Source organism: Caretta caretta, chromosome 14 (genome assembly GCF_965140235.1).
Source record: "Caretta caretta isolate rCarCar2 chromosome 14, rCarCar1.hap1, whole genome shotgun sequence".
Classification (NCBI taxonomy): domain Eukaryota; kingdom Metazoa; phylum Chordata; order Testudines; family Cheloniidae; genus Caretta; species Caretta caretta.
In genome coordinates, this window is record NC_134219.1 from 28,509,547 (window position 1) to 28,581,635 (window position 72,089).

The window sequence follows — 72,089 nt, forward strand, 5'->3', positions numbered from 1 at the left end:
GCCTCTTAAGTCCCCTTGTGAATCCAGCCCTACCGTTCATTGGGACAAGTCCTCAGCTCCCTGCAGCGGTCCCGTTACCCAGGTCACACGGTGCAGGTTTCCTCTCACCCATCAGACTTCGTTTTTAAAGGAAAGCTGAGATGCAGGAGATCAAGGTGGCGCTTCCAATGAACAAGTACCAGGTCACCCACCCCATGAGATTCAGCCTCGTATGGTCCTTGCTCCAGACCCCCAACTCTGTGGGTCTCAAGCAGGGGTACACGTATCCCTGGGGTACACAGAGCTCTTCCGAGGAGTATGTCAACTCATCTAGATATTGGCCTAGTTTTAGAACGGGCTATATAAAAAGCACTAGCGAAGTCAGTGCAAACTAAAATTTCAGACAGACACTGACTTGTTTACACTGTTCTATATGCAATACACTGACATGTAAGTACAATACTTATTTCCAGTGGGTTTATTTTATAATTGAATGGTAAAAATGAGAGTCAGCCATTTTTCAGCAATAGTGGCTGTGGCAACATTTGTATTTTCATGTCGGATTTTCAAAGCAAGTCATTTTTAAGCCACGTAAAACTTGGGGTACGCAAGAGAAATCAGACTCCTGAAAGGGGTGCAGTGGTCTGGAAAGGTTGAGAGCCACTGCCCTAACTCACCGCACAGCCTGGGACATCTTCTCGACTGACGCTCCGCGGGAAAGCTAGAGATGAAAGACAACACCAGAGCCCAGCTTCCCAGTACAGGGAGGGGGAGGAAAGACTCACCCCTGGGCCTTTCCTTGTTACAGGGACCCACAGTGACATGGACTCTCTCTCACTCTGCAGCTTCTCAGGCTCTGCAGATGGGAACAGCTGCGGGTGGATAAAAGGCAGCCAGGTTCTGTCTGAGACATGTGCCGCGGAGCTCAAATGGATCTACCAGAAAGAAGCGGCCGTGATATAAACAGTGCAACTGAGGATCCACATTTGTGTATCTGTAATGTGAATTACCCCCCTGTGAAGTCTCCTGGGTAGGGCCCTACCAAATTCACCCATCCAGTTTGGTAAATTTCACGATCATGAGATTTTTAAAAGTCTTTTAAATTTCACAGTTTTAGCTATTTCAATCTGAAATGTCACCCTGTTGTAACTGTGTGGATCCCATCCCAGAAGAGGGTCATGGGGGGTCTCAAGGCTATTGGGGGAGGGGTGTCACGGTATTGCGACCCTGACTTTGGCACTGCTCCTGGCAGTGGTGCTACCTTCAGAGCTGGGCTCCCGGCCGGCAGCCACGGAGCTTTCTGCTGCTGGGGGAGGTTCCTGGAGGTGGCTCTGATCTGGCCCTGGGAGCAGCCCATGCAGGGGACGAGGTCCTGTTCCTCCCCAGCCCAGCCCGAACTTGCAGCTAGTTCCTGGCACACGATAGGAGCCCCTGCCCGGGACGCTCCCAGCCCTGCCCCTCCCCCGTTCTAGGGTCCAGCCCTGCCACTAGGATAGTCCACTAGGATGCTGGCAGGGGGGTAAGCCTTGGGCAACAGGGTCTAAAGTGGCAGAGAAATAAGCCACGGGGCGTTTCTTTTCTCCGTGCATCTGAGTGAGAACTCCAAGTGCACACCTAGATTGTACGTGGCAGAAAAGGGTAAAAGGCTTAGAATAGTCAGGCAGCCCTAAGGCAGGGGCAGAAGCCAAACCCTGTTTGAGGGAAACAAAGACTATCCTAGCTCTGTATCTAGTTAATGTTCACCTGAATTTCCCCCAAATCGAGCATTTGATTCTTGACAATGTTTCATACAGAGAAAGTCCAGGCAGGGAGTGAGAGTCCTATGATGAGCACATTTCCAATGCCCACCCTGGTAGCTTACTAGCTCTCTCCATTGCTTTCTATGCCATTGTGTAATGTCCTACAAGGCTTCCTCAGGGCTTCAAGGTTTCCTTCTTGAAACTTGAAACTTGATCAGGTAACAGGCCCCTGATCTGATTACCCAAAACCCCCAACCAGAACCTACCTACCTGCCTACTTACTTATTTTTTAATGAATTAACCCTGAAATTCTTACCATGCTGTATCTTTGGTCTGGGTTTCTTGCTAGAAGGAGCTTCTCAGTAATATGAAGATGGAATAAAAACATACCAGATTGATGACAAAGTTCAAACATGTTGGCCTTGTCTTGACACAGAATGTAATATGGGGTGATTATTTCTTCCCTGCATGGGGGGCAATGTTTAAATGTTTATGGCAATGCCATAAAATTATGAAAAAAGGTACCAAGTGGTAATATTGCACAAAATTACCCCCTCCACACAAAAAATTAATAGTAAATTATAAAAATACTGTAAAGGCACATCTGTCTCCAACATGTGTCTTAACCACAAAATACAGGTTGTGTGTCAATGCTCATAAAAATTAAAAAAACTTACACATATAAAAAAATTGGGATCCCTTTAGTTTCCAGGAAACGCAAACCCATAAAAAAAGGTTAACACTTTCATAAACATGCACAAAATGTAGGTATCAACAAAATCACATTATTTAAAAAAATGCCCAACATGTAAAAATTGAGCTCCCTATGGAAGACTCCAGCAGAAACCATCCCTCTACTAATAATCAAGCCATAAAAGACCCATTCAATCCCTAACACTCTTAAGAAAGTATAACTATATTTGTAACTTGTGCAGAGGTCTGTATAAAGTTTCTGTATGCTTGGGTAATTATAACTTTAATAAAACTTATAAAATAAAATAAACCTTGCATTGGTAAATGTATGTGTGGTCACTACCTTTGGTCTTTGTGTTCCTAAAAACTCTAAATCTAAAGCAAGTAGCAAAGGTAACTTTCACTGTGTTAAGCTTAAAACTGTAGCTGCCAGAGCCGAACCCACGGTGGTGTAATACCACATTGCAAAATTCACTTTAAATAAAATTAAAGGCTACCCCCTGATAGCTGCAGCCCTCAATACCAGCTCCAGCACCACCTTCAGCACCATCCCCACTGCCTGCAGACCGACTTCCATGCTACCACGTCCAGCAGCCACTGGAAAACTCTGGGGTTGGGTGGGCTCTGAGCAATGCATGGAGTGAAATGGGCAGATGTACCATGTGCATTCCACCCCCATAAAACAGCATTCAATAAGATCAACATTTTGACTAGGGGGAAGGAGAACTGGAGGTGCCCTTCTGACTTCCAGTTCCACTATTAGTGAGCCCATGGAGCTTGGACTTTAGCTATTGGTCCCCTTTTGCACAGGAAGAAAAGGAGGACTTGTGGCACCTTAGAGACTAACCAATTTACTTGAGCATAAGCTTTCGTGAGCTACGGCTCACTTCATCAGATGCTTATGCTCCAATAAATTGGTTAGTCTCTAAGGTGCCACAAGTCCTCCTTTTCTTTTTGCGAATACAGACTAACACGGCTGCTACTCTGAAACCTGTCCTTTTGCACAGGGTTGCACTTTATGTCACACTGCACACTTCTGAAGAATTATTTGTGGACAGGAAGTTGTGGTGCCTGCAATGGTCTTTGGGTTATTTCAGGATTTTGTTTTGTTAATGAATTGGCTGGCTTGGACAATACATTGGCATATGAGTGTCAGGAAATAAAGGACGCGTCAGGAAGTTGTATCCAAAGATTTTAAATAAAATATCAGATTCTTTTAAAAGCAACAGCAAATAACCAAGAGCAAATCAGCACATAGGAAACAGACACAATGCCAATGTACAGCATTACAGTCCCTCATCACATCTCCACATCACCCAGTGCTGCAAGGATGTAGGTGTGTAAGCCATCCCTTGTTTCCCTTGTTCACCTGGACCCAACCTCTGTGATGACAGCAGGAGCGATGGAAGCTCCATAAAAGTGTGGGGGGCCACCGGCACCTGAACTCTGGCCCTGCCCTCCCCCACTACCCCTTCTCCCAACGCCCTGCTCCCACATCACCCCTTCCTCCTGAGCCCCCACCCTCACACCACCTCTGCCCCGTAAGGCCCTACCCCTGCTCACTCCTCTCTGCCCCCCCATCACTTGCTCTTACGGCTTGTTAAAAGTTGGAGGGCATAGTCCCCCATTTTTAAAAGTGATGGGGCCATGGACCCCTGACTCCCCATTCCAGCACCCCTGGATGACAGGTGCACATTCTGGATGTCTGTATGGGACTGCAAACCAGCAGTGTCTTTCTCCTCGCAGATGCTAGGCAGAGCACAGCAGACCACAGCCATATGGATGGCACTGGCTATGTTGGTGTCCAAATGGTCTGTAGGTGGCACCATATTGCCTTCAGCCTGCCAAATGTGCACTCCATGTCCCTAGAAATCCTAGTGCCAGACACGAAACTACAGCATTCATGTCAACACACGTGTATGGGGTACGGATCATGTGCAGCTCGGCAGTGTGGACTTTTACAAGTGGACTTGACTAATGTGTGCACATGCCTGCAAGGCAGGATGGAGCACACGCTGCAGTGTAGACACACCCTTAGCTACTAACCTGACCAGTGGCTAGAGTTCTCTTGGATTGCAGAGGCTAGTGACAGACAGGCTGCACAATCTTAGGACCAAGGAAATTGGCTTGTCTTCCTCCATCTCTGCTCTCAATGGCTCTTAAATCCAGGGACACCACCCCTCTCCCAGGTTTATAGAAACTGTGCATTACAGGCTCTGCAGAAACATTGGAGACCTCCAGCATCTTAGGATGAGGATGTGTGAGGCTAGACTGGCTGATGACAAGTGTCCCAGAGGGGTATTTCTTCCTGTGTCTCAGGGACACAGTCTGAGCTGTGATTGCAAATCCCAGACCCAGAGCCAAGGGTGGATTTTCTCCCCAGCAAAGGAAGCCGGTGGGAAAGTGAATATCAGTACCCCTTTATCAGCATCAAAAAATGCCACCTTCCCCACTTCATAGTCCAGAGAAACCCGGATCCTCTTGGGCACCTGCTTCAGGGCCAATGGGGAGCGAGGAGAAGTGACAGCGAGGTACTGATTCCCCCAATGGCCCACAGCCCAGATCCCCTCCTCAGTGCTAAATATGATCTCTCCTTTCCTCCTCACAGACTCTCTAGCGATCCCCACAGCCCAGTATCCCCCATGTCCCACCTCCACCTCCCAGTAATGTCTCCCTGAGTTGAACCCCTCGTAGCCCAGCACACAACGTTCATATTCAAATCTCTTAGGATTGTCGAGGCAATCCAGCCGTGTGAATAGCCGTTTAACACTTTTGCAATCCACAGACAGGAGAAGATGGGGATGAACTGTGTCTGGATCCAGAGTCACATTCTCTGGGAAAGAAAAAATCACAGCATTAAGGGCAGAGCTCAGCCCTGCGGGAGAGTTTGATCATGTCAGTGACAGAATCTGCCCCAGATGGAGTGTGACTTAGGGAATCGCCTTCCTCCAGAATTTACCAGGTTGGAATGGGGAGCAGCTCTGAGATCTCAGCACAGTGCAGGGGAGAGTCACTCCCCTGACAGAGATGTGTCAGTAACAGAGTGAAGGGATCAGCTGGGCCAGGCCTCAGAATCAGGGTCTATCCCCTCCTGGCCCCACCTCTCCCCATGGAGGGGACTAGTATCCCTGGGGGGACACAGGAATCCTGGTATCCCCAGGGGGACACAGCAGATTATATGAAGTCAAGAATATTGACACAGCTCCCCCCCCCCCCCGAAGTGCTTTATTTCCAGCATGAGTCCTTTTGTTTCCCAGCTGCTTCTTCCTTTCAATGTGATATGGGCCTCCTCACTCTCCTCCCCTCTCCAAATGCTGGATCTCTGACGTGCTCCTTCCTCAGACAGCAACAGGCCACATGGGGCAAGGACTTGACATGCCTCAGATTTCACTGCTCAGCAGCAGGTCCCATTTCTCCCAAGGGCGGCTGCTCTGGGGAACTGCACTCACCCTCCTGTTAATTGCTATCATCTTCAAAACTGCTCATCATCCCACCCTTCCCTTCCCTTCCCTTCCCTTCCCTTCCCTTCCCTTCCTCTCCTTCCCACCACCACCTTCACTCCCCCACCCATCTCTCCTCCACTGCTCGCTCTGGCTTATGTGCAGGAAGCAGGATCTTCCTCCCCTACATTTTATTTCCTCACTTATCCCAGCCCCTCTAGCTGTAATTCTAGTCAACACTTTTCCCATCTCCATCATCATGGTATCTAGACACCAGACACAGAATTCAGTTGCTCCTTGTCTGCAGAGCATAGCTCTGTCCCTCTCCCAGGCAGTGAGGGCTGAAGAAGAGTGAGGAGGAGACATGAGCAGGAGCAGGAAGGCAATTGATGGGAAGACAGGGCAGGCCTTGGCCCTGGGGTAGCAGCTGGGCAGGGTCATGTTCCATTGTACAATGACTGGGAGGTGCTCTCAGAAAGCCCTTCAGGGGGCAGGGCACATGCAGACAGAGGAGTGGGAGGAGCTGTGTACGATCTGGATGCATTGTGCTGTGGCAGGACATAGGCATAAAACCTGCCTCACATCCTGATGCGCACCAACATACAGGATGCTTGTGAGGTCTGCCCTGAACTACTCACTGCTGCAATCAAGGAGAAGGTGCAACATTTTCTTATGAAAGGTGATGGACATTGATACAGTATGATCTTCAATTACCTTTTTCCAGAGGGGCAGCAAGCTTTCTCCAGCCTGAAACCAACCACATAATCAGAGATGAGAATTCCCCAGAACAAATTCTCTAGGATTCAATAGGGTACAGAATGATACACTGAGGGAAAAATAGATTTATAATGTCTATCAGATGTTTATAATAAAATAAAGAATCAGAAACACACCTAGATTGTGTAAGTGCTTCTCTCACAGAGGCTACACCTTTAACACACTCTTTTATATTATGTCAGGTCCCATTAACTATGCAACTGTCAAAAAACTTATGATCAGATTTTTCAACGGACACATTCGAATTAGGATGCAAAATACCTGATCAGAAAAGCCTGAACCTGGTCCCACTGAGGTCAGTGAAAAATCTCCCATCTATTTTAGAGGGAGCAGAATAGAACATATATGTGCAGCAATCGTGAAAAGATGGCTGCACGTGCTTAACTTTACAGATTGGAGTCACTCCACTGAGTCCCATGAGTTCTACTCAGACACAGCAAGTCAAATCTGAAAGCTAATCCTAATTTTTGAATTAAAAGTGTTTTTCTTGACAAATTGCCTTTTTCAGAAACAAACATTTTTCTTCAAAACATTGCCAATTTAATTTCAATTTTATGACAAAGATCCACTTTCCACTTCTTTTCTGCGCTATTTCTCAGTATTGTCAAGATCAAAGTTAAATCTGACAGCTCCTTTCTTTTCAAATCCCTTATCTTATTTTGTTTATTCTGTGTGACATTGATCAGCCTTACCTCTATTCCACATTTTTTAAAATTGAAATTGAAAAAAGAAAAACAACCTCCCCCAAGAAATAAATAATCAGAAAAACAACCCTCAACCCTCCCCCCCCAAAATCAATCAACCTAACAAAAAACTAAATAAACGTCAACACCACAATGACAACAAAACTCTCTGATCAGTATACAAGTGTGTGCAAAAAATAGAAAGAAGCAAAAGAAGACTTACCAAGCTCTGCAGTAAGTTTCCCTAAAAATGTAGAGAAATAAATATTCATTATTATATCCAGTTTTATCATCCAGAGCTTCTATCCCCCTGGATACACAGTTGAAAGGCTGTATTCTCTATGTATGAAATTCACACTATCGGTAAAGAGGGCAGTGTCTGAGTTATGGGAGTGTCGGGCAGAGAGATGTTACAATTGACAATACTTAGCTGTGATGATTCAAAAAGGGCTTGGTTTTAAACCTGAAAGTTGCTAGGAACTTTTTCCTCCCTGGAACAGATGCATTTATTTACTTCCCTAGCATGGGGTGTTTCTGTAGGGCCCAGCACTATAGAGCTCAGGTGCACTGCACTTTGTTAGCAAAAAGAGATTTCAGTAAAGATACCACAGGCAGGACACAGAGCGCCTCTGAAGCCTGGCAATGGCCAGTGTGCTCACTTTGATCTGGGCTGCAGCTCCTGCACATCCCCTATCTGGAATCTACAAAATCCTGGCCTGGCAGCTTCACTCCCATTTCTCTGCTGCCCAGATACTTGTCATGTGACAATGGTAAAGCTCAACAGAGTCATTTTTTATATCACTGACCAGATCATGTTGTTATAATAAGGAAACAGAGCTGTCCCTAAAACTCCTCAGTCTCTATGTCCATTTCTCCCTGTACTTCACTGTCCAGCCCCAGCTTCTGGCTTCCTGCACAGATTTATAGTACATATAGCCACACACACACACCTCTTTCTCAGCAGTTGTTGACGTTATTTTGGCAGGTGTTAATGGGATTTTGAACCAAAGAGGATCACAGACTTTGTTAAAGCCAAGCATCTGCCTTCCGGTTCAGTAGAAAGAATCATTATGGCCTTTTGTGTTGTGATCCAGCTAGAAATAATGAAAACTACTGCCCAGTGCACTGGGCACAAAGCCAACCCAGGTAGATTAACAGGGCTATCACTGATAGTGAACTCAGGGGCTAAAAGACCGTGTGTGTGTGTGTGTGTGTGTGTGTGTGTATGTGTGTGTATGTGCGTGTGTGTTTGTTAGAGGTAGAAAACCAAAAGAAACCTGGCAAAGGAGTTATGGGTGTGAACGGAAGCAGATAGGGCTCCTTGGGCACAGAACTCACTACAGTGGAAGATTGGGGATTTTCTGAGCAAGGAAACTGTCTGCTGTTGTTGGTTTCTACTGTGTTCTAGGATAAAAGACTTTCCTCTACATATTTTGTAAATAACAAGATGACACCAAGAATAGACCTAACTTGTATCTATCAGAAACAACTCTGCACAAAGGGGAAAAACTGATACCAAGCTGGCATGAAGCCCTTCCCCGCTGTGCAGGAGGGCACAGAGTCCCCCTTGTCTCCCACTTAATGTCACCTCCCGCAGGAGGGGAATTTCACCCTCAGTGAAGATACATCTTAAATCATGTTCTCTATGTTCTCATCTCCTACCTACTGAATTATCATCAATACATTATTGTGATATTTCATGTGAGTTTCAAGTTGGTGTTCCTTTATTACCAATAATCACAACAACAAAAATTAACAGCAAACAACTTCATAGAACAGTTTCTATTAGGAGAAAACATTTGAAAAGCAAGTTGTTTAAGAATATTTACAGTTAATGTAGATTGAAAGAAATGTTTTCATTATATGAATCCTTAGCACCTCGATAAACATTAAATTTATGTTTTACTAATCATGTGACTACATTGGAGTTCAATATAAAAGAGTGAGTATTTCCAAATTGTGAAAGTTCTGAATTCCCAGCAGAATTAGAGCCCAGTCCTGCTTCCTGGCATATCCTACATATCCAGCAACTTTGTTGGGAGCTTTAGGGGTGCAAGGAGTGTAATTCAGGCCCTAATATTATCAACTGTATTGTTCTAGGACTTGTGCATTTAGTGCTTGATCCTTCACTCCCTGAAGTCAATGACAAAGCTCTTATTGATGATAGTGGTGTTTCTGGTTCTAAAATCTCTCCCATAATAAATAATAAATAATAATAATAATGAGGAGACAAATTTGTGGAAAATTTTACTTGTTGGAGGAAAGATAATGACACCAATGTCGGTATCACATTTCCCAAACAAACAAACAAATAAATAAATAAATAAACAGCGATAAATAAAAATTATTACTAGAAAATATGAATGGCCATACTGGGTCAGACCAAAGGTCCATCTAGCCCAGTATCCTGTCTTCCGACAGTGGCCAATGCCAGGTGCCCCCAGAGGGAATGAACAAAACAGGTAATCATCAAGTGATCATCCCATAGCCCATTCCCATCTTCTGGCAAACAGAGGCTAGGGACACCATCCCTGCCCATCCTGGCTAATAGCCATTGATGGACCTATCATCCATGAACTTATCTAGTTCTTTTCTGAACCTTGTTATAGGCTTGCCCTTCACAACATCCTCTGGCAAAGAATTCCACAGGTTGACTCTGCGTTGTGTGAAGAAACTTCCTTTTGTTTCTTTTAAACCTGCTGCCTATTAATTTCATTTTATGACCCCCTAGTTCTTGTGTTATGAGAAGGAGTAAATAACACTTCCTTATTTATTTTCTCCACACCAGTGATGATTTTATAGACCTCAATCATACCTCCCCTTAGTTGTTTCTTTTCCAAGCTGAAAAGTCCCAGTTTTATTAATGTCTCCTCATACGGAAGCTGTTCCATATCCCTAATAAATTTTGTTGCCCTTTTCTGAACCTTTTCCAATCCCAACATATATTTTTTGAGATGGGGTGACTACATCTGCATGCAGTATTCAAGATGTGGGTGTACCATGGATTTACACAGAGGTATCTATCCCTTTCTTAATGATTCACAACATTCTGTTTGCTTTTTTGACTGATGCTTCACATTAAGTGGATGTTTTCAGAAAACTATCCATAATGACTCCAAGCCCTGGTCTACACTAGGACTTTAGGTCAAATTTAGCAGCATTAAATCGATGTAAACCTGCACCCGTCCACACGATGAAGCCCTTTTTTTCGACTTAAAGGGCTCTTAAAATTGATTTCCTTACTCCACCCCTAACAAGTGGATTAGCGCTTAAATCGGCCTTTCCAGGTCGAATTTGGGGTACTGTGGACACAATTCAACGGTATTGGACACCGTGAGCTATCCCAGAGTGCTCCATTGTGACCGCTCTGGACAGCACTCTCAACTCAGATGCACTGGCCAGGTAGACAGGAAAAGAACCGCGAACTTTTGAATCTCATTTCCTGTTTGGCCAGCGTGGCAAGCTGCAGGTGACTATGCAGAGCTCATCAGCACAGGTGACCATGATGGAGTCCCAGAATCGCAAAAGAGCTCCATCATGGACTGAACGGGAGGTACGGGATCTGATCGCTGTATGGGGAGAGGAATCCGTGCTATCAGAACTCCGTTCCAGTTTTCGAAATGCCAAAACCTTTGTCAAAATCTCCCAGGGCATGAAGGACAGAGGCCTTAACAGGGATCCGAAGCAGTGCCATGTGAAACTTAAGGAGCTGAGGCAAGCCTACCAGAAAACCAGAGAGGCGAATGGCCGCTCCGGATCAGAGCCCCAAACATGCCGCTTCTATGATGAGCTGCATGCCATTTTAGGGGGTTCAGCCACCACTACCCCAGCCGTGTTGTTTGACTCCTTCAATGGAGATGGAGGCAATACGGAAGCAGGTTTTGCGGACGAAGAAGATGATGATGAGGAGGAGGTTGTAGATAGCTCACAGCAAGCAAGCGGAGAAACCGGTTTTCCCGACAGCCAGGAACGGTTTCTCACCCTGGACCTGGAGCCAGTACCCCCCGGACCCACCCAAGGCTGCCTCCTGGACCCGGCAGGAGGAGAAGGGACCTCCAGTGAGTGTACCTTTTAAAATACTATACATGGTTTAAAAGCAAGCATGTGAAAGGATTAATTTGCCCAGGCATTCGTGGCTTCAAACAACATCGGTTCTTTATGTCTCTGTGTTATCCTCAGGAGAGTGATATCATTCATGGTCACCTGGTTGAAATAGGGTGCTTTTCTTCAGGGGACACTCGGAGGTGCCCGTTCCTGCTGGGTTGTTTGCCTGTGGCTGAACAGAAATGTTCCCCACTGTGAGCCACGGGGAGGAGGGAGGGTTGAGGGGGTAGCCACACGGTGGGGGGAGGCAAAATGCAACCTTGTAACGAAAGCACATGTGCTATGTATGTAAGGTTAACAGCAAGGTTTACCCTGAAAGACTGTAGCCACTGTTTTATAAAATGTGTCTTTTTAAATACTGCTGTCCCTTTTTTTTCTCCGCCAGCTGCATGTGTTTCAATGATCACAGGATCTTCTCCTTCCCAGAGGCTAGTGAAGATTAGAAAGAAAAAAAAAACGCACTTATGATGAAATGTTCTCTGAGCTCACATTGTCCTCCCACACTGACAGAGCACAGAGGAATGCGTGGAGGCAAATAATGTCAGAGTGCAGGAAAGCACAAAATGACCGGGAGGAGAGGTGGCGGGCTGAAGAGAGTAAGTGGCGGGCTGAAGAGAGTAAGTGGCGGGCTGAAGAGAGGGCTGAAGCTGAAAGGTGGTGGCAGCATGATGAGAGGAGGCAGGATTCAATGCTGAGGCTGCTGGAGGATCAAACTAATATGCTCCAGAGTATGGTTGAGCTGCAGCAAAGGCAGCTGGAGCACAGACTGCTACTACAGCCCCTGTGTAACTAACCACCCTCCTCCCCACGTTCCATAGCCTCCACACCCAGACGCCCAAGAACGCGGTGGGGGGGTCTCCGGCCAACCAGCCACTCCACCACAGAGGATTGCCCAAAAAACAGAAGGCTGGCATTCAATAAATTTTAAAGTTGTAAACTTTTAAAGTGCTGGGTGGCATTTTCATTCCCTCCTCCACCACCCCTCCTGGGCTACCTTGGTAGTCATCCCCCTATTTGTGTGATGAATGAATAAAGAATGCATGAATGTGAAGCAACAATGACTTTATTGACTCTGCAAGCAGTGATCGAAGGGAGGAGGGGAGGGTGGTTAGCTTACAGGGAAGTAGAGTGAACCAAGGGGCGGGGGGTTTCACTGAGGAGAAACAAACAGAACTTTCACACCGTAGCCTGGCCAGTCATGAAACTGGTTTTCAAAGCTTCTCTGATGCGCACCGCGCCCTCCTGTGCTCTTCTAACCACCCTGGTGTCTGGCTGCACGTAACCAGCAGCCAGACGATTTGCCTCAACCTCCCACCCCGCCATAAACGTCTCCCCCTTACTCTCACAGATATTGTGGAGCACACAGCAAGCAGTAATAACAGTGGGAATATTGGTTTCGCTGAGGTCTAAGCGAGTCAGTAAACTGCGCCAGCGCGCCTTTAAACGTCCAAATGCACATTCTACCACCATTCTGCACTTGCTCAGCCTGTAGTTGAACAGCTCTTGAATACTGTCCAGGCTGCCTGTGTACGGCTTCATGAGCCATGGCATTAAGGGGTAGGCTGGGTCCCCAAGGATACATATAGGCATTTCAACATCCCCAACAGTTATCTTCTGGTCTGGGAATAAAGTCCCTTCCTGCAGCTTTTGAAACAGACCAGAGTTCCTGAAGATGCGAGCGTCATGTACCTTTCCCGGCCATCCCACGTTGATGTTGGTGAAACGTCCCTTGTGATCCACCAGAGCTTGCAGCACTATTGAAAAGTACCCCTTGCAGTTTATGTAGTCGCTGGCTTGGTGCTCCGGTGCCGAGATAGGGATATGGGTTCCATCTATGGCCCACCACAGTTAGGGAATCCCATTGCAGCAAAGCCATCCACTATGACCTGCACATTTCCCAGGGTCACTGCCCTTGATATCAGCAGATCTTTGATTGCGTGGGCTACTTGCATCACAGCAGCCCCCACAGTAGATTTGCCCAATCCAAATTGATTCCCAACTGACTGGTAGCTGTCTGGCGTTGCAAGCTTCCACAGGGCTATCGCCACTCGCTTCTCAACTGTGAGGGCTGCTCTCATCTTGGTATTCATGCGCTTCAGGGCAGGGGAAAGCAAGTCACAAAGTTCCATGAAAGTGCCCTTACGCATGCGAAAGTTTTGCAGCCACTGGGAATCGTCCCAGACCTGCAACACGATGCGGTCCCACCAGTCTGTGCTTGTTTCCCAAGCCCAGAATCGGTGTTCCACCGCATGAACCTGCCCCATTAGCACCATGATGCATGCATTGGCAGGGCCCATGCTTTCAGAGAAATCTGTGTCCATGTCCTGATCACTCACGTGACCACGCTGACATCGCCTCCTCGCCCAGTATCGCTCTGCCAGGTTCTGGTGCTGCATATACTGCTGGATAATGCGTGTGGTGTTTAATGTGCTCCTAATTGCCAAAGTGAGCTGAGCGGCCTCCATGCTTGCCTTGGTATGGCATCCACACAGAAAAAAGTCACGGAACAATTGTCTGCCGTTGCTCTGACGGAGGGAGGGGCGACTGATGACATGGCTTACAGGGTTGGCTTACAGGGAATTAAAATCAACAAAGGGGGTGGCTTTACATCAAGGAGTATTTCAGGCAGGACTTCACGGAGGGTTCCAATAAGAAATGGTGCACCTAAGTAATTGTTCTTATTGGAACAAGCAGGTTGGTCTGGCCTCTGATTGATACATGGCTAGATTTACCTTGCTGCACCTTCTCTGTGAGTGACTGCAGTGTGACCTAGAGGAATGAGTCCCCTAGACGGGGCGGGGGGAAGCGAATGAGTACAAAACAAATCTAGTCTTTTTCTTGTTTTGATCCACTCCATCTATCTTTTACATCTTTGGCTGGCAGCAGACGGTGCAGAAGGACTGCAAGCCATCCACATCTCATGGCTGCTCGGCAGGAGATGGTACAATAGGACTGCTAGCTATCCTCATCTCTTGCCTGCCCGGCAGAAGATGGTACAACAGGACTGCTAGCAATCCATATCGCCTCCTGCTCACCATAAGATGGTTCAATAGGACTGACTGCAGGACTAAAGAGAATGACTTGGTCAAGTCACTTCTAATGTAGTCCCTGCACCCATGTCTGCCCAGGTGCTCATGGCCGACATGGCCAGGAGCACCTCGGACATGATGATGACGGCTACCAGTCCTATTGTACAGTCTGCTGCCACAAGGCAAGGGGTTGCTGCTGCTGAGTAGCAATGCAGTACCACGTCTGCCAGCACCCAGTAGACATACGGTGACGGTTACCTGAGCGGGCTCCATGCTTGCCGTGGTATGGCATCTGCACAGGTAACTCAAGAAAAAAGGCGCAAAACGATTGTCTGCCCTTGCTTTCATGTAGGGAGGGAGGGAACGGAGGCCTGATGATATGTACCCAGAACCACCCGCGACAATGTTTTAGCCCCATCAGGCATTGGGATCTCAACCCAGAATTCCAATGGGCAGCAGAGACTGTGGGAACTGTGGGATAGCTACCCACAGTGCAACACTCCGGAAGTCGACGTTTGCCTTGGTACTGTGGAAGCACTCCACCGAGTTAATGCACTTAGAGCATTTTCTGTGGGGACACACACACTCGAATATATAAAAACGATTTCTAAAAGAACGACTTCTATAAATTCGACCTAATTTTGTAGTGTAGACATACCCTAAGCAAGTGATTTTTAAGTCAGGAGAAACTTGTGGTATGCAAGACAAATCAGACTCCTGAAAGGGGTGCAGTGGTCTGGAAAGGTTGAGAGCCACTGCCCTAACTCATCTCACAGCCTGGGACGTCTTCTCTTTTCACTTTTCTCTAATTTTATGTGTCCCGTTATACATAAATGTGAAGGCTCAGCTGGTGTAACTCAGTGAAGTTCCTTTGCAAGGACATTTCCATACAAAACCATTATTTTTTGTTGCTTCTACATTTTTCATGTTACTTTTTAGTTTTTCAGATGTAGCCTTACTGCTTTTATTAGAAGAAAATCTTGCATTATATTTTCCTTTATAATGTTTACCTTTTATTTTAAATAAATAAATAGTGATACCAATGAAACATGCGAAAATCATCAGGATCACCGACAGAGCCACCATCCATGGATTCGCCTTTGGGAAAAAGGCAGCTGTAAAAGAAAACCCCAGAGGGACTCACATCACTCTGTAAGTAAGGGCAAAAATCAAAGGATTCCACATCATATAAAGCTACCTCCAGCAGGAGTAGTCTAAAACAAAGGTGGAAATACAGCCCTGTCTGCAGTGCACAGAGCACCAGAAACCTATATTACAAGGACTCCAACCAACACAGGCATCAATTCACAGATCAGCATATGAATCAGCCTGGTTTAATTCACTGCTGTTGTTGCACAAAGAGACAACCTTGTCCAATGCCTAAAGCACTGGCTTCAGACTCAGGAGACTGAATTATGTTCCCCACACTTCTGGTGCCCTGCTGTATGAGCTTTACTATGTCATTTCCCCTCTGTTGCTCTATTTCCTGTCCAGTCTTTTGCTTGTCTTGTTCATTTAGTTTAGAACTATCATAGTTTATTTGTACAGTGCTCAGCACACTGGGGCTGCAATCATGGGCAGTGCGTAATGGAGGCTTGGGAGAGGCCGGAAGCGGGAGTGCAGTGGCGGATTACCGCACAGACCCACAGGGCCTATGCCCAGGGGTCCTGGCCAATTTGGGGCCCCCGGAAAAATCCCCACTGCTACAGCCTTGGGGGTGGAGGAGCTCTTACTCCAGGGCCACAGTGGGGACACAGAGCCTTTCTGGACTCGGGATCGCATCAGACAGTGTGGAAAGGAACAAGCGGGGTGTGGGCCTCGGGAGAAGAGGTGGAGTGGGGGTGGAATGGGGGCAGGTTCGTGGTTGGAACAGGGGCAGGCTCACAGGGGAAGGGGTGGAATGGGGTGGGGCCACGGGTAGGGCCTTGGGCGGAATGGTGGAACGGGGGATGGGCTCTGGGCTTGGCGCTCTGGCCAGGGCCAATTGCTCTGCTGCAGTCCCGGCCATGGGTGAGAGCTCAGCCCCAGCTGGGGCTATGCTCTGAGCCCCTCCTCTCCATGGTCCCAAAAGAGCTCTCAGGCAGAAGCAAAAGCAGAAGCTCCCCCTGCAGTTCCCAGCTGCCTCTCCTCATAGTCACAGCTCCCAGCTTGCCGGCTCCGGCAGCTGTCACACAGGCGACACCATGTGACCAAGCAGGGCCAGCAAATCCTGGCAAAAGTCTGGGGGAGCATGTGACCCCATGTGTCCCCCCGTGTCACCACTGCAGGGAGGAAGGTCTCGGGTTTCAGCCCCACTCCTGAAGCTCCAAGCCCCAGCAGGTGCTTCCCATGGGGCTGAAGCCCTGAGACCCCCCTCCCCACAGATTTGAAGCCCCAAACTCCTGCAGTCATGCCCCAGCTCTCAAACTTCTGAAGATTGTCATATGTGGCTTGGAGAGTCAGTAAGTTTGGCCACCTCTGCTATACAGTATAGGTGGGATCTTCAAAAGTGTCTGAATTATTTAGGAGCATGAGTCTTGTTGACTTTCAGGATACTTTTGAAAATTCCACCATTGGTTTGTTTCTTTTGTAGGGTTTTTTTTCTAAATATCATACTCTAGCCTTCATTGCTATTGATACATTTTAATGTAGTTAACCAATCTGCTGTTGTATTTTTTCTGTTGCTGATCACAGTGTGTTGCTTTGGTGGTAACTGACCTGATATATAAAATAATGTTGATTCCTTTTTTTGGTTGGTGTGGGTGCTCTTGACTACGCAAGACAAGTTCTGGTGTGAATTCTCTGTAATAACGATGGAATTTTCAATGTCAAACAGCTCATTGGCTTCTTTGGAATTTGTTTCAGAGAGCGATGGTAAATGCTGTCCACTGGCATCTCTCCACAGCACCTCAGGCTGTGGGTACCAGCCAACCGATCGACACACCACCCGGATCCCTCCATCCTGATAATCCTCAACAGAGATGTGAGGAGCAGTGCCTGAAGCTAGAGAAAATTAATAAATCAGTATTAATTTATGCACATGTTCAGCCTGGAGGATAAACATTTAAACTTTCCTTTTATTCCCTATACTCATGGACTCAGGAAACAATATGAGCAAGAAATTATAATTATTTCATGGAGCGGGAAGGGAAAACTTTTTCCTTCACTAGTTTTCCATTCCAGGATCTACACATGGCAAAACATTGTATTTCATGATTTCATGAATCCGTTATCTGGTAAATGATCTTAACACTAACGGATAAAGAAAAAGATTGAGAAAAATAAAAGTTATATTTCAAATGTACCTTCAGGTGAAATATCTCTTCTTTGATCATATACAGTCTGCTTTAGCTAGCCCTATGGGTACATGTCAAAGACAGAGGAGAAAAGTCTGTCCATGTCTGGTCAAGTTTAACCCAGAGCTCAGTATGTGTGGCTGCTCCTAAGCCCCTCTTCACTGGTGAAAAGCAGTGGAGGAGGAATGGGCTTTCACAGGAGGAATTGTTCTCCCTCCTTAAAGTTTTAGCAGCCTTCACCAGAATGAAACGAGATAGCACCAGAGTGACAAGGAGCCAGCAGAACACTAGCCACTCATTTTCAGACGTGGAGTAGCTAGTGTACCCCTTATCCAATGTACTTCATATTTGGATGAAGAATCATTCCTCGCAACGGACTTAGGGAAATTTTTCAAAACCACCCAAATGACATAGGAACTTAAATCCGATTTACAAAAGTGACACACTGGAGTTACTGCTAGGAAATAAATTGAAGGTAACAGGAAATTTTGAATAGTAAAATGCAAATAAGAATCACTGAGAACGCTTTCCAAAGGAAATACAGGCACATAGAACTATAGGATTGGAAGGGAACTCAAAAGGTCATCTAGTCCAGCGGTTCTCAGCCAGGGGTCTGTGGCCCCACAGGGGGCTATGAGCAGGTTTCAAGGGGTCCACCAAACAGGGTCAGCATTAGACTTGCTGGGGCCCAGGGCAGAAAGCCAAAGCCCCCACCCTGCTGTGCATGGCTGAAACCTGAGACCCGTCACATGAGGTTGAAGCCGAAGCCTGAGCAAGGTAGCTTCGCAGGGCCCCCTGTGGTGTGGGGCCCTGGGCAATTGACCTGCTTGCTATCCCCTAATCCTGGCCCTGGCTTTTAAATGCAGAAAAACAGTGATTGTGGCACAATTGGACTGTAGAGTTTTTACAGCAAGTTGTGGGGGAGGGGGCTCAGAAAGAAAAATGTTGAGAACCCTTGATCTTGTCCACTCACCCACACTGAGACAAGATTAAGTACTCCTAAGCCATCCCAAACTCATGTCTGTGAAACCTCCTTCTTAAAAAACCTACAATGACAAGAATTCCATGACCTGCCTAGGTTACCTGTTCCAGTGCTTAACTATCTTCATAGTTAGAAAGATTTTCCTGCTATGTAGCCTAAATCTCCTTTTTTTTCACTGCAGCATCATACTGTTGGCTCCATATTCACTTTGTGGTCCACTAAAATCTCCACATCCTTTTCTGCAGCATTGCTGCACAGACAGTTATTCCCATATTGTATTTGTGCATTTATTTTTTCCTTCCTACGTGTATTTCTCTTTGCATGTTTTTACTCAATTTCATGTTGTTGATTTCAGACCAATACTCCAGTTTATCAAGATCATTTTGAATTCTAATCCTGCCCTCCAAAGGGACTGTATCTTTCCCAGCTTGGTGACATCTGCACATTTTATAAGTGTACTCTCTACTGCATCATCTAAGTAATTAATGAAAATATTGAATAGTACCGGACCGAGGAATGACCCGTGTGGGATCCCATTTGATACACCCTCCTAATTTAACAGCAAACAACTGATAACTACTCTTTGGGTTCAATTTTTTAATCAGGTTGTGCACCCACCTTCTAGCAATTTCAGCCAAACCACATTTCCCTGGTTTGCTTATGAGATTGTCATGTGGGATTGTGCCAACAGCCTTACTAAAAATTAAGATATATCACATCTATTGCTTCCCCACACGCTACTGACCTGACACCTTTAGTTCCAATAGGGCTTCTTCATAATCCATACCCTCTTGAACAAAACAGCTATACTGTCCTTCATCAGAAGGTCTGATATTGAAAATTCTCAAGGCAACATTTCCATCGGTGATACCATCTTTAAAGAGCTCTGTCCTCCGCTGATATTCTGACATCTGCTGCCCATACTGGTCCTTTCCATCACTATAGCGATGAACAAATGGAGAGAGTTGGGACCGGAACCACGTCACCTCCATGTTCTCAGCGCTCATCTTGGGGGACAGGTGACAGGGTAACACAATCTCTTCTCCCACAGTGGCAATGACAGGCTGGTCAGGTCCAACCACTTTAAAACGAGCTAAGAAATGTACCAGGATACAAGGAAGATAAACTCAGAGAAAGCATGGGAAATTCATATACATTTCTTTAACAATACACACAAACAACAAGATCTATTTCATGTATTTTATATTCCATGGAGCATGAAATTATATATGGAGTTTACAAGAAATAATGCATTTCCACAACTGTAAATTATTCGCAAAAAGAAAAGGAGTACTTGTGGCACCTTAGAGACTAACTAATTTATTTGAGCATAAGCTTTCGTGAGCTACAGCTCACTTCATCGGATGCATTCAGTGGAAGTGAGCTGTAGTTCACGAAAGTTTATGCTCAAATAAATTGGTTAGTCTCTAAGGTGCCACAAGTATTCCTTTTCTTTTTGCGAATACAGACTAACACGGCTGCTACTCTGTTAAATTATTGTTATACCAGATGTAGGGTGAAACCTCATTGAATCTGGTGGGTGTAGCCACCCTTCATTCAGAATAAATGATAGAAGCAATGAAGCTCCTTTATGGAGTAAAGTAGCTGAAACTTTCAGAGCCACCACTCAAATTACATGCCATGTGCAAGTCTGGTCAAGAGCTGAGCTATGTGGGCATAGTGCAAATACAGAGGGATGGGTATTGCTTTGGTAGAGCTGTGTGCTTGTGTGTGAGAGCAGAAGCAGAGAAAAAACACTAAAGAAGCAGACAGAAAAGGCTGCAAAGAAGGGCCAGAGACAGCCAGAAAAGCACTTGAAGCATGTGAAAGCTAAGAGAGAACTTGTTGGGCAAAGTTTTGGTTGAAAGAGGCTTGGAATTGTGAGCAAAGAAATTGCCTCCTGCTGTTTGATTCCTACTGTGTTCAATGATGCGGGACTTTGTGTACATTCTATGTAAATAAAAAGGATTTCATCAAATAAATACCTGACTCCATCAGCAATTTCTCTTTCTAATGGAAAGAACCCATAAGACCCTGAATACTGGCTACCCACTCATGTCTAAAGGGTTAATATTATGTTTATGTAAGCAGGGTCTGAATGAATGCTTCCCTGACAGCTAGCTGGGAGTGGGAGAGACTCCCGGTGTGTTTATGTAAATACAATTTGTTCCTGCTCTGCTTACATATTCAACAGATGCAGAGGTGTCAAAGTGATCAACTTTAACTGGTGTTGGGTACAAATCACCTTAGTACTGAATGCAGGAGTAGTGAAATGCTGTTACCAATGTTGTAATTATTGTGGGAATACAGAGAAGCAGTACTGTGCTTAACCTGTCCCAAATAAGGGGGACCATCCTCAGTTGAAAGAACCTTGTTAAGCCAGGGGCTCAAATGTCAGCGCCCTGTGAAAGTAAGAGGGGTGGGGACAAGTATCCCAGTGAGAAGGCAGCACACCCTCACCAAGGGTCCTACCTAGACTGGTTCAACCTGTTCCTCCGCACAGGTCAAAGAATAGCATTAAATAGGCTTCATTAGAACCCTCTTTGTTAATTTAATTGTTCGATCAGAGCTGAAATCATTTGTGGTGGGACTGTGTTTCTGCCCTGCCCGCTAAGAGCTAAAATTACTAAGAAACTGATGTGCAGAGGACACAGCAGAGAGGCAGATGGCAGCAGAAGGTGACTGACAGCTGGTGAATGAGTGGCTGTTGAGGCAGAGAGGCGCAACAAGCAGCCAGCAGGGCAAAGAAGCGTGATGAGTGGCTAGCAGGGCGGCTGGTGGAGAAGCAAGGTGAGCGGCCAACAGGGCGGCTGGTGGAGAGGTGTGCCAACAGCGGTGACCAAGCAGCCAGCAGGCTGACAGTGGAGAGGCGCGGTGAGCAGGCATCTGGCAGGGTGGCTGGCAGAGAGGGGCAGCGAGAGAGTGCCCGAGCAGCGCTACAAGTAAGAAGCCTCTTTACCCCCTCTCCACACAAGGTGGGAGGTGAAGTCTGCAGATGCACCTCTGAACTCTGGGTCTGCACTAACCAAGGACAGCAACTGTGAGTGGGGTGCAGAGAAGGGTTGGGCATGTGAAGGGGGCTTTTGGGTTGCTGGACTTAAGAACCTGAGGGGAAAGGACACTGCCCAACCTACTTGGGGTTGGGTCGTTTACCCATGGTTTATTTTTATGGACCCTAGTTGCAGTGTTTTCCCAAATTAACAGCCAGTTGCTTCCCTCCTTTTATTAAAGTTTCTTTTCTATACTCAGACTCTATGCTTGTGAGTGGGGAAGTATTGCCTCTCAGAGACACCCAGGGGTGGTGTGTAAATTTCCTAGGATACTGGGTGGAGGATTGAGCCAGTTCTGTGTTGTATCAACAGAAAGGAACCCCTAGATATTGAACACGGCCCTGACTGCTGCTGGCTCCACCAGGCAGAAAGATTATATTTTAAAAAATACTGAAATACATTCCCAGCACTTGTCATGGGGAGCAAGTGAGAGGATCACAAAATGTCCCCAACCCCAGTTACAGTGACAGGGTGATAAGGTTCAGTCACTCTACATTGTGCTCTGAAATGTGCCACAACATAAAGAAAATTAACTCAGAGAGAAAAATTACTTTTCTTTTGCCTCCTCAGTCCTGTCAGCCTCATGCAGTAGTGTGCTATGCAAATAAAATAGGATTAGATCTGATAAACTAGGCAACAAAATTTGGAGGAAATTTTAAAGGGCTGGAAACCTGATCCCAATCCCATTGAACCAATGGAACAGTTCTCATTTACTTCAATGGGATTTGGATCAGCCCTAATGGGCTCTCCTTTTGTTGCTCAGGTTCACAGGCTGTGGAATCCTTTAATCTCCAGAGGGCTAGTTTCAATTTAAGATAGTGCAAAGTGTATCATCCTACTTGGTTAGCTGTGCTCTGCACATGGAACACTGTGTACCTGAGCTCTGTGATATGCTCTTACTTCCAGTATGTTTTGTGTGCACTTCAAAGCACTGGTTTTTGACATATGAAGCATTAAGTGGTTTGGGACCAGATTAGTGCCTCTTTCCTAATGTGATGTCCCAGAGACTGAGAGCAGATGGAGTGTCTGAGCTAACAACCCCACGGGTTCTAATGGGACATTTTCAATAAAGGGTCGTCAGCTGTGTATCTCATTTACCCTCTTGTTCAACCTACTGACTTATAGTCCCTGCTCTCTCTAGGTGATTGAGAAGGGAATGAGTGGAAGAGGACGTCAGTGCATTAAGATGAGTTAGACAGTTATTAGTCCTGAAGGTTTGGACAGGCAGTGAAGACACTTTTTAAAAAAACACTGTTGTTTCTGTTTGGAATTTGGGTTGGTTTTTGTTTAGCCTTCTGTTTACAACTAAACATCTTACTGGGCATCTTTTCAAACCCCTGCTATTTATTTACTTAGATTTTTATCCTCCTTCAATAATAGAGTGTTATCCATTGCTGACAACTTTTAAAAATACATGCATGAATAAGCAAATATAAAAACTATCCCAAGAACAATGCAACAACCCAGCAACAGGAGAAGCAGAGCAAAATTGAATAAAGAAGTTGCCAATCTTGCTTTGTGGTTCTGTTTACACACTGTAAGTAGTTCCATTGTCTTCAAGTGAAGCCCATTTGTAAGTCACTGTAAGCCTAGATAAATCATATAAGAAACTACAGAAAGAGATGGGATTCCTACCTGATTCCAACCTGTGAAGAGAACAAGTAATGAAGAAAATAATCAAATCAGGCAGAGAGCATCTGGCTGTGGTGCTATGGCAGAATGAGAGAACCTGCATCCTCATGGGAACTTGGTCTAGATAACAGGATGGACATGGAGAAAAACAAACAAACATCATAGTAAACAAAACAGTGATTATGAGATGCTGGTTATTGGATTTTGAGGGACAGAAGATCACAGAGGACACAAATAAAATGGGATATACGCATTGCCAAGTAAATTTATTGTGTTATGCAGTTAGAGCAACCATTCCATTAAAGTTGAAAACATGTTTCTATTATGAGTCTGAGTTTGTCCCATTCCCACCCAATCCACACTGCTCCCCACCTCGAGGTCACTGCTTCCCCCACTCCTCTATATCCTGCTTCTCCCCTCTGGATCCTCCCTGCCCAAAGGTTCCTGCTTTTCCTCAATTCCACTTTCCCCTCTCCAGATGCCTGCTTTCCCCAACTCTGGTTCCCTGATTCCTCTCTCCCTCCATTTTCCCCTCTCCAGGGGAGAGCCCTAATCACTAGGCTATTGACTAGCCTGAGATGGAAAAAGAAAAGGAGGACTTGTGGCACCTTAGTGACTAACCAATTTATCTGTAGCCTGAGATGGAGTTTTTTCAATCTTTCCTGGTGGATCTGTTCCACTTTGAGTAAATAATGAAATATTTATTATAGCAGGAACTTGAACCTGAGTCTTCTACAGCCAAGAGGAGGGCTCTAATCACCAAGCCACCCTCTCTCCTCCACTGCAGCACTGCTGAACATATACTTGAATACCGAGTGGAACAGCTCCAACAAGAGAGCCTGAGAAACAGAGACAGAGAAATGTACAGGCAATGAGCCAGAAAAGTCACAATACATTCAACTGCAGTGAGAGTCCTGGAGCTTCTTTTATTCCTTTGATAAATTCAGAACTTCTCTTCACATCAGCAGGAGATTTGCCATGGTTAACTCCAGCTGCTAGTTACTAGTTCTGCCTCACTAGTATACCATAACAGAAATATCCAAGAAAAAAGCTCAGAGACATGGGATGCTTTCATGGAAGTATCTGAATGATCCTATTACATGCATTCCTCTTCCCCCCTTCTCCTTCCTCTCTACCCACTTCCTTCCTTCCCCATCTCTAGCCTTCTCCTCTGAACGTTGCTTCTATTCTTTACTTAACTTTAACTAGTTGATTTTCCATAAGCAGATTTTGTTTGTAAATTGTTTAATGCAAATAATTGAGGTATATTTTGACCATTCATATTATATATATATATATATATAATTAAATGTTTCAAGTATGGCTAACATTAGGTAGCAAATGGTTAATATATTATGAGAATTTAATATAGTTTATTATGTTTGTTTTTTCTCTGTATATATATATATTTTAAAAAATTAAAAAAACAAAACAAAGAAAATAAGACTCAACTCCAGGAGGTTTACAAGGAAAAGGTACCAGGAGGGGGATTGCCTCGGAGAGAAAATAAAATCACGCTGCTCTGTAGAACCTTGCTGATCCACGGATGCAAGGAGTCCCCAGGTCCAGCAATGCACTGGAATCATGAGGGGTTAGGGGGTAGATGTTCCCGGTACACTGGAAACATGAGGAGGGTGGGGTGAGGTAGATGTTCCCGGTGCACTGGAATCATGGGGGGCAGGGAGGGGGCTAGATGTTTCTGGTACACTGGAATCATGAGGAAGATGGGGTGGGGTAAATGCGAGCAAAGCAGCTGTGTCCATATCGTAATGCTCCAACCTGCCAGCAGCAGCAGCCAGAGCCCAGAGCTGCTTCCTGAGCCTGGATGGAGGGGCTGCCTCTGCTACTGAAATCAGGTTCAAAGAAATAAAAGTTCAAAGAAATAAAGCTAAGGGGAAGGGCGGGCATGAAATGGTTGATTTTCCCTGTGCAGTTTGTTGCTAGACTGAGAACTGAATTCCAGCATTGCAGTGACTGATCTGGTAAAGTTGTTTTAATTCATCGTGTCTGTATTTTCTGCAGGGTATTTTGCTGTAGTGAGATCAGACACATTTCAGCTTCTTCTGCTATCAAAAAGCTAAGCAGTTTGCTTTTCCTTTTAACTTTGAAAGAATCAGTGAAGGAAATAAAATGGTGCGAACCCACCCTTTGGCTGGGGCTCTTGATCTATTGAATTAAGCCTCCTTTTCCACAACATCCTTTCTGTAAACCCAGAGGCACAGTCTGACTTCTGTATTTGCAGGGTAGAGGGCTTAATAAGTACAGGTCTGACTTTGGATGCGCTCTGCAAGTCCCCCAGGAGTTCACCCGGCTGTGAACCAAGCAGCACTTGGGGATGCAGGGGGAGCAGCAGCGCAGAGCTCGGGGAGGAAGCCCCTGGACACCCGGCTCCCCTCCCCTCCTGCCAGGCACTGAGGGCACTCGGCTGCTGTGGGGACATCCCATGTGCATCTCTGTCAAGGGGAAATGACTCTGGCGGGCTCTGGAGCGCTCTGATAAAAGCTCCTGCAGCTGCCTCTTTCCTTCCCCTTTTCTCTGAAAACCATGTTTTTTCCCCAGCAAAGTGACCACCCCGGCTGCAGCCCCAGCACAGAACGGGTGCTCTGGCCAGCATGAGCCTCCTGCTGACTGCACCAAGACCGGTAGGGCCAGATTTAGGGAAAATGGCACTCTGGGTGAACTTGTATTTTGCTAATGACAGGTTTCAGAGTAGCAGCCGTGTTAGTCTGTATTCGCAAAAAGAAAAGGAGTACTTGTGGCACCTTAGAGACTAACCAGTTTCCACGGTATGCATCTGATGAAGTGAGCTGTAGCTCACGAAAGCTCATGCTCAAATAAATTGGTTAGTCTCTAAGGTGCCACAAGTACTCCTTTTCTTTTTGTATTTTGCTGCCCCCCACATCACCCCTGGCCCCACAGGCTTACTGGGATCCCCCCACCACCTCTGGACCCTGCTGCTTCCCCAAGTTTGTATTGAAGAGGTGCCACAGATCAGCCCTGGCACAAATTAAGAATTGTCAGGCGGCCTGATACCAGCAGCTCCTGGCCGAGTGCCCAGCTCTGAAGGCAACGCCACCACCACCAGCAGCACAGAAGTAAGGGTGGCCTGGTATATGCTGTATTGCCACCCTTATTTCTGTGCTGCTGCTGTGGCTCCTGGTGCCTGATGCTCTGCCTGCGGCTCAAGGTCGGTTTCATGCTGTCACAAGGAGGCTGCATCTTGCCAGAGCCCAGGGCCCTCCTGCAGCTCTCTGGACACTACTGGCTCACCGGGGTGCCATTTCAGATTTTGTGGGGTGGGGGCAACTTTAACCATGGTTCCAGAGACTACTTAGGCACCTGAAGACTCTTGGGTTTTTTGCAGATAATAACTTAGGAATTAGCTGACAGGAGCACTACGTCTAATTGTTACATAAAGAAAGAAAAAATATATACAAACTCCAATTAAAGCCACATTTTAAGTTTATATGTAAATTTAGATCAGGAGATAATACAGCAAGATATTCCCAATCCCAAACCTTGAGGTATCAGTTCTGAAGCTTTAACACAGATATCAGAAACACAAGTTTGATACGTTGTACACTATCGTTAATAATAAAAATAAATAAAATCTGACTCTGTGTTCCTGCCATTATCTACTCTATTTTAGTCAATTGTTTTTCACTCCCCCAAAAAAGTATTTACTTAATTGTAACATACATGATGAAGGTTTTTTCTCTTTTATTAAGAATGGGAATTTATTTTTCTAATTATTTTGGCATTTATGTTTACCAATCACAACCATGTATGTGACTCACGAACATTTGACTCCATCATTGCTATTAGGTATCATAATTGGAACTGCATTTATTTTCATATGAATTTTAAGGTTTTTTTACAGATATAACTAAAAATACTACTTGAAAATAAGTGACTTTCATCTGCCCAGGGTCTAAAGTTATGTGTTTAGCTAATGTTTTTTAACCTGGCAGTGCTCAGGTGAGTACAAGCTAAAGTTATATTCTAAGAGGATGTTATTATTTGATTATACCATTTTAAATAATTAATGACAAAGCACAAAATAGTAATAAAAATAAGGAAAATTACTGCAGCCAGGACAGATTAGACATTTTAGAACTCACTACTCAATGAATTAAATATAAGCATAAGAGGGAAATAAAATTATGAAATGCCCGCCCCCCCACACAGCAGACAGGAGGCTCCGAGGATCAGCTTGGCCGGGGCGGTTCCAAGCAGGGAGGTGGGAGGGGACAGATGGCCGGCCGCAGATGGCCGAAGAGCAGCGGGGGAAGGAGGGACAGGACACCCCTGCACCGGAGGCACCAGCCAGCACATCATAGAATCATAGAATATCAGGGTTGGAAGGGACCTCAGGAGGTCATCTAGTCCAAACCCCTGCCCAGAGCAGGACCAATCCCCAACTAAATCATCCCAGCCAGGGCTTTGTCAAGCCTGACCTTAAAAACTTCTAAGGAAGGAGATTCCACCACTGGTAATGCATTCCAGTGTTTCACCACCCTCCTAGTGAAAAAGTTTTTCCTAATATCCAACCTAAACCTCCCCCACTGCAACTTGAGACCATTACTCCTTGTTCTGTCATCTGCTACCACTGAGAACAGTCTAGATCCATCCTCTTTGGAACCCCCTTTCAGGTAGTTGAAAGCAGCTATCAAATCCCTCCTCATTCTTCTCTTCCGTAGGCTAAACAATCCCAGTTCACAGAATCACAGAGTTGGAAGGGACCTCAGGAGGTCATCTAGTCCAACCCCCTGCTCAAAGCAGGACCAGTCCCCAGTGTTTGCCCCAGATCCCTAAATGGCCCCCTCAAGGATTGAACTCACAACCCTGGGTTTAGCAGGCCAATGCTCAAACCACTGAGTTATCCCTCCCCCCTCAGCCTCTCCTCATAAGTCATGTGTTCCAGTCCCCTAATCATTTTTGTTGCCCTCCGCTGGACTCTCTCCAATTTTTCCACATCCTTCTTGTAGCGTGGGGCCCAAAACTGGACACAGTACTCCAGATGAGGCCTCACCAATGTCAAATAGAGGGGAACAATCCCGTCCCTCGATCTGCTGGCAAATGCCCCTACTTATACATCCCAAAATGCCATTGGCCTTCTTGGCAACAAGGTCACACTGTTGACTCATATCCAGCTTCTCGTCCACTGTAACCCCTAGGTCCTTTTCTGCAGAACTGCTGCCTAGCCATTCGGTCCCCTAGTCTGTAGCGGTGCCTGGGATTCTTCCGTCCTAAGTGCAGGACTCTGCACTTGTCCTTGTTGTCCTTGTTGAACCTCACCAGACTTTGGGCTACTGCAGTGGCTGCAGTTCTTCTGCACGGCTTGGCACTACTAGAAACCTGTTCCACAATGCTTGGGACTGGGAAGCAAATTCCCTGCTGCAGAACTGCTTCCCCACATCGGAGCCTGAGTTTTGTGGAAGACTTAGTGCTGGTTCCCATGTGATGCTGGACATCACCCAGAGTAGGAACAAGTACTCCGGAGATCCCAGGTCCGTGGCCATGTGCCTCAGGCCACTGAAACAGGCTGCCCACCATAACAGCATACCCAGGGAAGACTCACAACTGAAACACAAATCAAAGGAGAAAACAAACACCTACCCTGTCTCAAGTGTCTGTAAGAAACATCTCAGCAGTTCCAGGATCTTTGTAAAAAGAAAAGGAGGACTTGTGGCGCCTTAGAGACTAACAAATTTATTTGAGCATAAGCTTTCGTGAGCTACAGCTCACTTCATCCTTGTAGGTTCCCATCTCCCCCTGCCTTAAAGATATGTAAGCAGTGTCAGGATGAGCTCCACCCTGACATCTGGTGGTGAGGTGTGGCAAGTTGTGGAAAAGAACTTCAGGGGCCGATCTCATTTGCATAGGCACACCCACCACGCCTAGAATGAGACCATAGCTGCCCAAATGGTCACTTTGGCTGCTGTGGGATCCCCAGTGTCTCTGTTATTGGGGCAGGAAGAATAAATTGTTATTACCCTGATTATGGGAACTGTGCTTGGAACTGTACGTGGCCTTTTGTTATGATGGAGGGATTCACCATCAACTAAGTAGCACTCGCTAGGCAAGGGTCATGGGTTCCAAAACTGTGTGGGGAGAGAGAGGCTGGGGACAAGTACTAATATTTAGTGGCATGGGCCCCTTGGTGAGGGCCTTACATGCTAATTGCACTTCCTCCTCTCTCCACTGTGGAATATCAGAGCTAATTTTGATTTCATTAGAAGTCTAGTTATAGGCTGCTGAGCTCATTTTGGGCTGACAGTGCACCAGCACTGGGGCTCCCCTACTACAAGCTGAATTCACCTAAGAGCTGAAATCACTGAGTGTTGTGTTAAGTAGTGGGGGAGCCAGAAGATATATTGTGGAGCAGTTGGCGGGCCGGCTGGAGTGCCTTGCGGACCGGCTGGTGGAGCAGTTTGTGGATGGCAGGAGCTGCTTGTGGGCCGTGGAGCTGAGCGAAGGAGTTCGTGGGGCGGCTGGCGGAGCGGAGCGCAGCTGAGCGAAGGAGTTCGTGGGGCGGTCAGCTTCAGATCATGTAAGGTGCCTCTTACCCCCGTCCCATTTCCACCCAGGTTGGGAGGTAAAGCTCCGCAGATAAACTTTCAAACTCTGGGGCGGCCCTGACCAGGGACAGAGACTTTTGGGGCATTGGACTTTTGGGACTTTGAGTGATTTGGGGTTGCTGGACTCAAGAACCAAAGGGAAAAGGGCATGCCCCAATTTGCTTGGGGTGGGTTTTTGCTCATGGGTTTTGTTATGAATCCTGTTGGTGGTGTTTCCCAAACATAATGCCACATTGTTTCTCTCTGTTATTAAAAGGCTTTTGCTACACTCAGACTATGTGCTTGCGAGAGGGGAAGTATTGCCTCTTGGAGGTGCCCAGCGGGGGTGGTATATATTTGTCCCAGGTCACTGGGTGGGGGCTCGAGCCGGTTTGCATTGTGTTATTGGAATGGATCTCCTAGATATTGAACCCGGCCCTGGTTGCTGCCAACTCTGACGGGCAGAAGGGTTACAGATACAATTAACGAAGAAGATTCTAAACTATGAATTCAAGTATCAGGGGGTAGCCGTGTTAGTCTGTATCCACAAAAACAACAAGGAGTTCAGATGCAGACGTGGTTTTTTTACCCACGAAAGCTTATGCCCAGATAAATCTGTTAGTCTTTAAGGTGCCGCCAGGGCTGGGTCAGATCAACCCCCAGGAACTTCCCCTGCCTGCAGGAAGCTCTGCACTGTGAAGGGGTCTCGGTGGGGGGGTTCCAGGTGAGAGGGGATGAAGGTCAGTGGGGGGGCTGCGTGTGGGGGTTCTAGATACATGGGGGTTGGGCAGACAGGGGGAGCAGCTCCCCATACATTGACCCCTTCTCCCACCTGCACCCCACACTGAGCCCCTCTGCGTTGGGAGCCCTATACACCCAGAACCCCTCATCAAGCAACCTGAACCCAAACCCCCACCCCCAAGCCTCACCCCGTGCATCAGGAGCCCCTCGCACCCAGAATCCCCCCACCAAGCCCCCCGAACCCTGCCCATTGAGCCTCATACCATGCATAGGGAGCCCCCCCCAATCTTTAACCCACTGAACCCCAAACAGCGGCAGCCTGACCCACCAAGTCCCACTCCCCCAACCCCTCCCCCCCGCACACACACACTGAGCCCTAACCACCTTCACCTGGACTCCCCTGTAGAGTCCCAGTCCCCCTGCACCCAGAACCCCGCACCAAGCCCCTGTATATCCAGATTCTCACACATACCTGCCCCCCACCCCCACTCAGCTGCCCACACCCAGATTGCACCACACAGAACCCTGGTACTCTTGAGGAATTCTGTACCGAAAAAGTAAATATTTTAAAATTCTGAGAAGTTAGGCATATTTTATTTTTCAAAATGACACAGTAACACAATAACAATATAATCACACCATTTTCAATTATTTTGGTAATTTATTTCAATGTATTTGGTGATTATACTGTGTTATCTTGAAAAATAAAATTTATAGAATTTTGCAGAATTTTAAGATATTGTTTGCACAATTTTTATTTTTTTGGTACAGAATTTTTAAATTTTGGTGCAGAATTCCCTCAGGAGTACTATTTGAAATCGTCAGCCTCCATTCAAATCTGGTTTGAGCTTAGCCAAAAGAGGAGTTTCACTGATTTTCTGACTAATTGCCCCACGCTAGCTCAGAGGACCAATCAAGGGTAGGGAAAGGCTGGGTGGAACAACAGGTTTTGAGGCTAAGTTTTGGGGTGACTTTACTTCTGCAGCGTTTTGCATTCCAGAGTCTCCTTGTGCTGTAGTGTGAACCCTCACTTCCACGCTGGGGAGTTTTGGCAGACCTAACTCAGGATTTCTGAGGTTTGTCCACTGGGGAGAGTGACTTACTGCAGGGCAACTATCAAGGAGCAGGGTTACTAACCACTCCCTTCTGCTGGCTGCTTGGCAGTTCCAGAGCCTGCTTCAGCATCTGGACCTGCTCTGTGATATCTGCTGCAGCCACTGCCTTCAGTCACCCTCAGACTCTGCTACAAAGGGGGTGGGGGGAAGGGTAGACAGAGGGAGCCCAAATGGGAGGGGAGAGATGACAGAATGTGTTCAGGGGCCAAACTGTTTCCAGAAATGGGTCAGACAGGTGGAAGGAAGGGAAGGAGAGAGTCAAAGGGGCAAAGTCAGGGGTAGGAGCCTGGGTTAAGAATTGCAGGGATGCAATGCCAGACAGGGGCAGGGGGGATAAAAGTTGTCACAAATGGAACATGTTTCCAGAACTGACCATCATAGAATATAAGGGTTGGAAGGGACCTCAGTGTTAGGATATAGATATTCAGGCTTGTCTGTAAAGGCCTATACTCTAAGAATTTAGGTGTATTCTTATCACTTGGCTAGTTATAGAGGAATAAAAGAAAGAATCAAAATCACTGTCTGCTGGTGTAAGGTCCTTCTCTTACTGTGACAGTCTGAGGCCCTGTTCTTAGGCTAAGGCCTTTGGCTAAGCAGCAGAGTCAGCCATAAGCTGGGAAGCGAACGGTCACATCCTCACATTCCAAACTAGTCACATTGAAAGAAGGTGCTATTGCGCTGTTAGGAATAAAATCCTGTCCTGATAATGCCTATCGCCTCCAGAGAAAGGGCAGTGCCTAGAAGATGTAAAAGGAAACTTAGTTTGATAGCATCCTGTCTGGCAAGAACTCACTTATCAATAGCTGGGATGTGAAATCCTCATTTCTGTATTTGTTCTATCACTGTAGTCCCCATTTCCCCATTGTTTGTATAATCTCTGTCTGGTTCTGTGATTGTTTCTGTCTGCGACATAATTAATTTTGCTGGATGTAAACTAATTAAGGTGGTGGGATATAATTCATTACATAATCATGTTACAATATGTTAGGATTGGTTAGTTAAATTTCAGGAAAATGATTGGTTAAGGTATAGCTAAGCGGAACTCAAGTTTTACTATATAGTCTGCAGTCAATCAGGAAGTGGGTGTGTGGGGTGGAAATGGGAACAGGGAATGGGGGTGGGGAAACTGGAATCATGTTTTGCTAAAGGGGGAAATGGGAACAGGGAATGGGGGTGGGGAAATTGGAATCATGTTTGGCTAAGGGCAGGAATGGGAACAGGGACACAGGTGTAAGGCTCTGTGGTGTCAGAGCTGGGAAGGGGGACACTAAGGAAGGAAACTGGAATCATGCTTGCTGGAAGTTCATCCCAATAAACATTGAATTGTTTGCACCTTTGGACTTCGGGTATTGTTGCTCTCTGTTCATGCGAGAAGGACCAGGGAAGTAAGTGGGTGAAGGAATAAGCCCCCTAACACTCAGGAGGTCATCTAGTCCAACCCCCTGCTCAAAGCAGGACCAATCCCCAAATAAATCATTCTAGTCAGGGCTTTGTTAAGCCAGGCCTTAAAAACCTCTAAGGATGGAGATTCCACTACCTCCCTAGGTAACCCATTCCAGTGCTTCACAACCCTCCTAGTGAAATAGTTTTTCCTAATATCCAACCTAGACCTCCCCCACTGCAACTTGAGACCATTACTCCTTGTTCTGTCATCTGCCACCACTGAGAACAGTCTAGCTCCATCCTCTTTGGAACCCCCCTTCAGGTAGCTGAAGGCAGCAGGCTGCTATCAAATCCTCCCCCTCACTCTTCTTTTCTGCAGACTAAATAATTCCAGTTCTCTCAGCCTCTCCTCATAAATCATGTGCTCCAGCCCCCTAATCATTTTTGTTACCCTCCGCTGGACTCTTTCCAATTTTTCCACATCCTTCTTGTAGTGTGGGGCCCAAAACTGGACACAGTACTCCAGATGAAGCCTCACCAATGCCAAATAGAGGGGGAATGATCATGTTCCTCAATCTGCTGGCAATGTTCCCACTTATACAGCCCAAAATGCTGTTAGCCTTCTGGGCAACAAGGTCACACTGTTGACTCATATCCAGCTTCTCGTCCACCTAGGTCTTTTTCTGCAGAACTGCTGCTGAGCCCTGGTCTACACTACGAGTTTAGGTCGAATTTAGTAGCGTTAGATCAATTTAATCCTGCACCCTTCCACATGACAAAGCCATTTTTGTCGACTTAAAGGGCTTTTAAAATTGATTTCTGTACTCCTCCCTGATGAGGGGATTAGCGCTGATATAGACATTGCCAAGTCGAATTTGGGGTAGTGTGGATGCAATTTGACGGTATTGGCCTCCGGGAGCTATCCCACAGTGCTCCATTGTGACCGCTCTGGACAGCACTCTCAACTCGGATGCTCTGGCCAGGTACACAGGAAAAGCCCCGCGAAATTTTGAATTTCATTTCCTGTTTGGCCAGCGTGGCGAGCTCATCAGCAGAGGTGACCATGCAGTCCCAGAATCACAAAAGAGCTCCAGCATGGACCAAATGGGAGGTACTGGATCTGATCCCTATATGGGGAGACAAATCCGTGCTATCAGAACTCCGTTCCAAAAGACAAAATGTCAAAATATTTGAAAAAATCTCCAAGGGCATGATGGACAGAGGCTACAACAGGGACACACAGCAGTACTGCGTGAAAATTAAGGCGCTCAGGCAAGCCTACCAAAGAGGCAAACGGCCACTCCGGGTCAGAGCCCCAGACATGCCGCTTCTATGATGAGCTGCATGCAATTCTAGGGGGTACCCCTACCACTACCCCACCCCTGTCTGGGGACTCCAGCAAGAGGGGAGTCTCAAGCAAAAGGGATGAGGATTTTGGGGATGAGGAAGATGATGATGAGGAGGAGGATAGCGCACAGCAGGCAAGCGGAGAATCCCTTCTCCCGACAGCCAGGAATTGTTTATCACCCTGGAGCCAACCCTCCCAAGGTGGGCTCCCAGACCATGAAGCCGGAGAAGGCACCTCTGGTGAGTGTACCTTTGTAAATATAATACATGGTTTAAAAGCAAGCATGTCTAATGATTAATTTGCCATGAAGACTTAGGATGCATTTGCGGCCAGTACAGCTACGGGAAAAGTCTGTTAACGTGTCTGGGGATGGAGCGGAAATCCTCCAGGGACATTATTAAGGGGACATTCAGAGGTGGCCGTTCCTGCTGGGCTGTTTGCCTTTGCTGAAAAGAAATCATCCCCGCTTTTAGTTACGTGGTGGGGGGACCCGTTCACGCTGAGCTGTTCGCGTTTGGCTGGCAGGGATCTTCCCTGATACTAGTCACATGGTGGGAGGAGGGGTGAAGCAATCATCCCAGAGAATTGGAGGGCGGGGGTTTAGTTGGGTTTGTTCTGCATGTCAACCCGAAAACTGCAGCCCCTCCTTTTAAATGGCCAGCCCAACGGGTGCTTGGTATGGGAAAGGAGGGAGCTGCTGTGTGAAACCATTCCCACATGTTATGAAGGTTGAAGAAGCTGAAAGACTGTGGCTTACCATGGCCGCCTGCAAGCCGAATTCTGTTGCCCGGCCCAGCGTGTGTGATCTCTCACACCAAACCGGCAGACCCTCAATATAAGAGGCAAAATGCAACCTTGTACCGAAAGCACATGTGCTATGTAATGTTAACAGCTTGGTTCACCATGAAAGAGTCTACCCATTGTTCTCTAAAATGTGTCTTTTTAAATACTAATCTCCCTTTTTTTCCTCCCACAGCTGCAAATGTTTCAATGCTCCCCCTATCATCTCCATCCCAGAGGCTAGCGCAGATAAGAAGGTGAAAAAACACACTCGCGATGAAATGTTCTCTGAGCTCATGCAGTCCTCCCGCACTGAAAGAGCTCAGCAGAATGCATGGAGGCCAGCAATGGCAGAGTCCAGGAAAGCAGAAAATGAACGCAAGGACAGGAGGGATGAGCAAAATGAGAGGTGGCGGCAGCGTGATGAGAGAAGGCAGGATGCAATGCAGAGGCTACTGGGGGATCAAACTGATATGCTCCGGTGTCTGGTAGAGCTGCAGGAAAGGCAGCAGGAGCACAGATGGCCGCTGCAGCCCCTGTGTAACTGCCCCCCCTCCTCCCCAGTTCCATAGCCTCCTCACCCAGACGCCCAAGAACGCGGGGGATGGCTCTGGGCACCCAAACACTCCACCCCAGAGGACTGCCCAAGCAACAGAAGGCTGGCATTCAATAAGTTTTGAAGTGCAGTGTGGCCTTGTCCTTCCCTTCTGCCCCACCCCTCCTGGGCTACCTTGGAAGTTATCCCCCTATTTGTGTGATGAATTAATAAAGAATGCATAATCTTGAAACAACGACTTTATTGCCTCTGCAAGCGGTCCAATCCTCTAATTTGCCTAGGTCCCTCTGTATCCTATCCCTACCCTCCAGCATATCTACCACTCCTCCCAGTTTAGTGTCGTCTGCAAACTTGCTGAGGGTGCACTCCACACCATCCTCCAGATCATTAATGAAGATATTGAACAAAACCAGCCCCAGGACCGACTCTTGGGGCACTCCATCTCAGCACTCCCACCCTTCCCCCAGAGTTCCCAAAGGCAGGGTTGAGCCCCATGTCTAGACAAGGCTGCCCTTCTCTGTCTGGAATGATGCAGTCAGCTTCTAAGGGAGGCCTCATTCAGTGACAGATTTTACACCCACACCATCCTATAGTGCAAGTTTATTCTTTATGATCCTATGGCTTCAATGCTGACTGAGTTCCTGGGTTGTCCATCCCCTGAGCCCAGGGCGTGTTCCCAGGGAAGGTCAAGTGATTAATTCATATGGGGAGCAATGAATGCTCACTTCTGCAGGAAAAGAACCATAATCAAATAAAAAGAATGAGGAGTCCTTGTGGCACCTTAGAGACTAACAAATTTATTTGAGCATAAGCTTCCATGGGCTAAAACCCACTTCATCGCAACACCCATTGTTTCATGTTCTCTGTGTATAGATATATCTTCCTACTGTATTTTCCACTGCATGCATCCCATGAAGTGGGTTTTAGCCCACGGAAGCTTATGCCCAAATAAATTTGTTAGTCGCTAAGGTGCCACAAGGACTCCTCGTTCTTTTTGCTGATACCGACTAACACAGCTGCCACTCTGAGACCTATAGTCACTGGAGCAGAGTTCTGCACCCTGCATCTTCTATCTGCCAGTGCCCTGACCACCAGGGTACAGAGTCATTGTTGCTTTCTTCACTTTCTTGCTCTGGCTCAGTGACTTTTCATTATTTATTCACAGTGGAACAGCTTCACCAGGAGAGACTAAGGGAACCTCTCATCAGAACATTCTATAGCTCAGTGCTTGGGGCTTTCATCTAAGGCAGATGTGAACAAACTATGACCCGCGGGCCACATCCGGCCTGCCCGTCCTCAAGGGACCGTCCTGCCCGGCCCTTGAGCTCCCAGCCAGGGAGGCTAGCCCCCGACCCTTCCCCTGCTGCCCCCCCTCCCCCGCAGGCACTCCGGCCACGGTGGCGGCACAGCTGCCAGTCCTGCCGCTCTGAACAGCATGGTAAGGGGGCAGGGAGCGGGGGGGGGGGGCGGGTTGGATAGGGGCAGGGGTCCCAGGGGGCGGTCAGGGGACAAGGAGCAGGGGGGGGTTGGATGGGTCGGGGATTCTGAGTGGAATTCTGAGGGGGGCAGTCAGGGGGCGGGAAGTGGGAGGGGGCGGATAGGGGGCAGGGCCCAGGCTGTTTGGGGAGGCCCTCCGTACAGTTTCACAACCCTGATGTGGCCCTTGGGCCAAAAAGTTTGCCCACCCCTGACCTAAGGAGTCACTTGCACTCAGTAGGAGATCCTTTCTCCCCACCAAGCAGAGTGTAATTGAACCTAAATCTCCCACTCCCACTAGTCTAAAAGTTATAAAGGATCTGCCTCTGGATTTTGCATGAGTCCCATTCCAGTATGCTCAGAACACATATAACGGATCAGGCCCCACAGGTGTCCCACTGCCTGTCTTCTGGTTTAAGGATCCCACTGGTGCTTAGACATGAGTTAGGTGTCTGGATGCCTAGAGTGAGGCAGCAGTGCTCATGCCCAGAAGCAGAAACTTAGATGCCATGTTGGCATTGAGTGAGTTTCATCTGCCTAGAGGGGTAGGTGGCAGCTAAGCAGGGGTTGTCTGGATTTCACTGGCACCTAATTCTAGTAGTTAGGCACCTAAATCTGGGCTTTAGGCACCTAAGTCCCTTAGTGATCTGGGTTTTCACCTCTCTGTGCCTCAGTTTCTCTATCTGTAAAATGGGGATAGTGAAATTTATGTCCATTGTAAAATACTTGAGGTCCAATGATGAAAAGACAGAAGCTGACAGGCATGAGATTGTTTTTCAACATGAGTGACTGGATCAGTTTCAGAGGAAGAAGAAGGATTGCAAGTGCTTTGGAGAATAGGATTAAAATTCAAAATGATTTGGACAAACTGGAGAAAGGTCTGAAGTAAATCAGATGAAATTCAATAAGGACAAATGCAAAATACTACACTTAGGAAGGAACAATCATTGCACGCATACAAAATGGGAAATGACTGCCTAGGAAGGAGTACTGCGGAAAGAGATCTGGGGGTCATAGTGGATTGCAAGCTAAATATGAGTCAACACTGTAACGCTGTTGCAAAAAAACCAAACATCATTCTGGGATGTATTAGCAGGAATGTTGTAAGCAAGACATGCAAAAAAAAAAGGAGGACTTGTGGCACCTTAGAAACTAACAAATTTATTTGAGCATAAGCTTTCGTGAGCTATAGCTTACTTCATTGGATGCATTCAGTGGAAAATATAGTGGGGAGATATATACAGAGAACATGAAACAATGGGTGTTACCATACGCTCTGTAACGAGAGTGATCAGGTAAGGTGAGCTATTACCAACAGGAGAGTGGGGGGGGAACTTTTGTAGTGATAATCAAGGTGAGCCATTTTCAGCAGTTTACAAGAACATCTGAGGAACGGGGGGGAGGGGGGAACATGGGGAAATAGTTTTACTTTGTGTAATGACCCATCCACTCCCAGTCTTTATTCAAGCCTAAGTTAATTGTATCCAGTTTGCAAATTAATTCCAATTCAGCAGTCTCTTCTTGGAGTCTGTTTTTGAAGTTTTTTTGTTGAAGAATTGCCACTTTTAGGTTTGTAATCGAGTGACCAAAGAGATTGAAGTGTTCTCCGACTGGTTTTTGAATGTTGTAATTCTTGACGTCTGATTTGTGTCCATTTATTCTTTTACATAGAGACTGTCCAGTTTGGCCAATGTACATGGCAGAGGGGAATTGCTATCACATTGGTAGATGTGCAGACATGAGAAGTAATTCTTCCGCTCTACTCTGTGCTGATTAGGCCTCAGCTGGAGTATTGTGTCCAGTTTTGAGCGCCACATTTCCGGAAAGATGTGGACAAATTGGAGAAAGTCCGGAGAAGAGCAACAAAAATGATTAAAGGGCTAGAAAACATGACCTATGAGGGAGGATTGAAAAAAATTGGGTTTGTTTAGTCTGGAGAAGAGAAGACTGAGGGGGGGCATGATAACAGCCTTCAAGATATAAGGTTGTTACGAGGAGGAGGGAGAAAAATTGTTCTCCTTAACCTCTGAGGATAAGACAAGAAGCAATGGGCTTAAATTGCAGCAAGGGCGGTTTAGGTTGGACATTAGGAAAAACTTCCTAACTGTCAGAGTGGTTGTCAAGGTTCTTCCCCCACTCTGAACTCTAGGGTACAGATGTGGAGACCTGCATGAAAGACCCCCTAAGCTTATTCTTACCAGCTTAGGTTAAAAACTTCCCCAAGGTACAAGGTTTGCCTTGTCCTTGAACAGTATGCTGCCACCACCAAGCGTTTTAAACAAAGAACAGGGAAAGAGACCTCTTGGAGTCATCTTCCCCCAGAATATCCCCCCCCCCCCCAAGCTCTACACCCTGTTTCCTGGGAAAGGCTTGATAAGAATCCTCACCAACTGGTACAGGTGAACACAGACCCAAACCCTTGGATCTTAAGAACAATGAAAAATCAATCAGGTTCTTAAAAGAAGAATTTTGATTAAAGAAAAGGTAAAAGAATCACCTGTGTAAAATCAGGATGGTAAATACCTTACAGGGCAATCAGATTCAAAACATAGAGAATCCCTCTAGGCAAAACCTTAAGATACAAAAAGATACAAAAACAGGAATACACATTCCCGCCATCACAGCTTATTTTACAGGCCATTAAACAAAAGAAAATCTAACGCATTTTCTAGCTAGATTACTTACTAACTTTACAGGAGTTGTAAGGCTTGCATTCCTGGTCTGTTCCCAGCAAAAGCATCACACAGACAGACCAATCCCTTTGTCCCCCCCTCCAGATTTGAAAGTATCTTGTCCCCTCATTGGTCATTTTGGGTCAGGTGCCAGCGAGGGTACCTTAGCTTCTCAACCCTTTACAGGTGAAAGGGTTTTGCCTCTGGCCAGGAGGGATTTTATAGCACTGTATACAGACACGTGGTTACCCTTCCCTTTATATTTATGACAGTGGTTAAGCACTGGAATAAATTGCCTAGGGAGGTGGTGGAATCTCCATCATTGGGGATTTTTAAGAACAGGTTGGACAAACATCTGTCAGGGATGGTCTAGATAATACTTAGTCCTGCCTTGAGTGCAGGGGACTGGACTAGATGACCTCTCAAGGTCCCTTCCAGTTCTAGGATTTCTATGATTCTAATTTCTGCTAGCCGGACTGGGGAAACTGGAAAGGGAGACTGTGAAGAAATGAGGTGAAAATGCCACCAAATTTTCCAAAGAAATTTCCCATCTTAACAAGCTGATCAGTGAGATGGAAGGGAAGTGCCAGCAGCCAACAGCCAACAGCCAGCAAGTGAATTCCTGCAGGGGAAGAAGCTTATCTAAGAAATGCAGGTGGAGAAGCTTATCTAAAAAAGAAAAGGAGTACTTGTGGCACCTTAGAGACTAACCAATTTATTTGAGCATGAGCTTTCATGAGCTACAGCTCACTTGAGCTGTAGCTCACGAAAGCTTATGCTCAAATAAATTGGTTAGTCTCTAAGGTGCCACAAGTACTCATAGAATCATAGAATCATAGAATATAAGGGTTGGAAGGGACCCCAGAAGGTCATCTAGTCCAACCCCCTGCTCGAAGCAGGACCAAATCCCAGTTAAATCATCCCAGCCAGGGCTTTGTCAAGCCTGACCTTAAAAACCTCTAAGGAAGGAGATTCTACCACCTCCCTAGGTAACGCATTCCAGTGTTTCACCACCCTCTTAGTGAAAAAGTTTTTCCTAATATCCAACCTAAACCTCCCCCACTGCAACTTGAGACCATTACTCCTCGTTCTGTCATCTGATACCATTGAGAACAGTCTAGAGCCATCCTCTTTGGAACCCCCTTTCAGGTAGTTGAAAGCAGCTATCAAATCCCCCCTCATTCTTCTCTTCTGCAGGCTAAACAATCCCAGCTCCCTCAGCCTCTCCTCATAAGTCATGTGTTCCAGACCCCTAATCATTTTTGTTGCCCTTCGCTGGACTCTCTCCAATTTATCCACATCCTTCTTGAAGTGTGGGGCCCAAAACTGGACACAGTACTCCAGAGGAGGCCTCACCAATGTCGAATAGAGGGGAACGATCACGTCCCTTGATCTGCTCGCTATGCCCCTACTTATACATCCCAAAATGCCATTGGCCTTCTTGGCAACAAGGGCACACTGCTGACTCATATCCAGCTTCTCGTCCACTGTCACCCCTAGGTCCTTTTCCGCAGAACTGCTGCCTAGCCATTCGGTCCCTAGTCTGTAGCTGTGCATTGGGTTCTTCCGTCCTAAGTGCAGGACCCTGCACTTATCCTTATTGAACCTCATCAGATTTCTTTTGGCCCAATCCTCCAATATGTCTAGGTCCTTCTGTATCCTATCGCTCCCCTCCAGCGTATCTACCACTCCTCCCAGTTTAGTATCATCCGCAAATTTGCTGAGAGTGCAATCCACACCATCCTCCAGATAATTTATGAAGATATTGAACAAAACCGGCCCCAGGACCGACCCTTGGGGCACTCCACTTGATACCGGCTGCCAACTAGACATGGAACCATTGATAACTACCCGTTGAGCCCGACAATCTAGCCAGCTTTCTACCCACCTTATAGTGCATTCTTCCAGCCCATACTTCCTTAACTTGCTGACAAGAATACTGTGGGAGACCGTGTCAAAAGCTTTGCTAAAGTCAAGAAACAATACATCCACTGCTTTCCCTTCATCCACAGAACCAGTAATCTCATCATAAAAGGCGATTAGATTAGTCAGGCATGACCTTCCCTTGGTGAATCCATGCTGGCTGTTTCTGATCACTTTCCTCTCATGCAAGTGCTTCAGGATTGATTCTTTGAGGACCTGCTCCATGATTTTTCCAGGGACTGAGGTGAGGCTGACTGGCTGTAGTTCCCAGGATCCTCCTTCTTCCCTTTTTTAAAGATTGGCACTACATTAGCCTTTTTCCAGTCATCCGGGACTTCCCCCGTTTGCCACGAGTTTTCAAAGATAATGGCCAATGGCTCTCCTTTTCTTTTTGTGAATACAGACTAACACGGCTGTTACTCTGAAGCTTATCTAAGAAATGCAAACAGACCTGGAGAAAGGAGGGGCTGTGGGCAGCTGGGTTAAAAAGCTGAGCACAGAAAGCATGCATTCAGAGGCAGCCTGAACCTTTTAGAGCAGGCCTGAAAAATGACACATTTTCACCCCTATGACATATACTCAATTCCTGTCCACCATTATCTCCTGACTCTGCACAGGACTGGCCTAGTGAGTGGAGCTAGGGTCAGTGAGATGATCTTAGAAAGACTTTACTGACTTAGTGTGTGTGTGTGTGTGCATGTGCATCTGTGCATGCATCCTCTTTTACGCGGCTCCTGCTGCAGAGAAAATGATAGTCCAGTAGTTCAGGTGTTGGTTAACCTGAGAGACCCAGGCTTAATTCCTGCTCTGTGTGAACTCAGACAAGTCACTTCTTCTGCCTGTGCCTGACTTTTCCTCTTCTAAAGTAGGAATAAAAACCCTTCCCCACCTTCCAGAGGTGTTGTGAGACTGAACGTGTCAAAGCTTGGGAGGTGCTCAGATAGTGCAGGGATGAGAGCCGGAGAAGCACCTGCAGTAGCTAGAAGTGGAGCCATTTCCTTCCCACATCAAAGCACTAACAAATCACATTGGGTTGTCTCCAACTTTCCTGATTTCACCCTGACTCTTTCAATAGCTGGCATTTCTCTTAATGCCCCAGCTCTTGCAATCCTATGGTGAGAGGAGAATCTCAGCTCTCATTCTAACAACAGTCAGTTTCTTGCTCTTGTGGTGGAGTAGAAAAACTTGAGAACACGACTAGAAGAAAATCTCAGTGCTCAGAAAACCAAAAAGTCCAAAATGTATTTTTTTAGAAAATAAATCTCATGTTTCCTTTAGTTAATCTCATGATTTTTGAACACTTGGTGCTTGCAAAATTGCATTGGCATTGATCAGTTTATGTTTTCCGGTCTTTCTTTCTTTCTTTCTTTCTTTCTTTCTTTCTTTCTTTCTTTCTTTCTTTCTTTCCAAATAGTGCAAATATATCAAAATACCAGATTTATCATAACACACAAAGTAAGTAAAGAGGGTTAGACTAAAGGGAGGGGAGGAGAAGCAACTTACCTACGTTAAGGGTCTACATTAATATAGACCTCTAAAAAGTGAGCCCAAATGGCTTTGAATTTTTCAGGCCTTCCCCCTGTACAGAATGCTGGTCATTCATTAGGTGTGAGCTCAGCCATATCACTGAGCTGGGCATAAATGTTTGGTGTGGACTGAGTTGCCCATTTTTGCAGGACTAATTTTCCAGTAACCAAAGCTGCACACTGGAACCACACCCCCTTCTTACCAAATATTCCTGATACATGGAGGTTATGTCCAAGAATAAAACATAAGAGGGAGGGCTCCAACTTAGCATCCAATATCAATTTGGCCCTTTTACCCACCTCATCCCAGAATTTCCCAAAGCATATGAGCTATTGTAGCACCAAGACAGTTAAATTTCTAATAGTGATCAACATTTAGGAAGCCCTCTACCATTAGCCTATGTGGGGACCAGTTTATTTGAAAGGTGGTCTGCAGTTGCTTTCTTTAACAATAGATACAATTGTATTCCATTGCGTCGGAGATATCTGTGTATCCAAATGTCTATTCCAAGCAGCTCTTGAGTTATCAGTCTTTGACTGATCTTTTTAGGCCAGAAAACCGTAAAAGGATATCGCTGGCTGAATAAATCCAGGAAGTTTCCTACAAAATAATAAAAGTTCTGGAGGTTCTGGAGCTCCCAATACATCCAATCCAAATACATTGGTAAACCAATGTTTTAACTGTTATTTAAATGTTCCAGAACAGGGCAAGGCAAATTGTTACTGTAGGTCTACAAATGGTTTAAACTGATTACTGTCAATTAGCCAAGACACAGTCATAATTCCTCTCTCCATCCAATCCCTCCACATCAAAGTTTTGCCATTGATTTTAAATACAGGATTACACCATAGAACCGCTTCTACATGGAAGGAAGAATGGAAGCAGAACTTTCTAACTACATTTGACCAGGCTTGTTCTGCAGCAACTCTTGTAGGAGCTCATGAGCCAATAAATCTATAATAATTTGAACCTACAATCATAGGCGCCGACTTTCACTGTTCCCGGTGGGTGGTTGACCCCACCCCCGCCCCTGGCCCTGCCTCTGCACAGCCCTCACCCCACCCCCATCCCATCCCTTTCCCAAAATCCCCGTTCCATTCCACCCCCTTCCCAGAAGACCCAGCCCCTGTCCCCCCTCTTCTCTGCCTCCTCCCCTGAGCCCACCGTGTCCCCGCTCCTCCCTGCTCCCTCCTGGAAAGTCCTAAGTGCCGCCAAACAGCACTGGGAGGTAGGCAGAGGAGTGGAGACATGGCTTGTTTGTGCGGGGGAAGGAGTTGAGGTGGGATGGGGGGTGAGGGGAGCTTGGCTGCCAGTGGGTGCAGAGTGCTCACTAATTTTTCCCTGTGGGTGCTCCAGCCCCGGAGCACCGGTGGAGTCGGTGCCTATGCCTACAATGCATGAAAAGGGGAGAGGGAGTACTAATTCTCGTTCAATGTAAATTCACGGTGGGGTTAGTACAGTTATATGTAACAGCCCCAAAGATGACTTAACAAAAAGGAGGTAGAATAATTAAGGCTAAGATGTGTAATAAACTTGTTGGATCATATTAAAGAAGTTCTGTATTAAAATCACAAATGAGTTTGATTCCCCATAGTTCAAATTCCAGGGTATTACTAATTAAGAGGTCTCTTGGTTTTTGGTACTGTTTCTCTCCCTCTATGTGTGAAACTTGCAAGCTGCTAACTGTGTTAGTACATTCTAAGACAGAGTCTGTTCTCAAAGCAATTCACAGAGAGAGAGACTCAAAACAATTCTCTAACAACAGAAACAGCACCCAGAGACTCCCCGCCCTTTTGTTGTATTAACAATTGTGATTAAAATAGAGATAGAGGATGTATGTGGATGGATGCTTGTTGTGGATAATAACTGAATGATCAGGGAGGTGCCAGCCTAAGAATCCAGTGTCCATCGGCTGAAGAAGGCATCAAGTGGAAATAACCAGAGGACCCCCCGGAGGGCAGACTGGAATCCACCCAACAGCCTCAAGAATGGGAGAACCAAAGAACAAGATAACATCTTGGAGCCATCAGGAATGTGCTATCTGCTGATTGATTCAGCAACAGCATGATGAAGCAATTCCCATAGACTGGCATCGGAAGAAATTCCTATAAAAATAGACTCTAAAAAGTGAGAACTTTGGGGTCTGATTCTGCAAACCAACTTCCAGGAGCACCAGATGAGCATCTGACAAGGCCCTGCTCCCTCCTCATGTCCAGGCCACCTGGCCAGTGGCTTGGCATGAGCAACTCTAAGGCTGGTAACTATGATAACAACCTTGCAGAACCTGTGTGTGTGTGTGTGTTTGTATGAATGAATGTGTGAATAAAGATGAGATTGAATGGAATGTTATAGCTATAACTAACTGCTTACTATGATTCTTTCTGTATTCACAATAAATGTGGTATTTTGCCTTTTTCCCTTTAATAAGATCCTGCTGGTTTTTATTTTATTGGTATAACAAACTAAAATTCATGGAAGCCGTGACCTGTCTGTGACTTTTGCTGCCGCAGCTTCATGGTTTCTCCTGCCACCATGGTGGCTGGGAGCTGCGGGGGTTCCCCCTGCCCCTCCCCGTGTGCAAGGCTGTCATGCATGTGCATCGCTGGAACCTTGCCAGGGCCCTGCTGGCTGCCAGCTCTAGTCCCTTGGCCCCAGGGGCTGAAGCAGAAAAGGTCACAGAGGATTCCTTGACTTCTGTGACCTCCATGACATAAACATAGCATTAAGGACAATTAGTCAAGTAGGGGAAATGAAATCCCCACAGAGATAGGGGGACGGGGGAGCTGTAATTTGTTCAGAGCCAGGCTAGGTTTCTTGGCTGCTCCTGAAAGAAATATTCTAAAAATATTATTGAATTTCTTAAAATAAATGAGGAATGGAAACAGGGAGACAGCTCAGGACTTATGACATTCTGGGAACAACGGTCATTTCCAAAGCAGCCTTAGTGTCAATGAGCATCAGACTTTTAAAACACTGATTCCAGTTTAAGTAAGTTTTTAGCATGTAAAAAGAAAAGGAGTACTTGTGGGACCTTAGAGACTAACAAATTTATTAGAGCATAAGCTTTCGTGAGCTACAGCTCATTTCATCGGATGTAGCTCACGAAAGCTTATGCTCTAATAAATTTGTTAGTCTCTAAGGTGCCACAAGTACTCCTTTTCTTTTTACGGATACAAACACGGCTGCTACTCCGAAACCTGTTTTTAGCATGTGAATTTCACTTCACTCCTTAGACATATAGCCCCAGCTCCTGCAAGCTCATCATCACAGGCAGATGCTAATGCCCATATGAAGCCCCCGTGACTCTCCACACCAGCACAGGGGGCTGACTGCAGGATCAGAATCCTAATGGTATTGTTTTCACAAAAGCCTCCAGGGCTGTAATGTTACCAGCTTTCCTGCTTTTTCAATTCTCAATCAGTTTCTCAACTTTCAATGAACTAGTCATTGAACTAAACTAGTTGAATAAACTCTAAAGAAGAAAATATTCTCTCTTCACCTGCATAAGAGAACACTGCTCTCTAAAGCCGGTTTAGCATTTCAACAAACTCTGGTTCCAGGTTCCTAGCCTGTGACTTCCACCAGTTCAGTGGTTTGCCTTTCTTTAAAACTTCTCCGGGACATGTGTATTGCTTGAATATTATTTTATGTATATCTAATTTAAATGCTTTTAGTAGATTAGAGATCGAGTTTAGGCCATAACATATGTTGTCATAATTTTCAATTTAATTTTCATTTGATACATTTTGATCCCTCAGGGAGCACTCAGGCCATAGTCTTAAACTTTTCTCTGGAACCACGAGGGCTAGAAATGTAATTCTACTTTAAATGAAATCTGAAATTTGCACAATCTCAAAACTAGAGATGCCAGGCTTCAGAAAAATTACCAAATATTGTGAGACAAAATAAAATCCCCAAACTCACAAGAATATTATGTGAGCTGACAATACTGTAGCTGGACAAAAAAAGTTCAACAAAAATGATTTTTCACATGATTTTTAGGAAAATATTCAAAATGATTTTTCTGATCATTTCAATGAAATTATGCTAAATGAAAAAAATATTTCACATTGATTCAAAATGAGACATTGTAATTAAATGGAATAAAAGATTTTATTAACCAGTTCTCCTATCCTTTCTAAAAAGATACACAGAGGGGGAAATGATAGTTGAAGAAAAAGAAAAACTAAAAACAAAATTTTGTTTTAATAATATTTGATTAAAAATTGAAAAATCCATAAAATATTTCAAATAAAATAGAAATAATTTTAAAATACATTTTCACAATAATAATTCCATTTTTCCCAACTAGCTTTACTTCTATGGATTTCTTTATGAAATCTCACCTCCAATGGATTTTCACACAAAAGAAGCTTATCTGTCACACAATATATAAATTTGCCTCTTTTTTATTATGTTATGAAATCCCCTATTCAGCAACACTCTCAAACACAGGATCAAACTTAGACACATGCTTAATTCCCATGACTTAATCAGGAGAAAAGGATGCAATTTTCTATTTTGATTGATTCTGGAAATAATTTTCCTTTTTTCCCTTGAAAGTATCAGAAGCAAAAGGATTCAGCCCCACAGTCAGCTCTAGAAAACTGAAATGACAACAGGCAGAAAAATAGACTGATAACCACTGGATTTGGCGCAGTAACTTTCTTCCTGTATTCTAAATACTGGAAGTTATTTTTTTACAAATCTTTTCCCTGACATCACTGAGAACAGAATGAGGCCCAGGGTTCTTCAATAAAACAAAATAGCAAAATAAACAAATTATTAATTCAACCTGCTGTACAAATCTCATGGTACACTGCTACGAAAATGAGCAATGCATTTGAATGTTAATCAATTTGAATGTACATGTATTGTAGTGTTAATAAAGAGTGAAACAAATTATCAGAGGATTATTTAATCTTCAAATTGTCCAAGCAACAAGCAGTGTATATTAGGAGTTGGTTACAAAGAGTCATTCTGAAGCAAAATTAACCTACCTGATTGTAAAACTTCTCAGAAGGAGCAATCTTCAGGACGTGGTCAGACGTCACTGGTTTTGTTGAGATAATTGCGTTTTGAGTCACTAGTCCAGTTTATCAAATTTTACAGCTAATTCTGGTAATAAAATAGCTACAGTTTTCTCATTGCTTTTCCTTACACTTGTTTAAATAAATGTATTTGTGTTCCAGACCAATAAATGTGCTTTCCTCCTCTCGCAGCATTTGCAGAGTTTGAAAGAGAAAGTAAAACGGTAACTGGAAAGTTGCAGTAATTTCACATCCTGTCACAAGGGGCGATTAGATAGATTAAAGGAACAACTCCACAGTCCTGCTGAGCTGGAAGCACATGCACAGGCAGAGTCAAGCATCCAGGTGGCCCAAGTTACCTGAATCCATTAATGATTTCAAAGAGACTCTTCCTGCTTTTTTGTGAACTACAATAAATGGAATGGGGGGAAAAAACCCACCTTTGTTATCATAGAGTTAAGGTTTCCCAAAGAAGCTCATACCCTTCCAGAACATCAAGTGCATCAAAAGTCGTTTGCAATGTTGTTGTAGCCATGTTGGTCACAGGATATTAGACAGACAAAGTGGATGAGGTAATCTCTCTATTGGACCAAGTTCTATTGGTAATAAAGACAAGTTTTTGAGCCATAAAGACCTGAAGAAGAGCTCTGTGTAGCTTGAAAATGTGTCTCTTTCACCAACAGAAGTTGGTCCAATAAAAGATATTACCTTACCCACCAGGTGTCTCTAAGTTCATCAAAACTCAGACTTCTGAAAACCAGGACATACAGAGTTAATGCAGAGTTGACTCTGCTCCACTGGAGCTGGCAATATTTACAATGAATTTTCTGCATACACTCCAACGGCCTTCACTGTGTTAGGTACACCTGTGTTGAGTGGTGGATGAATTAGGTGGAGCACCTTGGGAGATCTCTGAGTCTGATATGAGGAGAGTGGGGGGGTTAGTTTGAGAAGTGTCTCAGAGCTCTGATTGTGATATGAAATCTGAGTCTGCACACACACCCCCACACTCCATATACGCTATCAAAGGAAAGAGGGGCATCTTTAAAAATCTAGCCATTAGAGCCCAATTCTGCTTCCTCGTATCTCACATATTCTCATTGGCTTTGTTGGGAGTTCTGGTGGTGCAAAAAGTGGAATTGCTGGACCTCAAATTATCAGCATTACAGTAACTCGTCACCTAACACTGTAATTATGTTCCTGAAAAATGTGAATTTATGCAAAATGATATTAAGCAAATCCAATTTCCCCATAAGAATTAATGTAAATAGGGGGAGTTAGGTTTCAGGGAAATTTTTTTCACCAGACAAAAGACATTATATACATATACAGCATAAATTTTAAACAATTTTAAATGAACAGTTTAATATTGTACACAGCAATAAATGATTGTGAAGCTTGGTTGAGGTGGTGGAATAGGAGGATGGAATATTTCCCAGGGAATGCCTTGCTGCTAAATGATGAACTAGCACTCAGCTGAGCCCTCAAGGGTTAATAGGCTGTTGTTAATGTAGCCTTACACTCTACAAGGCAGCATGGACTGAGGCAGAAGGGAGGAAACACAATAGATGCAGGGCAGTAGCTGCAAACACTTCCCTGCAAAAACTGAACATGATGATGAGCCCACGCTATCCAGCTGGAGCGCACCACTCCCTCCTCCTGACAGCACATGCACAGCTGCACAGGTGCTGACTTTCCAAAGTGCTGGGGGGTGCATGCATGAGTGAGAGAGACGTGCATTGCCCCTTTAAGTATGCTGATCCCAGTTCAGGTATGTTGCCCTTTTAAGCAGGTCCCCCAGTTCAGACAGGAAGCAACAGCTTCCAGGAAGCTCCCTCCTTTCTGTCCCTGAGCCCAGTCTCCCTCCTCTGCTTTGTGGAGAGGGGGTATGGAGCGAGGGGGGGCAGGAGCAGGGGGACATCCTGATATCAGCACCCCTCTCCCCCACTTCCCCATCAAGCAGGAAACTCCTGAGAGCAGCTCCAAGGCAGAAGGCAGGGCAGGAGCAGCAGGGCAGTGTGGGGAGGGCCACCTGAACTGCTGCTGGGCAGCTGCTGAGCCACATACCTTACAGAGAATTTAGGGGAGCTGATGGGGGGGGGGGCTGTGAGCCCCCCTTGATTCTAATCCCCACAAGGAGGGGCTGCTCTTCTGGAGAATCCTGCAAGCAGTGGACAAAGCAGGCAGCTGCCAAACGACTTATAAGGGAGCATTTTGCAACTTTAAACGAGCTTGTTCCCTAATAGATCAGCAATGAAACAATGTTAACAGAACAACATTAAGTGAAGAGTTACCGTATTGTTTTAGTGATATGACTTGTGCATTCAGTGCTTGATCCTAGACTCACTGAAGTCAATAGCTAACTGATGTTAGTGCAGTATCAGGGCTTTAATCTTCTTCTGGTTAAAAAACTTCACTCAAAAAAGTACATAAATAAATAATCAAACACCCTTATCAGGAGACAAATTTGTACACAACTTTTATTTGTTGGAGGAAAAAGCACAACACTTACCAATTTCTGTATCATGTTTCCCTAAAAAAGAAACAAAAATAAATATAAATTATTATTAGAAACATAAGGTTTCGTTTTGTGAAAGATGAACACTGATTATATAATTCATGAGTCTTTGATGGATTTCACTTTCACAACACCAAGAGAAAAAGGTTTTCCTTCCTCCATCTCTTACCTGTTGTTTCTCACTATTGTCAGAACTGAGGTTAAGGCTGAGAGCCCATGTTTATTCAGACCCCTATTTTCTACTGTGTATATTTTTTTCATACTAATTGTTGGGGTGAAATTTATCAAGCTTAGTGTCATCCCAATTTCTTTTTAGCAATAAATGAAATTCCTAAAGTCCATCAGGACTGAGGGGAGAATAACTGCACAGGTCAGGGGGAAGTGGACTGAAAGAGTGAGGAGTGGACAGTGGTTTGATCTCACACACCCCCTTTCCCAAGTGCTCCAGTCAGCTTGAGGCAGTACTGGGGAGACGTTCTCTCTGCCTGGTAAAGGGCTTATGCAGATCACTGCCCCCTGAAGCAAAGGGGAACATTTGTAACATTTCTTTCCCTGTGCTGCTGGGGACGGGGGCTTGGCCCAGGGTAGAATTTCATTCTTCACCTTTTTCATTTATTAGAAGACAATTTCATGCTAAATACATTACATTTGCCACTGACTTTTACCTTTTATTTTAAGTAGACAAAGAAGCAAGGCCAATAGAAACAAACAAAACCACCAGGATCACACTCAAAGCCATCATCCAGGGATTCACCCCAGGGAAAAGGAACCTTCTTCAATGCTTACCCAGACAGTAGGCCATAGCAATCGTTCACCATTTGGTCCGTTCCTGCACAACCGGAAAGGCTTGACAGCCTGAGAGTCCAACATCGGAACAGCCTTCCGAATAGGGGGTCTACCTCTGGGCCGCCTTCACCCCTTGTTGGTGGAATTTTATCTTGGAAAAAGGAACCTGAGAAATAAAACTCCCAGGACTTGCATTAGTTTGGAAGCAGGGACAAAACTAATTTTTTTCTATTGTATGTGTGCAATAAGAGTGGAAGCATGGCCTCATCTACACTACATAAAAGTCCAGAGACTGATTTTAAAAATGACTCTAGGCAACACAGCTTTAGCACTGATTTATCTGTGAATGAACAGGACTAGTTTGATTCATTGGCATTCAGAGGTTCATAGAGCTCAGGGGCAAATTCTCTGCTCATAAGACCACATTGACTTCAGTGGAGTTATGTCTGCAAATATTTTGGCCTGCAGTGTTCAGCGACATTCAGGAATTGCCAAATTAATTAGAATATTTTTGCAACTCACTAGTTCCCCACAATATTTGGATGAATCATTATCACAATTAATCCAAACATTAAGTGAAGCAAATTAATCAGTCTTCACTTGCTGTTCTTGTGTTTTCAATGTTTAGGTCGCCGAGGCAGGGTGGGCATTTCAGACATGCCTACAGCATTCTCCACATGTGGCTTGTGCTCTGGTTTTGTGAAACCTTGTGTAAGTCAGCTTAATAGTGACCTATATTCATTAGCATAAATCCATCAAGAACTGACTTAAACTAAATATATAGGCCACTCTGAAACTGAAATAAGAGTGTTCAGACAAGAGGTATTATCAGTAACTAAATAGATAGTCAGTGCAACTTTTGTGAGTAGACAAAAGCAAAGTGAGCGATGAGCCCAAGTTCCATGGAATGTCAACAGAAAGAGCACCACACAATTTGCATGACATTTCATACGGTGAAAAGATAGCAAACAAACCACAGCATCAGAATTACTACATTCTAGAAATCATTGAGAGGAAGATAGGTGTGCAGGAATAAGCTGTTTCTATGCAGTGCTTAATCTGTAATGAAAGAGCTGCTGGGGCTCAAGCAATTTTTTTACTTTCATAACTGATGCAGCGAGGCCAGAGGACTATGAACCGTCAAGCCTAGAGGTGCCGGGGCTCAGCCCTGCCAAGCCCTGGCACACATTAAGCACTGGTTTTATGGTTCTGTGATTTGGGTGAATATTTATTCTCAAAATTATGGGAGAGGATTTTTGTTTGTTTGCTTTTTGGGTGGGGGAGTAAGAGTTTCAGGACATTCAGAGTTAGATTAAATTTACATGAAACTCAAAACTCTGGTACACTGAATATTCAAAATTCAGGTAATCAGACTGCCTGAACTGTGACCCTGTTAAGATATCACTCTGCCATTTTCTTTGCTTGTATGTAGATTGTAAAATGTGCACCACGGATTCTTCAGTTCTTTGTTTCCTGTATTTTGTTTTGTTTCTGGTGGTGGTAATTTCAGTGTGGGGTTTGACTGGTAATTGACCTGCTACGTAAATTGTTGATTCCTTTTCTTGATTGAGAAAGGTATTACTGATCCAACAGTTTGAATGTTCTCTCATAATAACAGAATTTTCTGTTTCAAACAGGCCGTTATGCCCCAGGGATTTTGCTTCATAGATTGATGGTAAATGTTGCCCATTGAGATCGCTCCCTAGCACCTTGGGCTCTGGGTACCACCCAGATGACTGACAAACCACCTGGATCCCTCCACCCTGGTGATGCTCAATAGAGATGAGAGGGTTGAAGCCCAAACCTGTGTATATATACATACTATACATGTGGATATCCATGGGCATTTCATCAACATCAAACTGGGATGGTCAAGGAAGGTGCATGATGCATGCATCTTTAGGAACACTGGCCTGTACAGAAATCTGCAAGCAGGGACTTTCTTTCCAGAGCAGAAGATTCCAGTGGGGGATGGTGAAATGCCAATAGCAATCCTGGGAGACCCAGTGTACCCTTTATTCCAATGGCTCATGAAACCTTAGATGGGAAATCTGCACAGCAGCAAGGAGTGCTTCAACAATAGGTTGAGCAGGTGCAGAATGACTGTACAATGTGCCTTTGGCAGATTAAAAGCATGCTGGTGCTGCCTTTATGGAATGCTAGACCTAAATGAGGAAACTATTCCCATGGTGATAGCAGCTGGGGGCGTGCTCTATAATAGCTGTGAGGCTAAGGGTGAAATGTTTCCCACAGTGTGGAGCACGGAAGTGGATCACCTGGTGGCTTATTTTAAGCAGCCAGATACCAGGACTACTAGAGGAACATAATGGGAGGCTATTGGAATCAGGGAGGCTTTGAGACAACATTTTGATAATGAACACCAGTAATGTGTATTTCTACAAAGCACTCTGCCATGCTTTGTTAACTTGCTGCTTTGCATTAAAATTTTGATGATTCCTGACCAGGATTTGCAGTCAGCAAGTGTATAACTATCAGCAGCGACCACCATGTGTCAGCGACAAATAAAGATTGGTATCTTTCAGAGTTTGTTTTTATTAAATAACAATTAACAACACACACAAAAGGATTGGTGGGAAGGGAGAAAAAAGCGTATGTCAGTACGCTCTCATAACTGTGTGTAAATCCAGCTATCGTTTTGGAAACTGTCCAAAGGGATGGATGGAACGGCATACAGAGATGTTCTGGGATGTTGCAAGGAATGCATGGGAGGAGTTTGGGGAAGGCATGGAAAGCAGTTCTGTAATGGCTGGTGAGGGAGCACTCATGTGTTCTGCCTGGAGCATGATTAGGGACCTCAACATTGCTGTTTGCTCCTCCATCATTTTTATCATCCACTCCTGGCCCTTTACAATGTGTTCCTTGCTCTCCTTTCTGGCCTCCCTGTGAGTTTGAATTTTTTTTCCTTTAAAGTCTTTGTCCACTCCCTGTATCCTCTTTTTTCAGCCTCAGAGGATTGGAGCACCTCTCAGAACATGTCCTCCTTGCTGCACCTTGGTCACTTCCTTATTTGGTGGAGGTGCTCCCCCAGTGTGTAGGAAGATCCCCTGAAGGCCAAATCTATAGAAACACAAGAAACAATTCACAGAAGCATGATTTTTAGTTCACGCACAGCACTGAAACATTATAGTGTAAAAATATACCTCTTTTTACATACAAATCACTTTCTCAGTGACCCTTGGCAAGCACACATCTCAGCAAGCATCTTAAACATGGTGAGTGCCCTCCAGGGGAGGGGGAGAGGTTGGGTGCTCAAGATAGGGCAAAGGGTCTAGGTGTTTTTTTAAAGGGATCACTGCAGGTGTCTAGGGACAATATTGCTAATTCAGCCACCATTTTCCACAGGTGGGGGTCATAGAAGCCAATATCTCACTCCTGAGGGTAAGCAAGGATGCAAGGGTGCATCTCCTACAGGCATGGGATTCCAGACCCACTCGGCTGGGCCTGACGCTCACGGGGAGGGAGCTTGAGAGGGAGGTGAGGACCTTGTATTCCCCATCCTTCAGACACATTGTCCAGTATCCATTCCCAGGTGTGAGTATGACTGGCCCCTTCCTGCTCACAGATTCTCTACAAACCCCCAGAGTCCAGCCTGTCTTGTCTCCCACCTCCACCTCCCAGTAACACCTCCCGTCCATAAATCCCTCAGCACCCAGGACAATGGGGAAAGTATCAAATCTCTTAGGATTATTGGGAAGATCCTGTGGGGTATGTCCATCTCTCACATGTTTAAGATCCTCAGACCAGGATGAGCCAGGGATTTGATGTGTCTGAATCCAGAGTCATGTTCACTGGGGAGAGAGTCACAGAATCAGTGCCAGGGTTGGGGGCTGGTCACTAGGATGAAAGGGAAATTAACCTTCATTCCCATTAATCACTGTGTCATGGGGCCCCCATGCAATGCCAGGAGGAAGGATATGCCCCAGGCGTGGGAGGGGAACCAGAGAGTTGTGGGGAGGAGCAAGTGTGAGGGGGTTGGGATCAAAGGCTGGGAGATGGTTGGGCAAGGGAAAGGGTTTCCACCCACAGGAAGGAGGGACAGGCACCAAAGGGACAGAGAGGATTGAGGGGTGGTGCGGGTGTCAGGGGGGCTATAGGGGACAAGGGGAGATGTAGTCACTGCGGGGCAAAGAGCAGGAGAGGGAAGGTGCCTGAGGAAGAGGAGGTGAGGTAACGGGGAGGCACCAGGGGGACAGAGGATGTTGAGGGGAGGGGCCTTCATGGGGAAGAAAGTGGTTGAAGGAAGAGCCAGGTATCAAGACGGCAGAGGGAAGGGGCTTGCATCAGTGAGGCAGAGGGGGTGAGCAGAGAGCCAGATGTTGGGGGTGAGGGAAGGTGCAGGTATCAGAGGGTGTGGTGGGGCAAGCGGAAGAACAGGCATCAAAAGGTGGAAAAGGCAGGTATCAGTAGTAAGAGGGGGGAAGAGGGAAGGGACAGGCCACATGGGAATAGAGGCAGAGAAGAGAGGAGTGGGACAGTCACCTGGGGAGAAAATGGGGGCAAGGGAAGCCCTGGGCACCAGAGGATAAAGGAGTGGTGAGGAAAGAGGTGGGCACCCAGGGTTAGAGGGGGGCAAAGGAGAAGGGTGGGCACCAAGTGGGCAGATAGGGAGAAAGAGAGGGGCAGGCCCAGTGGGGCCTGAGGGGGGACAAGGGAAGGGGTGGGAACCACTGAGGCAGAGGGCAGCGAGACGATGTAGCTGATCTGCAACTGCTAGCAGCCAATATCTCTGATGATGGGACACTAGATGGGGAGGACTTTGAGTTACTACAGAGAATTCTTTCCCAGGTATCTGGCTGGTGGGTCTTGCCCACATACTCAAGGTCTAACTGATCCCCATACTTGGGGTCAGGAAGGAATTTTCCCCTGGGTCAGACTGGCAGAGATCTGAGGGATTTTCACCTTCCTCTGCAACATGGGGCATAGGTCACTTGCAGGTTTAAACTAGTGTAAATGGTGGATTCTCTGTAAACTTGAAATCTTTAAATCATGATTTGAGGACTTTAGTAACTCTTCCAGAGGTTAGAGGTCTATTTCTGGAGTGGGTGGGTGAGGCTCTGTGGTCTGCAATGTGCAGGAAGTCTGACTAGATGATCATGATGGTCCCTTCTGACCTTTGAGTTTATGAGTAAAGTAGATCCCAGCAAGGGACTTTTGTTTCAGATTTTTCAGATTACATGGAGTTATTTAAGTAGTGCCGAAGAGGGTAAACTGAGGCAAGGTACTTGCAGGGCCACCCTGAGGCAGCTGAGTGGAGTACTTAAATGTGCTTCCCCCGACTATATGGTATCAGAAGTGGAATCTGAGATCCCATTCCACCAAGAACGGATGACCAAGCAGCATGGCACAAGCACTTCCATGATGGTGGGACATTCACTCTCTCAAGATAGTGTCAGGAGGGCAGCAACAACTATGGGAGTTCCAGCTCCCATATTTCGAAGGAACTAAGCAACCACAGTGGTGCCTCAAAGAAGGTCAGTGATTTGAAAGAGTCAGCCACTACAGACAACCACAAGAGAAGAAAGCACGGGACTGGTCCAATATTAGGTACCGACCGTGGGCAAGATGGGCAAATAAGATGGGGTTGGCCCCCAGAAACCAGGATGCTGAGACTGGCCTGGTTTCCCAGAAGAGTCAGAGAAGAGGGGAGTTCCAGGTTATTAAATACGTCCTGCCATGGGGAAGTCATGCCATCCTCCCATGGGGAAGTCAGGCCTAGCTACTGTCATGTCAAAACAGATGACTGTAGGAATCCCTTTTTGCTCCAGGAAGAGTGACCCCTTCATGGGTTTGTTTCAAATGTAGGGAAAGGGACATGTAAAATACTGCTTTCCTACAAGAACTTTGGATTTTGGAAAGAAGGGGTGTTGCTATGGGGCAGTAAGAATTTCTAATACTGGGCAAAATGAATAGCTAAGAAAGTAGGTCCTGGGGTATAAGCTTCAGGGGAAGAGGCCAGCCATGGGTTTCAGACTTCGCTCCGCTTACCAGGGGTATCTTAAGTTCACTCCCAGATTCAAAGTTTGGGAGTTTGGGGAGACTGAGTAGCTCCCTCCAGAAGTCTGAAAGGACTCCAGTAGAAAAAGGTGCAACAAGAAGCTCTAGAGAACAGCAGGCTCTCTGGGCCAGGGCAGCTGGGGAGAAGGCTAAATGTGATTCAAAAGTTTTGGTGGTCTCGAGAGATGGGTGTTATAAGAACTCTGAGAGGGATATTTAACAGGTATGTAATTAGCAGGCCCACGTGTGGACTTTCTCATAGAAACTGGCCAAGCAATGGGAGCAAACCCAGTAACCAGTGGACAGGCAGAAGGAGCTACTCACAGAGCAGGAGAGAAGCCATCTGGTTGTGAGTAAGGAGAGTAAATGAGTCAAGGCTCTGAAGAAGGAACATGGCATTCAGCAGAAGAAATTCTGCTCTAGCTTCCAGAAGCCCAGCAGTTGAAGATAAAGCTCCAACACCCGTGTGAGCCAAGTACCGGGGAGATTATTCAAATGTAGGAGAAACTCACAGCTGCTGAATGTACCAAGTGCCAGGCACCACACCACAGGGATGAAGTGGCAAATGCAATTGTCAATACCCCTTGTCAAGGATCCCTGGTCCTAAACAAGAAGAAACACCTGGAGCCCTGAATAGTTCAGCCAAGAGAGGAGCAAAGCAACAGGGAGACGGCAAACAAGAGTCTCAAGACAGCCAAACTGCAGGCTGCCAAGGTAGAAAATGAGCCATGCAAGGGGAAAGCTACCCAGAAGCCAAAACTGAAAGATCTTGAACAAGCCCTAGGCCTTGTGAATGAGATGCTCCAGAAAGGGCTACAGAACAGGAGTAGTGTGGCTGGAAAACTAGAAGAGTGTTTGCTGGGATATATGAGCCTGCTACGCTGGTTAGATGGTAGTAACCAGGAGACCTTGAAACTGAGGATATGTCTGCATTTGAGATAGGAGGTGTGATTCCCAGCTTATGTAGACATACCCTCCCTAGCTCTGCTCAATTTAGTGTGCTAGCTGGGGAAGTACAGGCACATTGGGCCACCCATTTGAATACATACCAAAGAGGTCCAGGTGAGTTTGTACTTAGGTGGCTAGGTCAATCTGCCACCTGTACTACCCTGGCCACATGGCTATCTTTAGGTGCTAGCCTGGGTACATCTACGTGAGCTGGGAATCACCTCCCAGCTCAAATGTAGATGTATCCTGAGACAAAAGAAGGAACAGCTCCTAGAACAAGTTAAAGAACTAGAAAGGCTAAAGCCAATGGCTCAGGAGATGGCAAAGATGCATGAAGAGGGCTCTGGTATGTGCGATAACACAGAAAGTCCAACAATAAATTACCAGGAGGCTGCATGTACACAGGGGAGAGGAGTGATGCTGTGGGTGTCCTAGAGGACTTTTTAGGGGAACAAGTTGATCACCCATAGAAGGACTGGATGTCGATGGGCACAAAGACAGAGGTGGGGGCTACAAGGGAAGCTGCACTAGTGGCCATGTCCTCTATAGCTACCCAGCAAAGCCATCCACTAATGAACTGGAGAGAGCTAGAAGAAAAGGTTGCTGCAGCTGAAGGGAGTAGGGCAGAAGGCCTTGCACAACTAAACACCCTCCAGGCCCAAAGGCTGAGGTCTGGCAGGCGCGAGAGGAGATGCAAAGCTCAAGGGACTGGATCTCAGCCCAAGCCATCCAGCAGGAGCAGGAGCTGGCCTGTCTTAGCACTGAGAAAGTGACCAGGGAACAGCAATCTTTGTTGTTGCAAAAAGAGATGACAAAGCTCCAGAACCAGCTTAAGATTGAGGGTGGAATGAAGCCCAACTCTGAGACACATCTGATGTTGGAGATCCCAGAGGCTGAGGTGATGGCCTTGTGGCAAGAGCTGAAATTATGCCAGAGAGAGAAAGCATGGCTTCTCCAGAAAACTGATCAGTTGGGCAGTGAGGTATACCAGCCGGCTGGAGAAAAGAACAGCGCTGAGGTGGGTTTAGAGGTACAGGACCATTGAGTGGAAGATGGGCTGTCTGAGGAGGGGATTCCACATGCTGAAAGGAAAAGCCACCATGTTAATTACTTTAAAACACATGTTCAAGAGGAATCTGAAATAATAAGGGACAAGACAGGGGACCTCTCCCCCAGAGGCCTGAAAGAGCAACACAAAGCCTGAACCAGAGCAGGTCTAAAAAGAAGTCCATCCTAAAGGAAAGGCTGTCCACCCCAGGGGAGGAGCAGAAAGGTACTTTTCCAGCTGATAACATTGCACATGGTCATGTGGGCTGACGAGGATCTGAAATGGACTCCCCTAGCTCCTTTATTGAAGGCTTCAGGAAAAAAAGATTCAGTGTTTAATAATTAGAAACATTAACAAGAAGATAGACTGGGAGGAGTGGTAGATACGCTGGAGGGGAGGGATAGGATACAGAAGGACCTAGACAAATTGGAGGATTGGGCCAAAAGAAATCTGATGAGGTTCAATAAGGATAAGTGCAGGGTCCTGCACTTAGGACGGAAGAACCCAATGCACAGCTACAGACTAGGGACCGAATGGCTAGGCAGCAGTTCTGCGGAAAAGGACCTAGGGGTGACAGTGGACGAGAAGCTGGATATGAGTCAGCAGTGTGCCCTTGTTGCCAAGAAGGCCAATGGCATTTTGGGATGTATAAGTAGGGGCATAGCGAGCAGATCGAGGGACGTGATCGTTCCCCTCTATTCGACATTAGTGAGGCCTCATCTGGAGTACTGTGTCCAGTTTTGGGCCCCACACTTCAAGAAGGATGTGGATAAATTGGAGAGAGTCCAGCGAAGGGCAACAAAAATGATTAGGGGTCTGGAACACATGACTTATGAGGAGAGGCTGAGGGAGCTGGGATTGTTTAGCCTGCAGAAGAGAAGAATGAGGGGGGATTTGATAGCTGCTTTCAACTACCTGAAAGGGGGTTCCAAAGAGGATGGCTCTAGACTGTTCTCAATGGTATCAGATGACAGAACGAGGAGTAATGGTCTCAAGCTGCAGTGGGGGAGGTTTAGATTGGATATTAGGAAAAACTTTTTCACTAAGAGGGTGGTGAAACACTGGAATGCATTACCTAGGGAGGTGGTAGAATCTCCTTCCTTAGAGGTTTTTAAGGTCAGGCTTGACAAAGCCCTGGCTGGGATGATTTAACTGGGAATTGGTCCTGCTTCGAGCAGGGGGTTGGACTAGATGACCTTCTGGGGTCCCTTCCAACCCTTATATTCTATGATTCTATGATTCTATGGTAGTCTGAGTAAAAGATTACCTTGACTCCAAAGGGTGCATGTGAGTCTACTGGGGGATGCTGCTGTCCCAGAGACCATGAGGCAGCCTTATGCTGATTGGGCCAGTAGGCTTGACTGACAAAGAGTACAGTAATTAATTGTAGTGTAGACATGCCCTTACAAGGAGTACAAGTTGTTGTGAGCTACTCCATGCTGAAGACTATGGGGGATTTTACCCATCACATGAGCTACATAGAATGTTGGGGACACAACTCCTGGTCTCTTCATACTTTGGAATAAAAATATGGCCAAGGGCCTTGCAGATTTCCTTGTGGCAGCAGGGCAGGAAGTATCCCCTGTAGAATATAACCGACATTACCCATGGTCAAGTCTACCTTTGGGTACTGGGGGGATATGTCACGGGGACTAGCCCTTTAAGGGGAATCAGTGCCCAGGCTACCTGTGACATGCTCACAAAAAGGAAAACCAGCCATCCCAGACCCAAATGGAAGTAACTAAATCCTTAGATGGGTTACCAGAGCTCAGCTGAAGGGACCCCAGAAAGAGGAAGTTGCTGAGGAGAGGGGCTCCCAGGAGAGCTCACTAGAGCAGAGAGCCTAGAGAGAGGAGCTCCCAGAGATGACTATTACAGCAGCAGCAGCTGTAGCAGGACAGAACCCTGCAGGTGAGGGTTGTAGGGAAATATGTGCAGTCTGAACTGAACCCAGCTCCAGGAAGAAGGGCTGCAGGTTCCTGACTCAAGGAGTGTGAGGAGTTTGAGGGAGAGCCAGGGGCTGGAGCAGAGTGAATGAGATTTTATTTTTGATGGTTTACTTGGACTCAAAATAGGGGACTTTTACTGAGATCTTTCAGACAGTGCGCAGTGCCATTGACCAATCAGGGGATGGTGGGGTGGAAGGAAAGGGTTAATCCCAGTGTGGTGGCACGTTGCTGCCCAGCCCTGGCTGGTCTCTGCCCTCCGAGTGCAGCACAGGGCGTGTGTCTCTGAGCAGATCCCTGCCCACTCGGCCAGGCCATTTGTCCCAGGCAAGTTAGATGTCTTCAAGTCACCAGAGCCTGATGAAATGCATCCTAGAATACTCAAGGAGCTGACTGAGGAGATATCTGAGCCATAAGTGATTATCTTTGAAAAGTCATGAGAGATGGGAGAGATTCCAGAAGACTGGAAAAGGGCAAATAGAGTGCCAACCTATAAAAAGGAAATAAGGACAAACCATGGAATTAAAAACTAGACAGCTTAACTTCTGTACCCAGAAAGATAATGGAGCAAATAATTAAGCAATCAATTTGCAAACATCTAGAAGATAATAAGGTGATAAGTAACAGTCAGCATGGATTTGTCAAGAACAAATCATGTCAAACTAACCTGATAGCTTTCTTTGACAGGATAACAAGCCTTGTGGATGGGGGGAAGCGGTAGAACGTGGTATATCTTGACTTTAGTAATAAAGCTCTTGATACTGTCTCACCTGAGCTGCTCATAAATAAAGTGGGGAAATGCAACCTAGATGGAGCTATTTTAAGGTGGGTGCAAAACTGGTTGGAAAACCGTTCCCAGAGAGTAGTTATCAGTGGTTCACAGTCAAGCTGGAGGGGCATATCAAGTGGAGTCCTGCAGGAATCAGTTCTCGGTCCAGTTCTGTTCAATATCTTTATCAATGATTTATACAATGACATTGAGAGTACACTTATAAGGTTTGCAGATGATAGCAAGCAAGTGCTTTGGAGGATAGGATAAAAATTCAAAATGATCTGGACAAACTGGAGCAATGCTCTGAACTAAATAGGATGAAATTCAATAAGGGCAAATGCAGAGTACTCCATATAGGAAGAAACAATCAGTTGCACACATACAAAATGGGAAATGACTGCCCAGGAAGGAGTACTGTGGAAAGGGATCTGGAGGTCATAGTAGACCATAAGCTAAATATGAGTCAACAGTGTAAAACTGTTGCCAAAAAAAAACAATCATTCTGGGATGTATAGCAGGAGTATTGTAAGCAAGACATGAGAAGTAATTCTTTCTCTCTACTCAGTACTGATTAGGCCTCAACTGGGTTATTGTGTCCAGTTCTGGGTGCGACATTTCAGGAAAGTTTTGGACAAATTGGAGAGAGTCCAGAGAAGAGCAGCAAAAATGATTAAACATCTAGAAAACATGACCTATGAGGGAAGACTGAAAAAACTGGGTTTGTTTAGTCTGGAAAAGAGAAGACTGAGAGGGGACATGATAACAGTTTTCATGTACGTAAAAGGTTGTTACAAGGAAGAGGGAGAAAATTGTTTTTCTCAACCTCTGAGGATAGGATAAGAAGCAATGGGCTTAAATTGCAGCAAGGGAGGTTTAGATTGGACATTAGGAAAAACTTTCTAACTGTCAGAGTGGTTAAGCACTGGAATAGATTGCCTAGGGATGTTGTGGAATCTCCATCACTGGAGATTTTTAAGAACAGGTTAGACAAACACCTGTCAGGGATGGTCTAGATAATACTTGGTCCTGTCATGAGTGCAGGGGACTGGACTAGATGACCTCTCGAGGTCCCTTCCAGTCCTATGATTCTATGATTCTCTAATGGAGCTGCGCCATGCCCCATCCCTGATATTCCCCTTTTCAGTAATTAACCATGTTCAGCAACCAAATTATTGCTTGGACTTTCAATGGCTTAATAATAAAGCACAGAGGAGCCACATCTCACCATGTATTTCCCTTTGAGATTCTTTTAATCCTGTGGGAGGATGTGTGTTGGACCAGAGCAGAGCACATCATCAATTCGCAGGGACCACAGCCAACTGGAGTAAATTAGAGCAGCCCCTGGGACAGCTTGATAATCAGGGAGCCAACACCAGTTCCCTCACTGTCCTCATCCCCCTCCCTGAGCAGATCTTGGCACCGCAGAGAATCTGGGCCTCCAGTTCAAAGAACTCTTCCTGTATAAGTGTCTCCATAATCTGGATGATGCTGGCCTGACTCCAAGGGGTGCTGAGTGCCTGCAACTCCTGCCGGCTTCAGTGGGTCAGACCCATGTGCCTGATTCTACAGCTGTGGTATGTGGAAGCCACACAGGACTCAGCAGGCCCAATCCTCCTCCAAGGGAACCAACATCTGCGGAGAGCTCACAGGGCTGGGCCCTATTTGTATAAAACAATTCTTGTTCTTGTTACACTGTCTCTCTGGTCAGTAAGTGAAGTTTGTTTTTACAAGTATTTTCAAGGGTTAATATGAAAAATAAAACTGATAATATGCATATTTCAATGCCACAGATTTTCTATTTATTATTTCTGGGTAATATCTGTATATTTGTTTCTTATCACTCCTTCCTCTGGATTTTCCCTTGTCTTGTAAATTAACTGTTACAGTAACATGCTTCAGTTTTTTACACTAACATTTCTTTTGCACACACAGCTCTGAGTGTTCACTTTCCAAGTTTGAGCTTAATCAAAACTCGTAAAAATGCACGTACCTTTCACTGCCTTATATTCTGCTGGAAGGTAAAAGACACCTTCAGTTAATGTTGAGTCACCAAAATTAATTGGCCATAGTCGAACTAAGAGTGACATCTCCCTCACTGATGATACGAATGTTTCTGAAAGATCTGTCAATAGGATGCTAAGCAGAGAAGAGCGCAGAGCAGAGCTTCTTATGGGGACAGGGACCCAAGCTGTCCTGTCCCAGCTGTTACATGTACTATCTTATACACCTCAGATACTGCACACATAAAACTGGACCAGAGAGCAGGCTTGCTGGCTCCAAGTCACCGTTCCATGTCCCTCCCACACTGATCCCTGCAACCTCCTCCCCACCTGCCACTCTTCATCCCCCATCCTCTGCACAGACACACATGCCTTTAAGCCCCACCCCAGGCTGAAGGGTTAATGTTTAGCTATTCCACCTGGAAGCAGGCGGGGCACACCCTGACTGTTTCGTAGAAGCAATGCACACATTGCTCTATCCAAGGACAAGGGCTAGATATGAACCATGAGAACTTGATTGTTTGGACAGCAACGGTGGGAGGCTTTCTTAGCCTGGGCTCAAGGCCTGAGAACCAGGATTGTAGTAGATAGGGGATGGTAACTAAGTATATGAATTAACGTCACACATTCCTTTGTGTAGCAGTGTGTAATGCTTAGGGGGAGAAATATAATAAAAGGAGAAGGTGGAAGGCGGGGGGGCAGAGAACGGCCCATCTCAGCTGACCAGCCTGCTTGCTTGCAAAAAGCTGTGTTCTGTCTCATCACTGAACCGCCACAACTGGCGCCCAAACGTGGGGCCCTCAGCACTCACCTCGCCCGGCAAGGGTTTCAGACGCGTCACTCATCCACTTCGCGGATCCCGGTGAGTATTTTTCATTGTGGTAAGTATGGGAAGCTCCCTCTCTGCTTTGCAAGTGCAACACCGCAATGAGCTGCAGTATTTGCTGCGTAAGGCTCAGCATGACTGCCCCGCTCGAGCACTTACTCTCCTGTTACAGGAGGTGCGTGCCAAGTGCCCGTGGTATCCTGAAGCCGGAAGCCTTAAGCTAGCAGACTGGGAGCGATTGGGCCAGACATTGCACAAAGAGCCTCGGGCGCCCGTGCAGGCTTTACATGCCTGGCACCTCTGCCGCGATGTGGTACAGCGTGTCGCCTCCGACAGGCCCTCCCTTGCGAGGCTGGTGATCTCACCGCCCCCGTCTGCTCCTGCAGCCATCCCCCCTCCTGGCGATGCGACACAGAGTGTCGCCTCGGAAAGGCCCTCTCCAGCACCAACAGAGGGGCTGCCGATCCCGCCGCCCCCGTCTGCTCCTGCAGCCATCCCCCCTCCTGGCGATGCGACACAGCGTGTCACCTCGGAAAGGCCCTCTCCAGCACCAACAGAGGGGCTGCCGATCCCGTCGCCCCCGTTCGCTCCTGCAGCCATCCCTCCCCCTGCTTCGCCCCCAGTGCCTCTATTACCACCGCCTCCCTGGCCTTCCCCACCGGAGCCGGTGTGTGATCACCCTCCCCCCGTGGGGCCCCCCGGAGGGTCATCTGCATCTGCTCAGAAGCCTTCGCTGGTGCAACAAATGGTTCACGCAGCGAAAGCTCGATCAGATCTTACAGCGGAGGAGCTGGCTGATCTGGTCTCAGTTTGCCCGGTGACCTGGCAGAATGATGACCAGGGCAACCCCGTGGGCACCTGGACCACTTTGTCATACTCGGTGGTTAGAGAGGTGAGGAAAGCAATTCGTGAGTTTGGCCTGACTAGCACCTTTGTGCGTGGTCTCGTTGAAGGGATAGGTACTGGGTACTCCCTAATCCCTGAGGATTGGAAAACGCTGCTGCGCATGATGTTATCACCTAGTCAGTATGTTATTTGGCTTAGTGAGTATCGGCAGATGGCAGAACGCCAAGCTCAGGTACATGCAGCGCACGGTATCATTTATGAGCAATTGGCAGGGGAGGGCCCGTTTGCTACTATTCAGATGCAGTCTCAACTCCCTCAGGCTGTCTTCCCCATTATTTCCACCTGTGCCCAGCATGCTTTCAAGAAGGTCCCGGATTCAGGCAAGCCTACCAAAAGCTTTGTCAGTATCCGTCAGGGTGCCTCAGAGTCCTTTTTGGATTTTACCAACAGATTGCATGAGGCTATCCTCCGGCAGGTGGATAACACTGAGGCAGCTCACGAGCTCCTGTTAAAATTGGCAGTTGAAAATGCAAACGAGGATTGCTGCCGTGCTCTCCAGGCAGCACAAGCCTCTGGTATTTTAGAGCTCTCAGACATGCTGCGGGCGTGCCAGAACATCGGCACACAAGCCCACAAGGCTGGAGTTCTGGCTGCCGCCCTGAGAAAAACTGGGAAGGAGGGGAAGCGTTGTTACCGCTGTGGTAAGGAGGGTCATTTTCAGCGGGAGTGCCGCTCATCTAAGGCACCAGCCCGACCCTCAAAGAAGTGCCCCAAGTGTGGGAAAGGTTATCACTGGGCTAATCAGTGTCGTAGCGGGTCGGGAAACCGCGCGACGGGTCCCCCCCGAACCCAGGGCCAAACGGGGGTGTTTCCTACTCAGGCAATCGCTCCTCTGCCTTGGAATCCGTAGACTCTATGAGGGCGGCGACTGCTGGAAGTGCAGGGCTTGAGTTGATCATGCAGGAGGACACTGACTTTCGGCTGCCAGGGGAGGTCTGTGCCATACCTACACAGGTGACGGGACCTCTCCCTGCCGGCTTTGTAGGTCTTGTTCTCCCTCGCTCACATGCTGGGAAACAGGGCTTTTTTGTCATTCCAGGGGTCATTGATGCTGATTACACTGGCATTATTAAGGTTCAGGTGTGGACTCATCTTCCACAGTCGCTCCCGCGTGGACGGTCAATTGCACAATTGATTTTAGTCCCCTATCAGGTGCCAGCTGCCGAGGATCGAACTCGGGGCGGAGGCGGCTTTGGATCGACGTTGTCTCACTCGCCGTCTCACAGCGCATCTTCTCCACTTGTTGCTCTGACAATGTCAGTCCGCCCCTCGAAGCCTCAGTTAACACTTCTCTTAGATGATGGTGGAAGGCGGGGGGGCAGAGAACGGCCCATCTCAGCTGACCAGCCTGCTTGCTTGCAAAAAGCTGTGTTCTGTCTCATCACTGAACCGCCACACCAGGCCATATCTCCACATCCCATGCTGGTCTGCTGCTCCCACTGCACATTATTATTTACATTCCAGTAGCATCTAGAGGTCGCACTCAGGGCTGGGCCCCACTGCACTAGGTCCTGTACACACATGCTCAGGGCTGGGGCCCACCATACTAGGTCCTGTACACATACACTCAGGGCTGGGCCCCCACTGCACTTGGTTCTGTACACACACACACTCCAGACTATAAAAAGACACAGACCCTGCTCCAAAGAGTTTACAATCTAGGGTCCTGACCATGCAAAAGCCCAGGTATAATTTTACTCACAAACCTGCTTCTCTTCCCCACACCTCTCCAACTACTGCCCCATCTTCCCTTCCGGGTTGTTTCTGCTACCACATCCCCCACTGTCTTATTGTCCCTTCACTAAGACCCTCTGCCCCACCCAGCACCACACCAGCACAAGCTAATAGTCTTTGCCATTAGTCCCTTCACCATTCAGCCCTTCCTTGTCTGTCAAATCCACCAGCTTTACTGAGCTGTCAACACTGTCTTCCCATTGCATAGAAAACATTTTTTGCCCTCTTGGGCAAAATGGTAAGGGCTGCTCCTGGCAGGCTGGGTCACCCACCTGTCTGCTTCTCCCTCAAGCACCTCAGTGTTTTCTCCCCTTCCGTGCATGGAGAAAATGCCCCATCAATATTTGTAAAGCTGCTCCCTTATTCTCTCTTAAATCCCTCCTCCAAACACATATATGCTGTGGCCCCAGTAATCTCTCTTGTCTGGAACTGGCTGGGCAAGTGATGAGCTGGACTTTGGTTTCTTTTTATCATTACCTCGCTGCTTGCCCTCCCAACCCCTCACCTCCCTTGTGTTTTTCATCCCTCTGTTATAGCCTGTCTGTCATGCAGAGGGTGAGCTCCCTGGGGCAGGTATCTCTTTGTTATATGGAGTTTGTGTGGACTGAAGGGAGACAGTGGGTGTGTCTGGGAGGCCATAGAAGAGGCTGAGCTGGGAACATCACAGAGGTCATTAGAGATTTTGGTGAGAGTGGTTTCAGGGGAGTGAATGGGGAAGAAGCCCAATTGGAGAGGGTCTAGGTCTAGGACAGGAGCGGCAGAAGATTCCTAAAAGTGCGGGGCCCACCATCACCCCAACCATGGACCCTCCCCCTCACAGCTCTCATTCCCCCAAGGCCCCTCCCTCACAGCGCCCATTCTCCCATGGCCCCGCCTTCGCACCGCCCCTTCTTCCTGAGCCCCTGCGCTGCCTCTTCCTCCCAAGACCCCGCTCCCCACTTGCTCCTTTGTGCCCCCTCACCCCATTACTTGTTCTTATGTCAGGTAAAAAGTGGAGCTCCATGGCCCCTTGGTGCCCCCTATTCCAGCACCCCTGTCTAGGATGGAACAGGAGGAGAGAAACTCCAGACTATGATTGTAGACAGAGCGTTCATTGAGCTTAGCGGGAGAAGGGAGAAGGGACAGTAGGTAGAGAGGCAATTAGGATCAGGGATGGAAAGTTTTAGGATGGGAGAGACTAAGTGTCACAAGGTGGCTGGTCTTTTAAGGAGAGTTGGGGCCCAGTTCCACCCTGAGATTAATCAGCTGATGCTGAGGCCAGGGATCAAGTGATGGCTTGAAGATCTCCTGGTCCTAATAAAAGCCTGGCCAGCAAGTTCTTCAGCTAAGGGAGAGCTTCAGGGAGCAGGAAGACTCCAGGAGGAGACCCTGAGGCAGGGAAAAGAGCCCAGTTCCTGTATGATTCTCAGGCAGACAGCTGGTGGGGTGCAATCTTGCAGGGAGGGGCTAGGCCCATGCAGAAGATCCCGGCTCAGGGGAAATTATGTCTGTTGTGCTGGGGAGCGGGGTGAGGTGGTTATAGAGTGATTCTCAATTAATATTTGATTAAAGTTTAACACCTTAAACAAAACAGACAGAGTGAGCCTCATACCAGAATATCCCATAGCCCAGTAGTTAGAGCACTGTCCTGAGAGTTGGGAGACCCCTGTTCAAATCCTTTCTCCTCATCAGCAGAGAGAGGGGACTTCAACCAGAGTCTCCCACATTTCGGGTGGGTACCCTAACCCCTAGGCTAAAGGTTATAAGAGAGTTTTGCCTCCTCCCAGTCTCCCACCTCTGTTCTTTGTGTCATTGGGTGACCTCTGAGCATGTCTACAGGATCAGTCTTCATAGGTGAGACAGATGCTCCTTCCTCCAGTTTGTGGGTCACTTTGGGGCTCAGGTGGGAGATAGGTGCCTAAACGTCTAGAGCAAGGCAGCCATGTATATGCCCAGAGGCAGAAACTTAGACACTGAGAGAATTTTTACAGCAGAGATTTCTGTCCCGAGTGAGTTTAGGCACCCACACAGTTATGCATCAGCCAAGAGGGGTCTTGTGGATCACGGTGCCTAAAACTAGGATTGAGATGCCTGTCTCTGGGTTTAGGTGCCTAAGTCTCTTTGCAGATCTGTGCCATAATGCACAATGCAATTCCCCTTAATATGGAGTTAAAACTGAGAGGACATGTACTTGTAACTTAAGGGTAAAAGTCATTACAGGAATCTTGTAATTATCCCCAAACCAAATGTTATATACCCAGACAATACAGAATTATGGTTATATTTAAAAGAAATCCAAACATTCCATGGTCTCGAAATGCAGCTAAGGCACCTAAACAACCTTAACTCTGCCCTGTAGTAACATCATGAGGGGGGAAATTGGAAAAAAAACCCTTAAAACATTGTGTTCCTATAAAATCAGTTTCATTTAATGTAGAACCACAGACACTGTTCTGCACTGATCAGACCTGTATGGTTAATGCATAGAGTCGCTGTAGAGTAGAGCTGAGGTTGTGGGTGTACATGCTCACTGCAGGTGAAATCCTGCCCTCTCCCTCATTACATGTGTATGGAAGAGCCACAACACAGGGGGATCCTGAGTGAGGGATCCTGTTAAATATTGGACAAGTCTCTCAGGGTTCATCTACATTGCAAAAAAAACCCCAAAACAAAACACAACAGTGGGGCCCAGAGACTAGGCCAACTGACTCAGGCTTGGGGAGCCCATGCTACAGGGCTAAAAATAGCAGTACAGACATTCCTGCTTGGGCTAGCACCTGTGTTCCGAAACCCAGTGAGGGGGAGGGCCTCAGAGCCTGGGTTCCAGCCCAAGCCGGAATGTCTACAATATTAATATTTAGCCATGCAGTGCAAGCCCCAGGCTCTGAGATTTGCTGCCGTGGGTGGGTTTTTTGCAGTATAGACGTACCCAGTCTCCAGCAATGACACCGGCCCAGGATGGCAAGTGTTATTCAGGGCCCTGGATTCAGAGAACCATTTCTATAATTCCCATGGGCTTTATTATTCACCTTCAGAGCCCATTTGTGTGAGCATGAGCAGCCCCTGAGCTCACAGCTTGGGCCCTGGTGCCAATATGGAGACGTTCCCCATCACTCATTAAAAAAGGCTGTAACTCCATCAGCTAAAACTGAGCTAAAGGTGGTAAATTGTGACTACTCTGCATCAAATGTGTCTTTCAATCGAGTTAAGTTGGCTTCACTGAGCTAACTCGACTATCATGACATGAAATCTTCAACCCATCCCATTGGTCCCAGACACTGACATTTCTGCCTCTCCATCGCAGATTGCAGAGTCTCTAGAGGGAGAAAAAGGCAAGAGGTGATATTTCATGCTGTTGTGTTTATAACAGCAAACCCATGGCTAATGTAACTGTTCCACACACTCAAAGGCCACCACTGGAAGGTCCCAAGGGAAAAGGACAAGACATATGATTGTTCTACCCTAGTACAAACCTAGGAGGTGCCTTCACGCCCCTTGGTACCTGGAATGCACATGCTGAGAACAAAAAGATACGGAGTACACTTTGGTACAGAAAAACTGATTGAATAAATCTAGTTTCAGAGGACACATACAGTACCTTTTACTTAGGAACAGGCAGGATATAAAAAGGATAACTTTGGGAGAGTAACTTTGAGTGCACACCTTCTGTGTAAGGTGAATTTAACAAGGCTGCACAAGACGGCTTCCTGGACACAGGTATCGTAATGAACCTTTCTTCCTCTACTATACTATTATTGAGCTTTAGCAATAAACCTGACTGATACTGGTTATTTGGTCTCTTGAATATATTTCATAATGAAACAGAGTGTGGTTAAACGATTGACTATACAATTTTTCAACAGAAGGGATGTGCATGTGCACAGAATTGGGCCCTAAGAAACTTCCTTCTCTCCTACTTTGCATTGTTTTGTCTGCAAGCAAACAAGTTAGATATGTCACAGATGCAAGCATAGCTTACTAAGCCTCACATGGGTGTTTCAAACTGAGCAATGCTGATCCCCATGGAATATTTCAGAATCACATTCCATTGGGACCTGTTAGTGAGATCTGACAAGATGAACCCACTTGACACTTGTGAGTTCAGACGTGAAATCAT

At 46.4% G+C, this 72,089-nt stretch overlaps 1 protein-coding gene across 2 annotated transcripts; it reads right to left on the minus strand.

The window, feature by feature from the left end:
• Positions 1-3,590: 3,590 nt before the first annotated feature.
• On the minus strand, positions 3,591-48,710 carry LOC125621794 (butyrophilin subfamily 1 member A1). 2 transcript variants are annotated; one of them, XM_048819108.2, is made up of 8 exons: positions 48,465-48,710; positions 23,387-23,503; positions 19,447-19,794; positions 17,142-17,426; positions 15,455-15,559; positions 7,535-7,555; positions 6,566-6,598; positions 3,591-5,244 (listed from the first exon to the last, which is right to left on the minus strand). In XM_048819108.2, exons 2-8 carry the CDS (start codon positions 23,490-23,492, stop codon positions 4,727-4,729), a joined length of 1,416 nt encoding a protein of 471 aa, XP_048675065.1. In that variant the 5' UTR covers positions 23,493-23,503; positions 48,465-48,710; the 3' UTR covers positions 3,591-4,726. The 2 variants fall into 2 exon arrangements, with proteins under 2 accessions (XP_048675065.1, XP_048675066.1); XM_048819109.2 differs by lacking the exon at positions 15,455-15,559.
• Between the last annotated feature and the right edge of the window lie 23,379 nt (positions 48,711-72,089).

Bases quoted from the DNA above. Each gene is read 5' to 3' on its own strand.
- LOC125621794 (XM_048819108.2), bottom strand. From the start codon at position 23,492: ATGAGGATGCAGGTTCTCTCATTCTGCCATAGCACCACAGCCAGATGC. The intron at 6,599-7,534 runs GTAAGTCTTCTT...GGTTGGTTTCAG, and splicing joins GAAACTTACTGCAGAGCTTG to GCTGGAGAAAGCTTGCTGCC. The intron at 5,245-6,565 runs GTAATTGAAGAT...TTTCTTTCCCAG, and splicing joins TGCTGCCCCTCTGGAAAAAG to AGAATGTGACTCTGGATCCA.